At 41.4% G+C, this 56867-nt stretch overlaps 2 protein-coding genes across 3 annotated transcripts; one reads left to right on the top strand and one right to left on the bottom strand.

Moving 5' to 3' along the window:
- Positions 1-2384: 2384 nt before the first annotated feature.
- Positions 2385-36218, bottom strand: LOC124145997 (scavenger receptor class B member 1-like). 2 transcript variants are annotated; one of them, XM_046516006.2, is made up of 14 exons: positions 36075-36218; positions 32603-32756; positions 20037-20197; positions 16697-16838; positions 15619-15834; positions 14004-14095; positions 12770-12819; positions 9462-9531; positions 8472-8653; positions 7849-7967; positions 7518-7591; positions 4976-5027; positions 3850-4011; positions 2385-2553 (listed from the first exon to the last, which is right to left on the bottom strand). In XM_046516006.2, the coding sequence occupies exons 2-14, from the start codon at positions 32711-32713 to the stop codon at positions 2491-2493; spliced, it is 1494 nt and encodes a 497-aa protein (XP_046371962.2). In that variant the 5' UTR covers positions 32714-32756; positions 36075-36218; the 3' UTR covers positions 2385-2490. The 2 variants fall into 2 exon arrangements, with proteins under 2 accessions (XP_046371962.2, XP_048243818.1); XM_048387861.1 differs by having other exon boundaries at positions 32603-32751; positions 36075-36203.
- A 15136-nt stretch (positions 36219-51354) lies between these two features.
- LOC125376205 lies at positions 51355-55568 on the top strand. The gene is made up of 3 exons (XM_048388154.1): positions 51355-52567; positions 53874-54059; positions 55234-55568. The coding sequence occupies exons 1-3, from the start codon at positions 51355-51357 to the stop codon at positions 55566-55568; spliced, it is 1734 nt and encodes a 577-aa protein (XP_048244111.1).
- Positions 55569-56867: the final 1299 nt, after the last annotated feature.

Genomic DNA, 56867 nt, shown 5'->3' with positions numbered 1-56867 from the left:
CGATTGCAAAGCTGGACAAACCGCCCGGCAAGTAGACAATGCATTTCAAGTCCACGTTAGGACCATATACAGGATCTGGCAACGGTACCAGACCACCAACACTACAGATGACCGACCACGTAGTGGAAGACCAAGGGTCACCACCCGACGTCAGGATCGTCAGATTGTGCGACAGCATCTTCAAGATCGCTTTGTTACTGCTGCGGAAACTGCTCGACAGACCATGGGGACACACCAGCGACACATTAGTGCCGTCATTGACGAGCAGACACCTCCACTGTCACAGGCAACACCGAGGACCTATTCTGACACCGTCATCGCCGGGACCGTCTTCAGTTGGCAACACAGCACCAGCATTGGCGCAACCAGCAGTGGAGAAGAGTCCTCTTCTCAGATGAGAGCCATTACTGTATCTCAACAGCAGATGGCAGAGAGAGAGAGAGAGTCTGGCGACGCCGTGGGAAACGTTATTCGGATGCTTGTGTTGTTGAGAGAGACTCGTGGGGTGGTCCGAGCATCATGGTGTGGGGTGGAATTGGTCCTGCACAGAGGGTCGGTCCTGTGGTCTTCCAGAACATCGGTCCAGGGAGAGGCAATGGTCTCACAGCAGCTCGGTACATTGAGACCACACGCCATACCTCATTTGTCACGTCGCCGCAACCACGAGTTTCAGCATGATAACGCCCGTGCCCACAATGCGAGAGCAACAAGAGACTTCCTCCAGCAGAATGGCATCAGAACCATGCATTGGCCTGCCCTCAGTCCCGATTTAAATCCCATTGAGCACTTGTGGGACGAGATTCAAAGACGGTTGAATGACGTCCGACCAAGGCCGACAACTGCAGCTAATTTGCGTCAGGCGTTTCTCAGAGTGTGGGCTCAAGTGCCTGTAGCCTTCATCAACCGCCTCATTCATTCCATGTCATCAATGCAAATGGCGGACACACGAAATACTGACTTGTGATGGCATTTTCTCAGAGACTAGTGTACAGTTGTATTTCACTTTAAGAACATTTGACACTTTAATTTCAACCTTGATGATCAGTTTTGCCAAGTTTCATCTTTTTAATATCTCTCAAAGTATGTTGACAGTGTTTGGACAAATAAGGTCTTTCATATATCTATCCATCGTGACGTTTCTTTTGCGGTTCAGTATATAAAACTCAACATTAATACCGAATATGCTTTGTTGGAGCATATTCCACATTTAATACAAACTTACAGAAGTTAGAATGGAATTTGTACATCACTGGTAGAAGTCAAAGTCGTTAGGGAGATTGAATCCCCGGGTCGCTGTTGCTGACATGTCCACTAGCTTGTACAATTGGCCTTGAATGCCAATCCCAAACACTGAACCCCATCCGTGAAGATCCGGGGTAGCATAGGTCTTCAGCAGCCCATGCTTGCCCTAAGAGCCGACCATGTTTGTCGCAAGAAGCGCCTAACGGGATCGGGTGGTCAGGCTCCCTGACTTGGTTGGTGCATGTCATCGTATCCGAATTGCGTCGATCGATGCTCATGATGCAAAGCACTGGATTGTCTGATCCAGACTTGATTATTTACAGACCGCCGTCATATAGATGGATTATTGTTGAGTGCGGCGTTAAACAACAAACAAACACAACCCGACAACCAAATAATAATCACTGGTCTGTCTTATGCGTACTCGCGTGATTCACCATATAGTTAACGACAAATGACGTGGGTGGGTTCTACCTTTCTCCCAACATTTTGATGACACAATTTAAATAATGTACCAATGTGTGTGGCATAGCCACTTCTTTCAACTAGGGTTGAATGCCCAGTCGGAAATGGTATCGGAGTAGAAGAAGTAGTAGTAGTGGCAGTAGTAGTAGTGGTAGAAGAAGTAGTGGCAGTATTAGTAGTAGTAGTGGTGGCAGTAGTAGTAGTAGTAGTTGTGGCAGTAGTAGGATTAGTAGTAGTAGTATAGTAGTTGTAGTGGCAGTAGCAGTAGTAGTTGTGGCAGTAGTAGTAGTTGTGGCAGTAGCTGTAGTAGTTGTAGTAGTAGTAGTATAGCAGTTGTAGTGGCAGTAGTAGCAGTTGTAGTGGCAGTAGTAGCAGTTGTAGTGGCAGTAGTAGTAGTAGGATTAGTAGTTGTAGTAGTAGTAGTTGTAGTAGAAGTAGTAGTAGTAGTAGTAGTACTAGTAGTAGTACTAGTAGTAGTTGCAACAGCAGCAGAGAGCTTGGGTCTGTTAGCGCTCAGTGGGTGTCAGTGTTCGTTATGTAGAGTTGTGAGCTTGGACAAATGTCCGATGCCACTTCTTCCAAATGACATTGAACGCCCAGTGGCCAATGATATCGATAAAAGCGATATGAAACCACTTACTCACTCACTCTTCCAATGGGCTAAAAGGATGTTTTCATTCTAGTGACATCGATGCAAGTCAATGAAAATGGTTTCAGCTTGCGACTTGTTCTGAGATGTTTAGAATAATACCATCAGACTGTTGTATGACATCCGGGATATTGTCACGTGACCAACAGGGGATCGTTTTCCGTCGAATCTGTTTCCGTTTCTCTGTTTTCAGTATTCTGCAAAAAGAATAAAAAACAATTTCGTCTTTTTTTACTTTTTGTTCTTACCTTACCAACAACATGCTAGCTTAATTGTTTTCCCCCCGAAGTTCTACCACATACGTGAAAGCCGATATTAAGGCTAATACTGTTTACATCTGAGGAAACTACCAATAGGTTTTATCCGCTCCTAATCAAATATAGCATGCAATGTGTTGTCACTGACATGGCAGAGAATCTATTGACATGAACCGTAAACAAAGTCACGGCTTGTCCAAAGTGAACTGGTGATCACAATACAGAACGTAAAACATACTGTGCTGAAAGACGAATATTATCATATTAGTGCCTACGACAGAAAAAAACAACAAATCAATTATGCATATTCCCTATTATAATTTGTTTCGTAGCATTTGATCACGATATATGTTTCTGCTAATGCTCAAGAAGGTATAAGCCTCAAAGCTAAAACCACATGGAATCAATATATTAACAATAACAAAATCGGTCCACGGAGGATTCAAAACGGAAAGAAGAGGGGTCAACTGACGGTCTCAGTAATTTTGATATTGTATATCAGTCTTGTTGTTCATCAATTCTAAAAATCAATGCTTGACTCTAGTGATTGTTTTATAGTGAGTGAGAAAAAACGCAAAAGTGGGACTCTGCTACCGAAGCACTCACCGTGGGGAAAGGCTTAATGAGTGAGTGAGTGAGTTGTGTTTAACGCCGCTTTTAACAGTATCCAAGTTATATCACGGCGTGTCAGCTTAATGTGGTAGGAAAGCCCGACGTGGCACAGGTCTCGGACGTTTACCACTTCGGTGAAACCCACGAGCACAGGTATGGTGCTGACAAACCTACTATCATAAACGGGACGAACCGGGAATCGAACCCACGATCAGTTATCTGGAGTGTCCAAGGAACGCAATTCTGCACAGTAAATTGTGACGCCTTAGACGATACTCATTACAGTGTGTGGCCCAGATTGCAAATGTTGAGTGAATGAGTTGAGTTTCTAACAGCATCCATGTCATATCACGGCGTGCCTGCTTAATGTGTGAGGAAAGCCCGAAGTGATGCAGGTCTCGGACGTTTACCACGATATGGTGCTGACAAACCTCAAACATAAACCGCAGCGAAACGGGATTCGAACTCACAATCATAGGTTTCTTGTGTGCCCTACACAGCCAATTGCGGCCCCTTAGACGACTCGGCCACCTGTGCCTCCCGACTGCAAATGGTCGGCAGACCATGGAAATATATAGTCTCCCTTTAAGAACAACCTCGAGCTCGAAGTTTAGAGTTCCTCACCTTTTTCTGACGTTTCCGTCTACGCAGTGTATAGAAGACGGCGATGACGGCCACCACAGCCCCAACACACGGTAGCAGATAGTGGAGCACGGACACTGCCTGGACAACCTCGACCAACTCCGTCCGCAGCTGACCAGCCAGGTCATCTGTTATTACAGTGCTCTGGAAGCAAATCGAAAAAAATATTTGCAGGTCTGTTTATAATGAAACTTCGCTAACCCGAACACCATTGAGTCAATATACCCTCACGATGACACGCATCAACCAAGTCAGCGAGCCTGACCACCCTTTTACGACAAGCATAGTCGCCTTTTACGGCAAGCACGGGTTGCTGAAGACCTATTCTACCAAGGATCTTCACGGGTCAGATCCGTATGGACACGATTGTCCTGTATCGCTTGTCTCGAACTACGGATTGCTCGATATATTTGGCTATATGCCTTCGGGTTTATTCATGTTATCTTTTATCAGGAGACCATGTGATCTTTACGATGAGGGGACACGGGTGGCCCAATAGTCTAAGGCATCACAATTAACTGTGCAGAGTTGCGGCCCTTGGGCACGCCAGATACCCGTGAGTTCAAATCCCGGTTCGCCTGTTCGTCAGCACCATACCCATGCTTGTGGGTTTCACCAAAGTGGTAAACGTCTGACCTGCATCACTTCGGGCTTTCCTCCCACCATGAAGCTGACACGCCACGATATAACTTGAATACTGTTCAAAGTGGCGGTAAACCCAACTCACTCACTCACTCTTTACGATAAGAACAGCATTTCAGTTGCATGTAGATCACGGTGTAGCTGCTTCATGCCGAAGTGATGCAAGTCTGAGAAGTATAAGAATTTGATGACAACCAAATAGCGCAGAAATGGTGCTACCAAAGAACAAACTGACAAGTGAACCCACTGTCATAGGATCCTTACACGCCAAAGGGAAGCGACTCTGCCAGGGGACTGACGACCGGTCAAACGTGCCTCTCGCGACGTGAGAACAACATTTGACAACAATGGTGCAGTGTAAAGGAATAATGGGAAAAGATTGGTGGCTGAACAGTGTCGTTTAGGATGACAGAGTATTTTTGTATAACAACCCTACATTTATTTAGATAATCTAAGTATCCCGTACCTCATTAAACCACAGTATTGGGTGAAAGTACGTCCTCGTGTGCTTCAGCTGTCTGCAAAATAAAAGTAATGTTACCATTACTGACTTGTACGTGTGGTCGAAATCTCTTTTATGTATAAATACATGTATTAAGTTACTGCAGTAATAGTAGTGTGTTTGTTTGTGTGTTTGTTTGTTAGTTGTTTAACGCCGCACTCGGCAATATTCAAGCTATTTGACGGCGGTTTGTAAATAATCGAGTCTGGATTAGATAATCCAGTGATTGACACAATGAGCATCGATCCACGCAATTGGGATTCGGTGACATGCATTAACCAAGTCAGCGAAGTAGTAATTATGGTAGTAGTAGATTTGATAAATTTATTTATCCTCGTATTTACGGAGTAAAGTTGTAGAGTTTCGAAAGGCTGGTCGATTAAGGAAGTATGAAAAGTCAAAAGGAAAGGTCCTTGATATTCTCTCAACATACAAGTATCTGGGTGTTAATCTTGCTAGCTCAGGGTCAGAGACTTTTACAACAGCAGGCATGGGAAGTTGTGCTTATATTAAAATAGAGGTACAGCAAACTACGGTTATAACGAACACGCTTATAACGAACTGACGGATGTAACGCACTAACTTTTTAGTCCCGACTATTTGCTGTAGTTATGGTGTATATAAGCTTATAACGAACTACGGTTATAACGAACTAAAAATAGTAGTTCCCTTGAGTTCGTTATAACCGTAGTTTACTGTATCTTTCACTTTCATAAGTTTCCATTAAAGGTTGTGTTGATCTTCGACGTAAAGGTATTACCGCTCCTCTTGTACGGATCCGAGATCTGTGGTTTTCATTCTTCACCAGATATTGTGAATATTCATGATACATTCTATAAACTTGTTTTACACATTAGGCCGTCTGGTCCTAATATTGTGGCAAGGGGTGAATTGGGAAGATTTTCTCTGAAGGTTATCAGAATGTGAAAATAATTAAATATCGGTTACGTCTGTTGTCTCAAAATGATAATAATTGTTTAAAACATGTTTAATTATATCAGTATCGTCCTGCTGAGAAGGGGCGGTCGGGTAGCCTAGTGGTTAGAGCGTTCGATCGTCACGCCGAAGACCCGGGTTCGATTCTCGACATGGGTACAATGTGTGAAGCCCATTTCTGGTGTCCCCCGCCGTGATATTGCTGGAATATTGTTAAAAGCGGCGTTAAACCATACTCACTCACTCACTCCTGCTGAGAAAGGTTTGGATTGTTAGGCATATAGAGTTAACTATTGTTTGGCTATGGTTATGGTGATATTTGGCATTGTCAGAGTGTCGTATGTGATGAGATGTTTTTATCAGAATTAAATTTATTAAAATGTATAGATATAGACAATCAGTTGTATCAATAGTCGCCTTGTAGATATACTAGTTTGGATTCTTATTGATCACTTAAGATCAATACAGGGCTTGAAAGTTATTTATCGGTCGTTAATATTCCTTCGTTCAGACTAAGTGTGACACAGTTTCGATGTTCAGGTAATGATCTCATGATATCACAGGGCCGCCTCCGTGGTCTTGTGGTAGAGCGTCCGCCTGGAGAGCGGAAGGTCCGGGGTTCGATCCCCGGCCGCGTCATACCAAAAGACGTTAAAAGATGGTACTTGTTGTTACCCTGTCTGGCGCTCGGAATTAAGGGGCTAAAACAAGGACTGGTCGGCTCGGAGTCAGTATACTGTGTCTGAGTGGGGTATTCATGTTAAACTGCGGCATGGTATCTCAGTGAGCTAGCATTATAAATCGGCATCAGTACAAGCAGCCACACACACGTGCATGCACGTCGCTATATAAGTGCAATAATCTTGGACGCGACGTTAAACCCAATTTCAACTCACCTCACCTCATGATATCACAAGAAAGAAATTTACGTATTCCAAGATGTGACGATTATGTCTACTTTGTATAACCCCTGTTGGGGAATCCGAGTATTATGTTTGTCTTGCTTGCACATTTTATGATGATCTTAGGCAACACACTTTACCTAAATAGTATTGTCAGTATCCATCAGAAAGTAGATGGAAACAACTGTTTAGTTCTGTTCGTGACACAACTGTTAATGCCTTGGCGAAATGTATTTTCTAAGATGTAAAGAAAGAAAACTGATATCTAAAATCCCTGATGCTGTACTATAGTACACTGACGCTGTACCATAGTACTGTACGTGTGGCGAACGCCGTTTTGAAACCGTTTGTGCTTTCACTGTCAAAAGGGACCTATTTACTTAATAACGCATTCATGCATTCGTGTGGTAGAAGTAGTTGTTGTATAAGTAATAGTAGTAGTATGTGTGTATATGTGCGATGAGATACGAAATGATGATCATCTGAAAAAATAACAGTGATATCTTTTTTGAGTGAAATTACACTTAATTCTACCTTAAGTCTGTCCAAATGACGCTATGGTTTTAGTCACACAAGGAATTACAAATATCCTATTTGTATTAATTGTTAAATAAAATTGTATTTATAAAGAAATACTCATATTTTTTAAAAGATCAATCCCCACTCACCTTATACTGGAAAAATTCGAAACAAACACTCCTATCTGGAGTCTCATTGCGACCTCCATGGGTACTCCGGACGTCTAGACAATAGAAATGAAACAAACTTAAACATGAATACTAAGAAGACTGTCGAACCCCGTTGTCTCGAACTCCTGGGGACCAGAAACGAAGTTCGACACACCCGACTCGACCTTATTATTATGTATAGTGAAAACATCGGGGTTTGTCAGAATAGATGCGATTAAGGACTCAAACAGACCAGTACTATTTCCGTAATAATCTATGCAATTTACAAAGCAAACAGTTTTACATTTGTGTTATCCAGTATAAAACATACCGGTTCCAAATCCAGAAAAGATGCATGATGCTGTGGATCAGGATGGAGGCCGTTGACCCCGTTTATAACTTCCGGGTCACCGCCAAGAAAATGAGGATATGACATGATAGCTGATGATGCTGTGTGTAGATAGAAAATATTTCAACAAAATAAATAAAACAGAAAGAATATATCATCCAACTGGGGTACGAGAGGTCCAACCGTGTAAGGCGTCATGAAGAGTTTCGCTGATTAGGCTTGCAAGATCCTATAATCGTTGGTTCGCATCCCGGGTCGCCCCGATTGATTTGATTTGTCTGCACCATACATGTGATGGTCTCTGTTACCAAAGAGGCAAATATCCAAGACCTATGTCACTTTCCTTTCTCTCACATTAAGCTGACACTCCGTGCGTCGCTATTGGCTGAAATAGTGCCGATGCTACGTTAAATTTGAACTCACTGCCTGACTGACACGCCGTGTATATAAAAGGTGACAACGCCCTCTTCATAGTCATAAATCTCTACACAAAGCAGTTCATTGTACATGACTGAAACACTGAAGTGGCGTTAAAATATTGTGTGAACTAAATATTGTGTTTCGCTCTTACTGACGACGTATGTCTGTTTTCATCAAACCCTTACCCTCTCTACAGCCGCTAACGTTGAGCACCCCTGAGGGCATACAGTAGTCGGCGTTGGGGGTGCAGAAGCCCACGTTGTCGGGGTTGACGCTGCCGCTCTCCAACATGGAGGCGGGGAGGAGGTACCTGTAGGTATCGATATCCTTCACAATGTTCTCTCGATCAAAGTCCATGTACAATGTCCTGAAACAGTTCGAACCCATCATCGATTGTCTAGGGCATTATATCTCAGTTCATATGATAAAAACACACGAGAGATGACTTCAACTTTCCGACAGTCATCAAAATGTTTTATGTCATTTTTATGTGGATGACATTGCCAAATTAGACGCATCAATGACAAAATGATTTCTGGTGCATTTTTGCATTTTGACTTGGGCCATAATAGGTTCCTGTGGACTTTTGTCAGGCGCAGGCGCATTGACTTGCCTTTGCATGCGTTTGTCTCTGAGCAACAGGTAGGGCAGGGTAGGCTTACTTTTTCACTATGATATAGTCGGAATGTTCAAATGACTCTCGGAGATATATTATTATTATTATTATTATTATTATTATTATTATTATTATTATTATCATGTAAAGAGTTTTTGTAAATATATGCATATATATATGTGTATGTATCTAGGTTACATTAATAACACACATCTGATCCGTTCGTAAGTTTTGGTTTAAGATCACTTGAAACGTTACTAACATGTCGTGTAAGCTTATTGGGAGGAAATCCCAATGTGATTACGGAAAGGGTTTTGTGGCTTATATTTGAAAAATAGCGATAAATTAATTAAAAAAACATTTCCAAAAGATATCCCTAAGGTTGTTCGTCTTGTGGGAGTCATACTCCACCCCTATCCAATGTCCATACATCATTCCTAGCCAGCATCAATCGCCTTGTTCAGACGAGCATTCGTTTTATATTTCCAAATGGTTATTGTTTTACATGGCCTATGTCAGCGTTATAACGAGTCAGGAAGGTAACCACTGTAACACCCACCTGCATGCGTTAGGAGAGTAGAAAAAGAGAGGCTTGTGTTTGTCAAGGAAAGGCGGGAAGAAAGTACCGTCTGCGAAATAATGATAAACGTGATTATGATTTAACACCGTGTTTATAAATTCTCAATATTGCAGAAATATAACGACTGGGAACAGACAGAATTTGTCCCACGCAATATTACAGCAATATAACGACTGGGAACAGACAGAATAGGTCCAATGCAATATAACATCAATATAACGACTGGGGACAGACAGAATAAGTCCCACGCAATATTACAGCAATAAAACCGCTGGGAACAGACAGGATAGGTCCAATGCAATATTACAGCAATATAACGACTGGGAACCGGCAGAATAGGTCCCACGCGATATTACAGCAACATAACGACTGAGAACAGACAGAATAGATCCCACGCAATATTACAGCAACATAACGACTGGGAACAGACAGGATAGGTCCCACGCAATATTACAGCAATATAACGAGTGGGAACAGAAAGAATAGGTCCAATGCAATATTAAATCAATATAACGACTGGGAACAGACAGAATAGGTCCCACGCAATATTACAGCAATAAAACCGCTGGGAACAGACAGAATAGGTCCCACGCAATATTACAGTAATATAACCGCTGGGAACAGACAGAATAGGTCCCACGCAATATTACAGCAATATAACGACTGGGAACAGACAGAATAGGTCCCACGCAATATTACAGCAATATAACCGCTGGGAACAGACAGAATAGGTTCCACGCAATATTACATCAATATAACGACTGGGAACAGACAGGATAGGTCCCACGCAATATTACAGCAATATAATGACTGGGAACAGACAGAATAGGTCCCACGCAATATTAGAGCAATATAACGACTGGGAACAGACAGAATAGGTCCCACGCAATATTACAGCAATAAAACCGCTGGGAACAGACAGAATAGGTCCCACGCAATATTACAGTAATATACCCGCTGGGAACAGACAGAATAGGTCCCACGCAATATTACAGCAATATAACGACTGGGAACAGACAGAATAGGTCCCACGCAATATTACAGCAATATAACCGCTGGGAACAGACAGAAAAGGTTCCACGCAATATTACATCAATATAACGACTGGGAACAGACAGGATAGGTCCCACGCAATATTACAGCAATATAACGACTGGGAACAGACAGAATAGGTCCCACGCAATATTACAGCAACATAACGACTGGGAACAGACAGAATAGGTCCCACGCAATATTACAGCAATATAACCGCTGGGAACAGACAGAATAGGTCCCACGCAATATTACAGCAATATAACCGCTGGGAACAGACAGAATAGGTCCCACGCAATATTACAGCAATATAACGACTGGGAACAGACAGAATAGGTCCCACGCAATATTACAGCAATATAACGACTGGGAACAGACAGGATAGGTCCCACGTAATATGACAGCAATATAACGACTGGGAACAGACAGAATAGGTCCAATGCAATATTACAGCAATATAACGACTGGGAACAGACAGAATAGGTCCCACGCAATATTACAGCAATAAAACCGCTGGGAACAGACAGGATAGGTCCCACGCAATATTACAGCAATAAAACCGCTGGGAACAGACAGGATAGGTCCAATGCAATATTACATCAATATAACGACTGGGAACAGACAGAATAGGTCCAATGCAATATTACATCAATATAACGACTGGGGACAGACAGAATAGGTTCCACGCAATATTACAGCAATATAACCGCTGGGAACAGACAGAATAGGTCCCACGCGATATTACAGCATTATAACGACTGGGAACAGACAGAATAGGTCCAATGAAATATTACATCATTCTAACGACTGGGAACAGACAGAATAGGTCCCACGCAATATTACAGCAATATAATCGCTGGGAACAGACAGAATAGGTTCCACGCAATATTACAGCAATATAACGACTGGGAACAGACAGGATAGGTCCCACGCAATATTACAGCAATATTACCGCTTGGAACAGAAAGAATAGGTCCCACGCAATATTACAGCAATATAACGACTGGGAACAGACAGAATAGGTCCTGCGCGATATTAAAGCAATAAAACCGCTGGGAACAGACATGATAGGTCCCACGCAATATTACAGCAATATAACGACTGGGAACAGATGTGATAGGTCCAATGCAATATTACAGCAATATAACGACTGGGAACAGACAGGATAGGTCCCATGCAATATTACAGCAATATAACGACTGGGAACAGACAGAATAGGTCCCACGCAATATTACAGCAATATAACGACTTGGAACAGACAGAATAGGTCTCACGCGATATTACAGCAATATAACGACTGGGAACAGACAGAATAGGTCCCACGCAATATTACAGCAATATAACGACTGGGAACAGACAGAATAGGTTCCACGCAATATTACAGTAATATAACGACTGGGAACAGACAGAATAGGTCCCACGCGATATTACAGCAACATAACGACTAGGAACAGACAGAATAGGTCCCACGCAATATTACAGCAATATAAACGACTGGGAACAGACAGAATAGGTCCCACGCAATATTACAGCAACATAACGACTTGGAACAGACAGAATAGGTCCCACGCAATATTACAGCAATATAACGACTGGGAACAGACAGAATATGTCCCACGCAATATTACAGCAATATAACGACTGGGAACAGACAGAATAGGTCCCACGCAATATTACAGCAATATAACGACTGGGAACAGACAGAATAGGTCCTACGCAATATTACAGCAACATAACGACTTGGAACAGGCAGAATAGGTCCCACGCGATATTTCAGCAATGTACCATGCTGAGAACAGACAGAATAGGTCCCACGCGATATTACAGCAATATACCCGCTGGGAACAGACAGAATAGGTCCCATGCAATATTACAGCAATACAAGGACTGGAAACAGACAGAATAGGTCCTACGCAATATGTCCATGTGGGGAAAACCTTTACTGCGACGATCGAACGCTAACCCAAATGCCACATGTAAACACAGCAACATAGACGCTGCTTTATTTATGGTAGGACACGCAACGCGATATTTACATTGAATGAGTGAGTGACTTGGCTTTACGCCGCTTTGAACAGTAGTTCACTTATATCACGAACAAGAAGGAAAGCCCAATGGGATGCAGGTCCTAGACGTTTACCATTTTGGTGAAATCCACGAGCATGGGCATGGTGTTGGCAAAACAATATCATGGCGAACCGGGGTTCGAACCCCACGATCGTAGATTCTGGCAACACATCTTATGCCACACTTACCCGTTCCATTTAACATCCGGGCGTATGGTGTGCTCCAGAAAGGCGCATTCCTGCAACAAAATCATTCAGGTACAGGTGCACTGATAATGAGCAATTATTGTTTAACACCGATTCAGCTGTTCATGAAGATATTGATAAATACTATTTCAATAAAATAGAATACATCAGGTTCAACTGGACTGATAGTTGATTTTTGAATGACTTTTACCTGAGAATCACTTGAAGGAGTGCGTTGCCTCTTATGTTAAATACCTCACAATGGTTAGCCATCGTTACCTCAATTAGAAGCAGTGTGCGATATAGCTGCCTGCCCGCTAGCCAAATAACAGTGACTTTCACACTGGGCTAGTAACATTTCCGTAAAGATGGCACGACTGTTTAGTTGAAAATTCTAATCTATACAATTATATTTCTACTAATCATCAAGTCAGTTAAGCCATCATTTAATGTCAAAGTCAGTTGTCATTTTGTTTTCATTATGTATATAGTATGTCGTAAACCCACGCGGAGTAGTTGTATTTGCGGGGGCACGGGTGGCCCAGTCGTCTAAGGCGCCGCGATTCGCTGTGCAGAGTTGCGTCCCTTAGGCACGCCAGAAACCTATGATTGTGGGTTCGAATCCCGGTTCGCCCCGATTATGTTTCTAGGTTTGTCAGCACCATACCCGTGCTCGTGGGTTTCACCGAAGTGGTAAACGTCTGAGACCTGCATCACTTCGGGCTTTCCTCCCACATTAAGCTGACACGCTGTGATATAACTGGAATACTGTTAAAAGCGGCGTTAAACCCAACTCACTCACTAGTTGTATTTGCTGTACACAGATTATGACTGATACACATGCGTACATGCGTTATTAGAGATGCTAAAGTCTACGAACCGCCACAAACGTCAGATAAACGTAAAGTACCAAGCAGCCAAACATCGCCGCCGTTATTTAGGGTAATGTTCTCAAAACACACAGAATACACCTAGGGTGAAAAAGAAATATGTTGGCTGTAGCCATAAAGTAGGGCAAGTTAAATCTGATAACGGCTTGCAACATTTTTTGTTCAAGCCCTCCTGGCCAGTGAAGCTTGGAGACTAATTCATGAACTGATTAAAAGAATGATTTTTGTTGCCGTATAAAAAGTATAAAATCGCGATTATCATTGTTATACGGTCAACAAACGTCGTTGTGAAGAAATGAAATTAAGTGGTAAAAGTGCAAGTAATATTGTACAAAGATGTTGCTCACGTTAAACCGTTATATGTATCGACTTTGCTTAACCTAGCCAAGTCTTCCGCCCCGGTGTACACTGTAAACTGACCCTGGTCCGATCCGTTCCACTGAAACACGCCCAGGACAATAAACATGTTGAAATCGACTTCAATATCATTTTACGTTTCTGAGGTTATAAAGGTAGAATCCGGTGTGCACACTTTGCGGATTTGAACAGTGTCCACATCGGGTTATATGTCTATAACTTCATAAGCGCAAAAACATATTGAAGTCAAATCTTATAAATAAATACGTCAGTAATAATGACCTCACAGACTGCTTATTTTAACAAACATATTGAAGTCAAATCTTATAAATAAATACGTCAGTAATAATGACTTCACAGACTGCTTATTTTAACAAACATATTGAAGACAAATCTTATAAATAAAAACGTCAGTCATACTGACTTCACAGACTACTTATTTTAACACATATAAAACTGTAGACAGCAATACGAAAACAGTGACATCGTTCAGGGCAATAAAAAGGTTAACAGGCCGACCATTAGATATTTTGGAGGGGGACCTGAGATTTTGCATGGAGATCAGATATTTTTTCAGCTACAGCTGCAAACCAGATATTTTTTAAACTAAAACTAGGAGCCTGAAGAAAAACACATTGCAACGATGTAATTTTGTGACAGATAGTGATTTCTTGAACAGTCTGAAGCATAATTATTTTTTTCAAGATATTTCTCGGACAATATATGTTTTCGCTAGATCCAAGGACACGCACGCACGCACGCACGCACGCACGCACGCACGCACGCACGCACGCACGCACACACACACACACACACACACACACACACACACACACACACGCACGAATGTCAAATGGGTGGTCCCTAAAGTTTTACTTATACATTCAACAGGGAATATCCAGAGTATAAAACAATTTGGCTATAGTGGGAATATTTTTGAATGAAGAAATGCAAAAAGTCTTTATAAGTTAGTGACATTTTCGCATTTTCGCAATAAGGACTATTAGCAAAAGAAATGTTATTATACTAATAAATAATACAAGCTAAAACGCAAGGGCGTGATAATGCGGGATTATGGCCAAACATGATGGTTTCAAGTTCCTGCGTTCTTTTTGTTTTCCTCAAAATTCGCGGGATTGCGAAAATTCGAAAATGCTGATTGGGCATACGCGAATAAGGCCAGAGGGGTCATAAGGGGTCATAAGGCCAGAGGGGTCATAAGGCCAGAGGGGTCATAAGGCCAGAGGGGTCATAAGGCCAAAGGGATCATAAGGGGTCGTAAGGCCAGAGGGGTCATAAGGCCAGAGGGATCATAAGGGGTCATAAGGCCAGAGGGATCATAAGGGGTCGTAAGGCCAAAGGTGTCATAAGGCCAGAGGGGTCATAAGGTGTCATAAGGCCAGAGCGATCATAAGGGGTCATAAGGCCAGAGGGGTCATAAGGGGTCATAAGGCCAGAAGGATCATAAGGGGTCATAAGGCCAGAGGGGTCATAAAGGGTCGTAAGGCCAGAGGGGTCGTAAGGCCAGAGGGGTCATAAGGGGTCGTAAGGCCAGAGGGGTCATAAGGGGTCATAAGGCCAGAGGGGTCACTATCAAACACTTGCTTTGTAAAAGAAGCCAAAATGGTCATCAAGAGTATAGCTGAGGTTGAATGCGCCGAGGATGTCGTCCTTGATGATCTTCAAGAGCGGGTCCTCGTACCCCCACACCATATCCCACACTGTGTACTTCTCGTATAGGTTGCCCCCCAGGGCTTCAAGCAAAAGGTTGGTGATCTCTTTAACGACAGGGTACTCGAACCGGGTCATGTATGCTGCACCCTGGTGAACATGACATTTGTTTAAGCATCAAACATTTCATTCTCATAATGAATCACAAAATTATATTTTAGTTGAGATTCCGGGTTAGAATTGGTGCCCTGAAACCTATGCTGTTCGTAAGAGGCGGTAATGGAAGGTGGTCAAGCTCGGTGACTTGGTTGATTGCGCGTCTTCGTAATCTGACTATGTGAATTGTTGCTCATAATATCAATCACTGGAATGTCAGCTCTAGACTCAATTATGTTCCGGCCGCCGTGATATTGCTGGAATATTGCCGAATGTAGCATTAAACCAAAAAGAAATTTTGTGATATTATGATGTATGTTCGTACTGTGCATTTAACGACTCGCGTGGCTCCGTTCGATCAGTTTTATTTTTATTATACGATTAACCATGACGTTAGTTACCACTGCTGTTGCATTAACCGACTTCGTTCTATTGTAGTAAATAAACGAATTAATAAATGAATGAATGAATGAATGAATGGGCGAACGAACGAATGAATGAACGAATAAGAGAGTGATTGTCCTCCAAATATATCCGAAGACTTTCATAACAACATTAGACACACATGTTAATACTAAATATATGTCATTCACAGGCAGCAGATGTTGCTAATTGTACAACCTTTTTACGTTAGAATGTTTATCTGAGGTGCTTAATTGTCTAAATATAAAGTGAAAATTCAAGTAAATTTAGAATGAAATGCTATGTTATTTCAACAATAGAAATGTCCTTGTTCATTATAATATAAATAACACTCGCCCTTGGACCTGCTCACATGAGTTCAATAGTTCGTGGATATTCTGAGCTAATCAAGTAACATGTGTTTGGAAGACGACTATGTGTCGACGTTGCTCACCAGTAGGATGTTGTTGATGGTGGTGAAGGTGTCGTTCTCGTCCCCCACTGACAGCTCCCTGTCGAAGTAGTACCACGACAGCTGCCGAAACGTCACAGTGGAGTTGGCGTGGAAGGTGATGTTCTCTTTCTGCTTCTTTAATCTGAATCACATCGACACAAGACCAGGTGAGACCGCAGTCTTCAGTCACTTCGGAGTCCTTATCCTCCCAATAAATACCCAAACCCCCTACTGTCTGGTCCCAAAGAAACTCCTATTTGCCATGGTAAAACATATATAGGGTAACTGTCGCGTTGCTTCGCGGTACTATAGGGTTTTCCTCGTAATAATCTCCTCGTTCCCTTGCAGTTATCGTCGCGTTGCTTCGCGGTACTAAAGGGTTTTTCTCGTTATAATCTCCGCGTTCCCTTGCAGTAATCGTCGCGTTTCCTCGCGGTACTATAGGGTTTTCCTCGTTATAATCTCCGCGTTCCCTTGCAGTAATCGTCGCGTTGCTTCGCGGTACTATAGCGTTTTCCTTGTAATAATCTCCGCGTTCCCTTGCAGTAATCGACGCGTTGCTTCGCGGTACTAAAGGGTTTTCCTCGTTATAATCTCCGCGTTCCCTTGCAGTAATCGTCGCGTTCCTTCGCGGCACTATAGGGTTTTTCTCGTTATAATCTCCGCGTTCCCTTGCAGTAATCGTCGCGTTGCTTCGCGGTACTATAGGGTTTTCCTTGTAATAATCTCCGCGTTCCCTTGCAGTAATCGTCGCGTTGCTTCGCGGCACTATAGGGTTTTCCTTGTAATAATCTCCGCGTTCCCTTGCAGTAATCGTCGCGTTGCTTCGCGGTACTATAGGGTTTTCCTCGTTATAATCTCCGCGTTGCTTCGCGGCACTATAGCGTTGTCCTTGTAATAATCTCCGCGTTCCCTCACTGTGCTATATCGTTCACAATTATTGCGAAGGAACGCTCTAAGTTGAGCAAGAGGACCCTCTGATGTGTTGAGATCGCTATGATATTGCGACGGACACTGTTTTACCATGGCAGACAGGAGCTTCCGTTAGTTCTTTCCTCCCGTCCAGACAATACTGGACTTTTGTAAGATGAAGTACGCAATCTTCAATCGAAATTATTAAGTTTGTTAATAAGAGTATTTCCACCATTAAAGGTCCGCGGAGACCCAGGTAAAATAGGGCCCTACCACTTTATTGCTGCTCGAAAGTTTACCTGGGTTTACCAGGCCCCGTGACTTGACTAGTGTTGTCGTGCCCCGATGGCGTGTATCGATGCTCGAGCTTTCAGCCACTGGTTAACCTGGCTCAGACTCGATTATGTACAAGCCGTCAGGATATAGCTGGAACATGGACTGTCGCATGAAGCAACATTCGCATACTCATTCATGTCAGTGAGACCGAGTGTTGAGTTACAGGTACATGAATGTCCTATTGTCAATAGATCCAGGATCTTGAAGCGCCTTCAAACATAGACAGCATAGGATCATTCATTTCCGTGAAATCCTTATTCAGACAACTGAATAGGTGCAGCATGCGTAGGATGGAAATATATATTTAGCGTAATACCTCTCTGAACAGGTTTCATGGGAAACTCATTCGATTGAGAAGATTGTCCGGACCCCAAATACAATCTTGGTGCTCAGATGAATCCCATACTTTAGCATGTCACATACGACAGTCGTAACGCACACACTTCAACATGGACCTACGGCAGTCGTAACGTTAAGACGGTCGGAACGACCATACGTTAACACTGACCTACGACAGTCGTAACGCTAAGACGGTCGTAACACCCATACTTTATCATGGACCTACGACAGTCTTAACGCTAAGACGGTTGTAACACCCATACTTTATCATGGACTTAGGACAGTCTTAACGCTAAGACGGTCGTAACACCCATACTTTATCATGGACCTACGACAGTCTTAACGCTAAGACGGTCGTAACGACCATACTTTATCATGGACCTACGACAGTCGTAACGCTAAGACGGTCGTAACACCCATACTTTATCATGGACCTACGACAGTCTTAACGCTAAGACGGTCGTAACACCCATACTTTATCATGGACCTACGACAGTCGTAACCCTAAGACGGTCGTAACACCCATACTTTATCATGGACCTACGACAGTCTTAACGCTAAGACGGTCGTAACACCCATACTTTATCATGGACCTACGACAGTCTTAACGCTAAGACGGTCGTAACACCCATACTTTATCATGGACCTACGACAGTCGTAACCCTAAGACGGTCGTAACACCCATACTTTATCATGGACCTACGACAGTCTTAACGCTAAGACGGTCGTAACACCCATACTTTATCATGGACCTACGACAGTCTTAACGCTAAGACGGTCGTAACACCAATACTTTATCATGGACCTACGACAGTCGTAACCCTAAGACGGTCGTAACACCCATACTTTATCATGGACCTACGACAGTCTTAACGCTAAGACGGTCGTAACACCCATACTTTATCATGGACCTACGACAGTCGTAACCCTAAGACGGTCGTAACACCCATACTTTATCATGGACCTACGACAGTCGTAACGCTAAGACGGTCGTAACGGCCATACTTTATCATGGATCTACGACAGTCGTAACCCTAAGACGGTCGTAACTCCCATACTTTAACTTGGACCTACGACAGTCGTAACGCAAAGGCGGTCGTAACTCTCATACGTTAACACTGACTTACGACAGTCGTTGTCCTGGAAACCAGTGTTTCTTAAAATGGTCACCAGCAACGTTAACAGTATAACGTATTAACCACTGAAAAAGTACACAGTGGCAAAAGTTAGTAAATAAAGTTAAATATCAACATCTGCCGTATCACTAATTTAAATGTCGTTGTCTTTATTACCATTACCACAGGACCGCCTCCGTGGTGTAATGGTAGGGCGTCCGCCCGGAGAGCGGAAGGTCCGTAGTTCGATACCCGGCCGCGTCATACCAAAAGATGTGAAATGTTGGTACTTGTTGTCACCCTGTCTGGCGCTCGGCATTAAGGGGATAAAGGACTGGTCGGCTCGGAGTTAGTATACTGTGTCTGAGTGGGGTATTCATGTTAAACTGCGGCATGGTATCTCAGTGGGCTAGCACTATAAAATCAGTCCGGACAAGTACACACCAACGCGCATGCACGTCGCTATATAATCTACGCGACTTTCAACCCCATTTCACATCACTTCACCTAAATTTCCAAAGAGACCGTCATGTGAAGAGTACCGATCACTCTACAGTCCGTCACTTCAAGCAGTTCAATATGCGTCTATCAGTCGGTACCTATGTTTATCTGTCGTCCGAACCGACACTCATCCCTACCTGTACGTGTATGGCCCCTTTTCAACAACATAAGGTTTGACGCCAAGGTCCATGACTTCATCAGCGTTGATAACGTCGAATACCCACAACTGAATTTGCATCGGTACGGGCAAATCACGCCACTTCTCGTACGAGTAGGACCCCACTTCCAAGGGCAGCATCTGGAAGACAAACACAACAAATATAATGTTATAACTATTTAATATCCTCTTGTACAGTCAAATGAACAGATTAGGAGATAAAATGTTAACGTACACATCGCCGTTGCATCAAAAAAACCAGAAAATGCAAAATCACAGCAATCATCCGGCAATACTTTGTACAGATATTCAAAATGTGCCCCACAGTAGTTTAAGTGTATGTGCCTCAAGGTAACTCGAGTGTATGTGCAGTGGACAGAATGTGCACAACGTAGCGTGGACAAGATGAGCTACGTAGTGTTACATATTACCTCATGTGTATGTGCTACGTAGTGGACACAAGATCTGCTGTGTAGCGTTACATATTACCTCAAGTGTATGTTCTACGTAGTGGACACAAGATCTGCTGTGTAGTGTTACATATTACCTCATGTGTAGTTTTACATATTACCTCAAATGTATGTGCTACGTAGTGGACACACGATCTGCTGTGTAGTGATACATATTACCTCATGTGTATGTGCTACGTAGTGAACTAAGAATTTGCTGTATAGGGTGTACAACATGTTCTACATAGCGTCACACACTACCTCAAGTGATTATGCTACAGGTGAAAATAAGAATGAAAGAGATATGTATTGATTTAGAGATCATCACATGATTATATATTATACATTTAGAGGGCATTCGCTCTGTGTTACATATTACCCCATGTGTATGTGCCTCGTAGTGGACACACGAACTGCTGTGTAGTGTTATATATTACCTCAAAAGTATATGCTAAGTTGTGGACACAAGATCTGCTGTGTAGTGTTACAAATTACCTCATGTGTATGTACTACGTAGTGGACACAAGATCTGCTATGTAGTGTTACATATTACCTCATGTGTATGTGCTACGTAGTGGACACAAGATCTGCTGTGTAGTGATACATATTACCTCATGTGTAGTGATACATATTATCTCATGTGTATGTACTACGTAGTGGACACAAGATCTGCTGTGTAGCGTTACATATTACCTCATGTGTAGTGATACATATTACCTCATGTGTATGTACTACGTAGTGGACACAAGATTTGCTGTGTAGCGTTACATATTACCTCATGTGTAGTGATACATATTACCTCATGTGTATGTGCTACGTAGTGGACACAAGAACTGCTGTGTAGTGTTACGTATTACCTCATGTGTAGTGATACATATTACCTCATGTGTATGTGCTACGTAGTGGACACAAGATCTGCTGTGTAGCGTTACATATTACCTCATGTGTAGTGATACATATTACCTCATGTGTATGTACTACGTAGTGGACACAAGATCTGCTGTGTAGCGTTGCATATTACCTCATGTGTATGTGCTACGTAGTGGACACAAGATCTGCTGTGTAGTGTTACATATTACCTCATATGTAGTGATAGATATTACCTCATGTGTATGTACTACGTAGTGGACACAAGATCTGCTGTGTAGTGTTACATATTACCTCATGTATAGTAATACATATTACCTCATGTGTATGTACTACGTAGTGGACACAAGATCTGCTGTGTAGCGTTACATATTACCTCATGTGTAGTGATACATATTACCTCATGTGTATGTACTACGTAGTGGACACAAGATCTGCTGTGTACCGTTACATATTACCTCATGTGTAGTGATACATATTACCTCATGTGTATGTACTACGTAGTGGACACAAGATCTGCAGTGTAGTGTTACATATTACCTCATGTGTATGTGCTACGTAGTGGACACAAGATCTGCTGTGTAGTGTTACATATTACCTCATGTGTAGTGATACATATTACCTCATGTGTATGTACTACGTAGTGGACACAAGATCTGCTGTGTACCGTTACATATTACCTCATGTGTAGTGACACATATTACCTCATGTGTATGTACTACGTAGTGGACACAAGATCTGCTGTGTAGTGTTACATATTACCTCATGTGTATGTGCTACGTAGTGGACACACGATCTGCTGTGTAGCGTTACATATTACCTCATGTGTAGTGATACATATTACTTCATGTGTATGTACTACGTAGTGGACACAAGATCTGCTGTGTAGTGATACATATTACCTCATGTGTAGTAATACATATTACCTCATGTGTATGTACTACGTAGTGGACACAAGATCTGCTGTGTAGTGTTACATATTACCTCATGTGTAGTGATACATATTACCTCATGTGTATGTACTACGTAGTGGACACAAGATCTGCTGTGTAGTGATACATATTACCTCATGTGTAGTGATAGATATTACCTCATGTGTATGTACTACGTAGTGGACACAAGATCTGCTGTGTAGTGTTACATATTACCTCATGTGTAGCGATACATATTACCTCATGTGTATGTACTACGTAGTGGACACAAGATCTGCTGTGTAGCGTTACATATTACCTCATGTGTAGTGATACATATTATCTCATGTGTATGTACTACGTAGTGGACACAAGATCTGCTGTGTAGCGTTACATATTACCTCATGTGTAGTGATACATATTACCTCATGTGTATGTACTACGTAGTGGACACAAGATCTGCTGTGTAGCGTTACATATTACCTCATGTGTAGTGATACATATTACCTCATGTGTATGTACTACGTAGTGGACACAAGATTTGCTGTGTAGCGTTACATATTACCTCATGTGTAGTGATACATATTACCTCATGTGTATGTGCTACGTAGTGGACACAAGAACTGCTGTGTAGTGTTACGTATTACCTCATGTGTAGTGATACATATTACCTCATGTGTATGTGCTACGTAGTGGACACAAGATCTGCTGTGTAGCGTTACATATTACCTCATGTGTAGTGATACATATTACCTCATGTGTATGTACTACGTAGTGGACACAAGATCTGCTGTGTAGCGTTGCATATTACCTCATGTGTATGTGCTACGTAGTGGACACAAGATCTGCTGTGTAGTGTTACATATTACCTCATATGTAGTGATAGATATTACCTCATGTGTATGTACTACGTAGTGGACACAAGATCTGCTGTGTAGTGTTACATATTACCTCATGTATAGTAATACATATTACCTCATGTGTATGTACTACGTAGTGGACACAAGATCTGCTGTGTAGCGTTACATATTACCTCATGTGTAGTGATACATATTACCTCATGTGTATGTACTACGTAGTGGACACAAGATCTGCTGTGTAGCGTTACATATTACCTCATGTGTAGTGATACATATTACCTCATGTGTATGTACTACGTAGTGGACACAAGATCTGCAGTGTAGTGTTACATATTACCTCATGTGTATGTGCTACGTAGTGGACACAAGATCTGCTGTGTAGTGTTACATATTACCTCATGTGTAGTGATACATATTACCTCATGTGTATGTACTACGTAGTGGACACAAGATCTGCTGTGTACCGTTACATATTACCTCATGTGTAGTGACACATATTACCTCATGTGTATGTACTACGTAGTGGACACAAGATCTGCTGTGTAGTGTTACATATTACCTCATGTGTATGTGCTACGTAGTGGACACACGATCTGCTGTGTAGCGTTACATATTACCTCATGTGTAGTGATACATATTACTTCATGTGTATGTACTACGTAGTGGACACAAGATCTGCTGTGTAGTGTTACATATTACCTCATGTGTAGTAATACATATTACCTCATGTGTATGTACTACGTAGTGGACACAAGATCTGCTGTGTAGTGTTACATATTACCTCATGTGTAGTGATACATATTACCTCATGTGTATGTACTACGTAGTGGACACAAGATCTGCTGTGTAGTGATACATATTACCTCATGTGTAGTGATAGATATTACCTCATGTGTATGTACTACGTAGTGGACACAAGATCTGCTGTGTAGTGTTACATATTACCTCATGTGTAGCGATACATATTACCTCATGTGTATGTACTACGTAGTGGACACAAGATCTGCTGTGTAGCGTTACATATTACCTCATGTGTAGTGATACATATTATCTCATGTGTATGTACTACGTAGTGGACACAAGATCTGCTGTGTAGCGTTACATATTACCTAATGTGTAGTGATACATATTACCTCATGTGTATGTGCTACGTAGTGAACTCAAGATTTGCTAAATAGGGTGTACAACCTGTTCTACATAGCGTCACACACTACCTCAAGTGATTATGCTACAGGTGAAAATAAGAATGAAAGAGATATGTATTGACATGATTATATATTTTACATTTAGAGGGCATTCGCTCGTCACGCCGAAGACCCGAATTTGATTCCATATATTGATGCAATGTGTGAAGCTCATTCGTCGTGTCCTTCATCAGAAGCGGCAATAATGCCAAAAGCGGCATAAATTATTACTCACTCCTATATCGAAACATTAAGCACACTCATAACACAAGATAACCAGCGTCTGAATCCAGACAAGATGTTTATTTAGCTGCTCTGGCGCATTGTCTTATACAGTGTTGGGACGGAATCGAAATGTGTGTAAAGCCTGATTAAGCAGACAATTGGTCACCTTGACACAACTATGTGACAGATGTTATAGATTTACATAACGCGACGTTCCTGCCTGTTCATGCCGATGACGTTATGTCACAACACTGCAGTTGCTGTGACTACGCTTGTCAAACACTCCCCAGATAAGTTAAACCTGACTCTTGTGTACTCCGTTATGGGCAAACTAGGGTTGTGTTTAGGGGCATTGTTTCAATAGGGAGTTAGGTTTAATGTTATAAAAAAAATTAACATGAATTTAAAACGATGAGCCACAGCAATTTAATTATTGTAATTATTCTACCTTAAAATGAGCAAACGGAATAAATGTGTAATTCTCGTTGGTGATCTCAGGCTGATAATGTGTCATCGTACCAGGATGGCGTAGATCGCTGATCAAGTTTTCAACACTGGCTGCTCTGGTCAAGACTTGATTGCTCTACACAGAGACCATATACCGATATATGGTCTCTGCTCTACAGACTGCTGCGAGGTAACTGAGATATTACTGCCGCAACAACATTCATTCATTTGTTCATCCATTCGATCTGAGGGCTGGGGGGTCATTTTTGCTTATATCTATCTCAGTGTAACTGCACAAGCATCTACGGTGGCCCATAAGGGACATGGAGTCTGTTTTTCCATATTTTGATATTTCACTTACATTTATCGTAACCTGTTGCAAATTAACACGATTTGTCTTACAAATATGTGATAAATCATGTTTAAAGAAGATATTGAATCGCTGAAAAACGAAACGAAAATGTCAAAAACTAAAATGAAAATGTCAAAAACACAAAACGAAAATGTCAAAAACCAAAGCGAAAATGTCAAAAACTAAAATGAAAATACAGGAAACTATTTCCACCGCGGTGATAATATTTCTACCACGGTGAAAACTATTTCCACCGCGGTGATAATATTTCTACCACGGTGAAAACTATTTCCACCGCGGTGATAATATTTCAACCGCGGTGAAAACTATTTCCACCGCGGTGATAATATTTCCACCGCGGTGGAAATAGTTTTCTGTATTTTCATTTTAATTTTTGACAGTTTCGCTTTGGTTTTTGACATTTTCATTTTTGTTTTTGACATTTTCGCTTCACTTTCCAGCGATTCAGTATCTTCTTTATACATGATTTATCACATATTTGTATGACAAATCGTGTTAATTTGCAAAAGGTTATGATAACAGTAAGTGAAATAACAAAATATTGAAAAACAAACTCCATGTCCCTTATGGGCCACCGTAAGCATCAGATGTTTTACAAAATAGCGACAGTCTTCATCAAAACGTTTTATGGTCACTTGTGTAACGACATAACCCAACATCGCACAGTGCTGACTTCCTGCTGTGTGATATGATACCACGAAGCCATACAAATCAAAACCACAAACGTGAAAAATGAGTTTGGAGCGTAATCCGTTGTAACTCCCCTTGCGTCATAACAAACAAGCAGTCTGGTTCAATGTGGCACATATGGCAACATTAGTAGGTGAGGTGAGGTGAAATTGGGTTTAACGTCGCGTCCAAAATTATTGCGCTTATATAGCGACGTGCATGCACGTGTGTGTGTGTGTGGCTGCTTGTACTAGTCCGGACTGATGCCGATTTATAGTGCTACCACACTGAGATATCATGCCGCAGTTTAACATGGATACCCCACTCAGACACAGTATACTGACTCCGAGCCGACCAGTCCTTGTTTTAGCCCTTTAATGCCGAGCGCCAAACAGGGTAACAACAAGTACCATCTTTTAACGACTTTTGGTATGACGCGGCCGGAGATCGAACTACGGAACTTCAGTAGACCACGGAGGCGGTCCTGTGGTAATGGTAATGAAGACAACTACATTTAAATTAGTGGTACGGCAGATGTTGATATGTCCGGGAGGACGCTCTACCACTAGACGACGGAGGCGGTGGCAACATTAGTAATAACACCAACTCACTAAAGCGTAAAATAATACCATAGAAAATCACCCACCACACAATAGTATTAACATATAAGATTTCTTTGTTGTTCAACGCCGCACTTAGCAAGAGTCCAGCTATTAGGGCGGTCAGTAAATAATCGAGCCTGGACCAGACAATACAGTGATTGATATCAAGAGCACCGATCCTTGCAAGTGGGATTCGATGGCATGCTTCAACCTGACCACACGATCCCGTTAGTCGCCTCTCACGGCAAGCATAGTCGCCTCTTACGATAACTGCATTTTATTGGGTTTGGATCACCATGACGTCTTGTCTTGGTTGGTTTGGAACGTTAAAACGATATGCCATAATCGCTTCACTGTTGCATGGTTCGAGGTAACAGTGACTGCTACGTTATACAGGCGGGCAGGCACTGCTGGGAACTATCACCTGATGATCAGAAAAGTCTCATCCTCGATCATCCAGGGTATAGTATCGCCATATTAACATTTGCCACAGTAGGTGAAATGAAATGGGCTTTAATTAGAAGCATGCGTGAATGAAGCTTTAACAAGTCTTTACCTGTGGAGCATATCATGATTGAATGAATACATGTGAACAGCCTTCTGTGAAGCCCATGACACACGAGGCTATTTATGGCTGATAACAGGGGACACCACAAGGTCTGCCGACAAACCTGTCACAAACAGACATAAATCCTCAAACTTTCCCGCCATCTGGGTTGTTGCCAAGGAAACGTTATTAACGTCACTCTTTCCCAACCAACACTGCGGGAGAGAATGAATATTTCAGAATGTTTTGGAGAAGAGGAAAGGCTCTTGCAGTGGTTGGGCGTTTGGTTCCAAATTCAGTTTGACCGGGTTAAATCTACAGGTTCCCTAGCTCTACGTTTAAAACACAGTTTATGTTCATCTCTTAATTGATGGATTCTCCTCGAAGTATCAGCATCCTAGGTGTCGATCTTTTGAAGTTCGAATCAATGATGTCATTGTACTGACCCGACTAACAAGTATTTTGAAGGAAGTTTTATTCAATTTACTTGATTGACACAAACGACGTTATCAGTTTTGAATGCGAAAACGGAACGTAAATGGTATATAAGGTCCGAATCTACAAAATGGCCACTACTTTCATCAGAGATGTCTTTCCAAAGAAATATCCAATATTTTCTGAATGCCGAACTCCGAAACTTATGTGTACAGCTACATGTTTGGGCAGCTGGGGTCAGGGTGCCTCGACCACAATGCAGATTTCCTACGAATCAATATGTCTGTTCTAGCTAGTTTAGCCAGCAGGGATACACCAAGCAGGAGCTGACTTGTGGGCTTACTCCAAACAGCAACGTTAACCCTTGGAGTTTTAACAGCATAAAACATTAGGTAATTGTGAGTGAGTGAGTGAGTGAGTGTGTGAGTGAGTGAGTGAGTGAGTGAGTGAGTGAGTGAGTAGGGCATAGCTTATAGGCAGACAAATATTTGTTTTGATAGAAAAAATATTCATGAAATTCATGCATTTTTACATTATCTCGTCATTTGTATTATATGCGTATCGTGTGAATCATAGCTTTTGGTCCTAACTAGCTTGTCCGCTACCTGTGTTGTCAGTTCTGGTCAGTAGGTCACACGCTGCAGCTGTCATCACTATGACATTTCAGTTGTCATCAAAACATACATGTTTGTGTCACCTGGTGTCAGCCTGTCATCCCCCGTGGGTACTGTAGACTGCTTCAGGGGAATGTATGGGGAATTGTAGATATACACTGGTGGGGAATTGTAGATATACACTGCTTCAGAGGAATGTATGGGGAATTGTAGATATACACTGGTGGGGAATTATAGATATACACTGCTTCAGGGGAATGTATGAGGAATTGTAGATATACACTGGTGGGGAATTGTAGATATACACTGGTGGGGAACAGTAGATATACACTGGTGGGGAATTGTAGATATACACTGGTGGGGAATTGTAGATATACACTGCTTCAGGGGAATGTATGAGGAATTGTAGATATACACTGGTGGGGAATTGTAGATATACACTGGTCGGGAACTGAGGATATACACTGGTGGGGAACTAGATATACACTGGTGGGGAATTGTAGATATACACTGCTTCAGAGGAATGTATGGGGAATTGTAGATATACACTGGTGGGGAACTGTAGATATACACTGGTGGGGAACTGTAGATATACACTGGTGGGGAACTGTAGATATACACTGGTGGGGAATTGTAGATATACACTGGTGGGGAACTGTAGATATACACTGCTACAGAGGAATGTATAGGGAATTGTAGATATACACTGGTGGGGAATTGTAGATATACACTGCTTCAGAGGAACGTATGGGGAATTGTAGATATACACTGGTGGGGAACTGTAGATATACACTGGTGGGGAACTGTAGATATACACTGGTGGGGAACTGTAGATATACACTGGTGGGGAATTGTAGATATACACTGGTGGGGAACTGTAGATATACACTGCTTCAGAGGAATGTATAGGGAATTGTAGATATACACTGGAGGGGAACTGTAGATATACACTGGTGGGAAACTGTAGATATACACTGGTGGGGAACTGTAGATATACACTGGTGGGGAATTGTAGATATACACTGGTGGGGAACTGTAGATATACACTGGTGGGGAACTCTAGATATACACTGGTGGGGAACTGAAGATATACACTGCTTCAGAGGAATGTATGGGGAATTGTAGATATACACTGGAGGGGAACTGTAGATATACACTGGTGGGAAACTGTAGATATACACTGCTTCAGAGGAATGTATAGGGAATTGTATATATACACTGGAGGGGAACTGTAGATATACACTGGTGGGGAACTGTAGATATACACTGGTGGGGAACTGTAGATATACACTGCTTCAGAGGAATGTATAGGGAATTGTAGATATACACTGGAGGGGAACTGTAGATATACACTGGTGGGAAACTGTAGATATACACTGGTGGGGAATTGTAGATATACACTGGTGGGGAACTGTAGATATACACTGGTGGGGAACTGTAGATATACACTGGTGGGGAATTGTAGATATACACTGATGGGGAATTGTAGATATACAGTGGTTCAGAGGAATGTATGGGGAATTGTAGATATACACTGGTGGAGAATTGTAGATATACACTGGTGGGGAATTGTAGATATACACTGGTGGGGAACTGTAGATATACACTGCTTCAGAGGAATGTATGGGGAATTGTAGATATACACTGGTGGGGAATTGTAGATATACACTGGTGGGGAATTGTAGATATACACTGGTGGGGAACTGTAGATATACACTGGTGGAGAATTGTAGAAATACACTGGTGGGGAACTGTAGATATACAGTGGTTCAGAGGAATGTATGGGGAATGGCAGATATACATTTTTGGGGAACTCTAGATATACACTGCTTCAGAGGAATGTTTGGGGAATTGTAGATATACACTGGTGGGGAATTGTAGATATACACTGGTGGGGAATTGGAGATATACACTGGTGGGGAACTGTAGATATACACTGCTTCAGAGGAATGTATGGGGAATTGTAGAAATACACTGATGGGGAACTGTAGATATACACTGGTGGGGAACTGTAGATATACACTGGTGGGGAACTGTAGATATACACTGGTGGGAAACTGTAGATATACACTGGTGGGGAACTGTAAATATACACTGGTGGGGAATTGTAGATATACACTGGTGGGGATCTGTAGATATACACTGGTGGGGAACTCTAGATATACACTGGTGGGGAACTGAAGATATACACTGCTTCAGAGGAATGTATGGGGAATTGTAGATATACACTGGAGGGGAACTGTAGATATACACTGGTGGGAAACTGTAGATATACACTGCTTCAGAGGAATGTATAGGGAATTGTAGATATACACTGGAGGGGAATTGTAGATATACACTGGTGGGGAATTGATGATATACACAGGTGGGGAATTGTAGATATACACTGCTTCAGAGGAATGTATGGGGAATTGTAGATATACACTGGTGGGGAACTGTAGATATACACTGGTGGGGAACTGTAGATATACACTGGCCGGGAACTGTAGATATACACTGGTCGGGAACAGTAGATATACACTGGTGGGGAATTGTAGATATACACTGGTGGGGAACTGTAGATATACACTGCTTCAGGGGAATGTATGGGGAATTGTAGATATACACTGGTGGGGAATTGTAGATATACACTGGTTGGGAATTGTAGATATACACTGTTTCAGAGGAATGTATGGGGAATTGTAGATATACACTGCTTCAGAGGAATTTATGGGGAATTGTAGATATACACCGCTTCAAGGGAATGTATGGGGAATTGTAGATATACACTGGTTCGGGGGAATGTATGGGGAATTGTAGATATACACTGCTTCAGAGGAATGTATGGGGAATTATAGATATACACTGCTTCAGGGGAATGTATTGAGAATTGTAGATATACACTGGTTCAGAGGAATGTATGGGGAATTGTAGATATACACTGGTGGTGAACTGTAGATATACACTGCTTCAGAGGAATGTATAGGGAATTGTAGATATACACAGGAGGGGAACTGTAGATATACACTGGTGGGAAACTGTAGATATACACTGATGGGGAACTGTAGATATACACTGGTGGGGAATTGTAGATATACACTGGTGGGAACTGTAGATATACACTGGTGGGGATTTCTAGATATACACTGGTGGGGAACTGTAGATATACAGTGGTTCAGAGGAATGTATGGGGAATTGTAGAAATACACTGGTGGGGAATTGTAGATATACACTGGTTCGGAGGAATGTATGGGGAATTGTAGATATACACTTGTTCGGAGGAATGTATGGGGAATGGTAGATATACACTGGTGGGGAACTGTAGATATACACTGGTGGGGAACTGTAGATATACACTGGTGGGGAATTGTAGATATGCACTGGTGGGGAATTGTAGATATACACTGTTGGGGGACTGTAGATATACAGTGGTGGGGAACTGTAGATATACACTGGTGGGGAATTGTAGATATACACTGGTGGGGAATTGTAGATATACACTGGTGGGGAATTGTAGATATACACTGGTGGGGAACTGTATATATACACTGGTGGGGAATTGTAGATATACAGTGGTTCAGAGGAATGTATAGGGAATTTTAGAAATACACTGGTTACAGTTCTTTTTACAAGTTTTCTACAGTGTTTAGTTCAAAAGTATCTGCCAAAGACGTATTTTAGGTTTTATTGTTTATTTGTAGATAACAGGAAAGCATTTGACTCTGTAAACAGAAACAAAATTGCCCCAGAAAAAGCTTGAAAAAATAATTAAGCTCCAGACAGTTGAAAAAAAGAAACTGCCAGCCACAAAAATACATTGTTGAAAAATACATCGTTGAAAGGTTTTTTTATGTAAATATATTTAGGCTCCTAGTTTTAGGTAAAAAGCTTTGTTTGGACAGATGCACCTGATAAAATATCTAGTCTCCAGACAAATTCCCAGCCCCGAACCCTAACGTAAGTAAATATACAACGCCAGAGAATAACCAGTCTCGATTCTCTCTGACCAAACAGATTCCATTGGGCGTAAAAGGCAAACTAGCGGTGAAAATTAAAATGAATGGATCACTGAAAATCGGTGTTGACAATATGTTATTATCTTTTGTTATTTTATCTTTTGAAAATAACATAATAAAGCAATGTAATGCATCACAATGACGAAGCAAACCAAATATATAAAATTGATTATCATACCGCTACACCTGATTATCATAAGGAATTATTCTGTTTATACTAATGACGCTGTATATATTCCTATCACACAACTCAACCTTCTTCAAAGACAGAGAGTGTTGTTTTATTGTACAAAATACATGAAGTTTCATTATTTGTATCACACATTCGATTTGTTGTGGTTGCAAGCAACCGTCGTCATTGACCATACCTTTCTCATTTCCTGGCGTAGGATGATGTTGAAGATGGTGGGTGTGATGATGCCGACAGCCAGAACCACGAGCCCGATGAAGCCCCACAGTACGGCGCACTTCTGTCCCATGTTGTCCCGTCAGATGTGAGCGTCGCACTGCATTAAATCTGCACTGAAACACACGTTATATCACCCGAGTGTGTTATCACGTGGCTCCTTCAGTTTCCCATATACAAGCATATTATCATGCGATAACGCAGAGTCCGACCTGATACAGAGGTGGGTGTTGATATTCAGTCCGTTCTACACTTCTACACTGACAGTGACGGGCTACCTCGCTTACCATGCTGTTGAATTGAGCTAACATTATTTTTACTTATTTTAATTCGAGGGTGAGGGTTGGGGTAGGCTTATGTATGTGTGTGTGTATGTATGTGTGTGTGCCTCTATGTCTATGTATCTCTATGTGTGTGCCTCTGTGTGTGTACATGTGTATATGTGTGTACATGTGTGTATGTGTGTATGTATCTATGTGTGTATGTATGTATGTATGTATGTATGTATGTATGTATGTATGTATGTATGTATGTATGTATGTATGTATGTATGTGTATGTGTGTATGTATGTGTGTGTGCCTCTATGTCTATATATCTCTATGTGTGTGCCTCAGTGTGTGTACATGTGTATATGTGTGTATGTGAGTGTGCCTCTGTGTGTATGTATGTGTGTGTATGTATGTGTGTGTGCCTCTATGTCTATGTATCTCTATGTGTATGCCTCTGTGTGTGTACGTGTGTGTATGTGTGTATATGAGTGTGCCTCTGTGTGTATGTATGTGTGTGTGTATGTATGTGTGTATGTCTCTATGTCTATGTATCTCTATGTGTATGCCTCTGTGTGTGTACATGTGTGTATGTGAGTGTGCCTCTGTGTGTATGTATGTGTGTGTGTATGTATGTGTGTATGTCTCTATGTCTATGTATCTCTATGTGTATGCCTCTGTGTGTGTACGTGTGTGTATGTGTGTATGTCAGTATGCCTCTGTGTGTATGTATGTGTGTGTGCCTCTATGTCTATGTATCTCTATGTGTGTGCCTCTGTGTGTGTACATGTGTATATGTGTGTATGTGAGTGTGCCTCTGTGTGTATGTATGTGTGTATGTATGTGTGTGTGCCTCTATGTCTATGTATCTCTATGTGTATGCCTCTGTTTGTGTAGGTGTGTGTATGTGTGTATGTGAGTGTGCCTCTGTGTGTATGTATGTGTGTGTGTGTATGTGTGTGTGCCTCTGTGTCTATGTATCTCTATGTGTATGCCTCTGTGTGTGTACATGTGTATATGTGTGTATGTATGTATGTGTGTATGTATGTATGTATGTGTGTGTATGTATGTGTGTGTGCCTCTATGTCTATGTATCTCTATGTGTGTGCCTCTGTGTGTGTACATGTGTGTATGTGTGTATGTGAGTGTGCCTCTGTGTGTGTATGTCTGTGTCGCTGCGTATGTGTGTGTATGTATGTGTGTATGTATGTGTGTGTGCCTCTGTGTGGATGTATGTATGTGTGTGTGTATGTATGTGTGTATGTATGTATGTGTGTCTGTGTATGTATGTGTGTGTATGTATGTGTGTGCCTCTATGTCTTTGTATCTCTATGTGTATGCCTCTCTGTGTGTAGGTGTGTGTATGTGTGTATGTGAGTGTGCCTCTGTGTGTATGTATGTGTGTGTGCCTCTATGTCTATGTATCTCTATGTGTATGCCTCTGTGTGTGTACATGTGTGTATGTGAGTGTGCCTCTGTGTGTATGTATGTGTGTGTGTATGTATGTGTGTGTGCCTCTATGTCTATGTATCTCTATGTGTGTGCCTCTGTGTGTGTACATGTGTGTATGTGTGTATGTGAGTGTGCCTCTGTGTGTATGTATGTGTGTGTATGTATGTGTGTGTGCCTCTATGTCTATGTATCTCTATGTGTATGCCTCTGTGTGTGTACATGTGTGTATGTGAGTATGCCTCTGTGTGTATGTATGTGTGTGTGTATGTATGTGTGTGTGCCTCTATGTCTATGTATCTCTATGTGTGTGCCTCTGTGTGTGTACATGTGTATGTGAGTGTGCCTCTGTGTGTATGTGTGTGTGTATGTATGTGTGTGTGCCTCTATGTCTATGTATCTTTATGGGTGTGCCTCTGTGTGTGTACATGTGTGTATGTGTGTATGTGTGTGTGCCTCTGTGTGTATGTATGTGTGTGTATGTATGTGTGTGTGCCTCTATGTCTATGTATCTATATGCTTATGCCTCTGTGTGTACATGTGTGTATGTGAGTGTGCCTCTGTGTGTATGTATGTGTGTGTATGTATGTGTGTGTGCCTCTATGTCTATATATCTCTATGTGAGTGCCTCTGTGTGTGTACATGTGTGTATGTGTGTATGTATGTATGTGTGTATGTATGTATGTGTGTGTGTATGTATGTGTGTGTGCTTCTATGTCTATGTATCTCTATGTGTATGCCTGTGTGTGTACATGTGTGTATGTATGTGTGTATGTATGTGTGTGTATGTATGTGTGTGTGCCTCTATGTATATGTATATCTATGTGTATGCCTCTGTGTGTGTACATGTGTGTATGTGAGTGTGCCTCTGTGTGTGTATGTCTGTGTCTGCGTATGTGTGTGCTTCTGTGTGTGTATGTATGTGTGTGTGCCTCTGTGTGGATGTATGTATGTGTGTGTGTATGTATGTGTGTATGTATGTATGTGTGTCTGTGTATGTATGTGTGTGTGTATGTATGTGTGTGCCTCTATGTCTATGTATCTCTGTGTGTGTGCCTCTGTGTGTGTACATGTGTGTATGTGTGTATGTGAGTGCCTCTGTGTGTGTATGTCTGTGTCTCTGCGTATATGTGTGCTTCTGTGTTTGTATGTGTGTGTGCCTGTGTGTATGTATGTGTGCCTCTGTGTGTGTTTGTGTGTGTGCCACTGTATGGATTTATGTGTATGTGTGTGATTCTGCACGTATGAATGAATGAATGAATGAATGAATGAATGAATGAATGAATACTCTTTATTTCCCCCCAATGATTTGGAGAGTAGTGTGTCTCTCTCTGTGTATGTGTATATGCCTCTGTGTGTATATGTGTGTGTATGGGTGTCTCTGTGTGTGCCTCTGTATGTGTATGTGTCTCTGTGTGTATGTGTGTGTGTGTCTCTGTGTGTTTAGTTATGTGTGTGTGCCTCTGTATGCGCGTGTCTGCATTTTAGTCTACAAACACAAATTGCTATTTGTTACAGGTCTGTTACACTCTACATGTTATGCTGTATATGTGTGACATGCTGCAGCTTTAAGACAAACACCTTATAGAATTCTCTGTATTTCACAGCGACTGGCAACGTTATTGGCAAATTATTTATACCAATGCACAAAGAAATATGCACACACCTTGTCGATATGGCTTTGAACATTATACATTTGACTGAAACCCATGACCTACTTTCATTCGATTATGAATCAGCTTTCCTATTAATCCGTCATAACTTCAAACAGTCGCTTCGTCGCCATCGTCATGGTCGTCGATGTTGTAGACGCTGAAGCGGTGTGCTGTCTCATTGTTACCACAATGCGCAGGTGCAATGACCCAGATTTTCAGAGGGTTATGTCGACCTGCTTGCGGATGTGGTATTTCGGAAACCTACTTGTTGGGTTTATACGTTATATGTATCTAGATGACATTATTATAATGTAGCACTGGGCAGAAAAAATGCGACAATTTCACTTGAGATTCGATCTTGTTATTACATAAAAAGGTACACATGTAGTGCTGCAAAAAAGTGCTCTGTTGCAATGCGATCTCTTGTTGCGAGAGACTCGCAAGTCACATGACCACACTGTTGGCAGACGACACGAAGTTAACAGCAAATAGGATGAACAGGAAATCTTGACTATTGGCATGAAATGAATCCGGTGTCCAGCCAGCAGAAAAGCTTAGCAAAATTGAGAGGGCTACATATAGCACAATTTTAGCGAGGTTTGAAACATCTAAAGGTGAAGGTGGTGATATTTTCCGTATTGGACAGAACCCACTGTGAAATTTAACTTACATGAGGCCACGTGTGTTTCTCGACTCGATCGGACGACTCTTAGCGCTTTGTACCATTGCAATACCATGCCACTATCCTGAATGTTATATTTAGCTTTGTTTTTTCATTAATTTCCAGTACCAAACGGAGCTTATTTCATAAGCGGATTACAATCACACACTATTATTATTATTATTGTTCTTGTTCTTGTTCTTGCTCTTGTTGTTATTTTCAGATTAAAATAAAACATGCAGCAAAGAGGGTTTGGGTGATCCTGGCACAGTCAGGCTGGTTAGGCTCATCATCAGTTCAGGGCCCCATCTACACGCAGCCCAGACAGCGAATGGGACTTCTCCCAGGAAGCGCTGCCTAGTCAAACCCAACCAGAACTTTTGAGAGAATGTGAAGACTCCCCACCACTGCAGCCTTCTGCATTACTCAGATTGTCAGAAGGGTTGTAAGGTAGCAAATCCAGGTACTCTCCCAATGTCAGTCAACAGATTGGGAGGTACCAAACCTAGGCACCGAGAACAATGGGGAATCGGACAACTTGGCACTTGGGATGCAGGCGTGACATTTCGAAAGCGAGGTCTGCGTATTTGACAGTCATGCTTTTCCTGAATTTTGTCAATCACATTAGTGTCAAAAGGAACAGAAAATTCAATGATATAAATGATTTCATTGGATTTATCAAAAAGAACAAGATCAGGTTTGTTGGCCTGGATACGACTGAGGCTGTATACGGGCCTATTCCAAAGAATTTTGTATTTCTCAATTTCCATGACGCCCTCTACATATTCTGGGTCGTACCATGGACGGACCTCTGTGTCAAAACCACAAGCATGGCGACGATGGTAATAAAATGATCGAGCCGCTCCGTCATGCCGCTAAGATACTGTGTTAAATTTGTGCAAAAGCTGGGCATCAACTGACAAAGTGTTGGGCAGTCTCATTAAATTCATTACATAATCTACATTTCATATTTACATTTTGATGCAAAATCACACATTGACGGTTTCGAGTTGGAAGTGACTGGATCTGAGAAGCAAACAGAAAGCCTTCTGTTTCACTTTTCAGGCTAGCCGACCTCATCCAAGACACAGCACATGAACTCGATGCAGTGGTCGTTCAGATAGCCTCTCCTTGAAAAAACCTTGAGTCTGGACCGATTTGATATGGCTCTTCATTTGGTTGACACTCATTTCTGTACCGTCCAGCAGTACAAAACCGTCAACATAGTCAACACTGACATTGAGATTATGTCACACATCCTTGGCTCGTTTACGAAAACTATGGAATGCCTTGTTTTTATCATGAGTCTTAACAAGCATCACAAGAGGATCCTCAGACAAATAAATGTGTGCAAAAGTGCACAAAACAATTCTATCATGAAGAGACCCAACGTTAATCAAACGACGCCCTCCCATAATGATTGGTAAATATAAGCGATTGAGGGAAGAGCGAGGGTGGTGGGATCTATTGTCTGACATGATTCTTCGTGTGAAGGTATTAATACCCTGCATTTCTTGTTTCGTCAAATTGACAGCACCAAAAGAATACGAAAGGACGAGTACAGCATAAGTAGTTGTGGCTTTAACTTTATTGGGAGCGTTCAGCTCTGAGTGAGTGAGTGAGTGAGTTTGATTTTACGCCGCTTTTAGCAATATTCCTGCAATATCACGGCGGGGGACACCATTGTACCCATGTCGGGAATCGAACCCGGGTCTTCGGCGTGACGAGCGAACGCTTTAACCACTAGGCTACCCGACCGCCCCGTTCAGCTCTGAACTCCCTAAGTCTAACTTTTGTATTGCCCGAAGTTTTTCCTTGATATGATCCATCTGGAGTTATGATCCTTATCTGAAGCCATAAGTACGTATAGGCCTATATAGGCATCTATACCTCTCATCACTTGGTTGTTGTCACTCCAGTTTGATATGGGTGTAAGAATCTACATCGAAACGTCGCTATAGGTAATAAACCAGAAGTTGTAATGCATAAAGTTGTACGGGTCTCTTGCCAACTTCTAGAATGCCAATCAAACAATTAGAAGCTAAAACTACATGGATAGTAAAGTCGTGCTTCAGTGGTATTGTAAAGTCAATTGTATAGGTATTGTAAGTAAGTGGAATCCCAGACTCGTTTCACAAATTACAAAAACACATGATAAAGAGCAAAGATTGTTATGTCAGAAATCGACTAAATTGATATGTTGATTGTACAGTAAACTACGGTTATAACGAACTCAAAAGGACTACTAACTTTAGTTCGTTATAACCGTAGTTCGTTATAAGCATATATACAGCATAACTACCGCAAATAGTCGGGACCAAAAAAGTAAGTTCGTTATATCCGTCTGTTCGTTATAAGCGTGTTCGTTATAACCGTAGTTTACTGTATCTATTTTGTTAAGAATATACAATCATGAACAAAGTAGTATTTGCATGAGTTTTAGTTTGATGTTAATTGTAATGCACTCAAATTCATTCCAGTAAAATACTACTAGACCTCTACTAGTTCTTCTGTGATTATAGGGGCGGTCGGGTAGCCTAGTGGTTAAAGCGTTCACTCGTCACGCCGAAGACCCGGGTTCGATTCTCGACATAGGTACAATGTGTGAAGCCCATTTCTGGTGTCCCCCGCCATGATATTGCAGGAATATTGCTAAAAGCGGCGTAAAACCATACTCACTCACTCTGTGATTATGATCAGTGTTTATTTTTATGTCGACAGATTAGATAGCGTGGGATGAATTATTTCTACTGAATCACTACTTAGAGGATGAGGATAATATTAAAAGTGAAATACTGTTTGATCTGTAATTTCGTTACAGTATTTTAGCAAATTGATATATATTTTTCTGTACAAACATAATCATGTCATGAAATGAACAAAAAACAAACTAATTAATGGTCAGTTCATGTTCATTCTGCATGTGAATCTATGTGATCAGATAATACTAAAACAGCCCATGAAGATATTTCAAATTTGAACACAAATGCCACTGATTCTCTGTTTGGTCATGAGTATTATCAAATCATATATTTATACACATTAACCTCATTATTTAGACTAAACCCACTTACCGGTACATTTTGAAATCTAAAGTCTTGCTGAACTAGTACTTATCCTGTAACTTAACACATTTATAACGATATGTTGTTCTGTGGTGTCATTTACACAACAACCGTAAATTGCATGTCTAAATTTTGTATTGGTCAATCATCAGGCCAAAAGTCGTGTGACCCAAATGTCCTGTTTTTTCCGTCAGCAATAAAGAATCAAACTGAGTTTTCTGAAGCAAATATGAAGGGATTTCAGTTCATCTTCACAATTCTTTTGGAAGACATTTCCCTGGGTTTTTTCACAAAACCCTTAAGATGTGCGGAGCACATGGATATAACTATCTTGTTGCATGGTTTCCGTATCATTTGTTTCATATTTAAATTATTACCCATAGGTTGAGGAATGACATAAAAATCGTATGTGCACTTGTGCAAATATCACTTCTTGCGCGCCAGTGCTTTGTTTACGTCATCCGGACGGCATTGCTGACGTCATTCGAGTGTTATTGTGACGTAATGTCGGAATGACATCATACAAGAAACGTCATTCGACGATTGTAGTTTTCTAAAACGGCGGTCGTGATCAGAGCATTTTTCCGAAGGGGAGCTCAAAAGACATTATTACACACGCATGTGTGTCATACTGATGCGTAAAGATTTAGAGTGACAAAAAAAACTATCCACAAAACTGTATGACAAGAGGAATTATTTTAAATTTCCAATAGTCTCCAGCAGACAATTGCAGACATTTGAACAGGGCCTAGATTTTCGAAACGATCGTAGCCCTAAAATTATCGTAAATTTACCGTAAGGAAATCGTAGGCTATCGTAGCATATTTTCGGAACTATCGTAGCTCTAAGATATCTTAAGATTGTCGTAAATCTAAGAAAGCCCCATACCTGTCGTAAGTTTATTTTATCTTCATCCAAGATGGCGGCATACTTTTCCATAGATATTTTGCCAAACAATAAGTCTGCTTTATGTTTAAACATTGACATTTCATTTTGTAAAACTGAGTGATTCAAATTGACACTTCGAAAACACGAAGAAAGCATCAAGGATTTCACGTCAAAAATGTTCTTAATCGCGACAGCGATCCACATAACTGTGGAATCGATAGTTTACAATATTTGTCTATCCGAGTCCATGCTGAAGAAGTGTGAAACAACATACCTTTTCGATAATTTGGGAAGGATAAAAACGGAAGCTGCCGGCAGGCTACAGTAATGACCGTGACCTTATTGATAACTCAGGGGGAGCTAATCTTAGTTCAAACTCTAGTTGAGAGTGGTTTCCCTTTGTATTCGCCCGGGACACCTTGCTCTATGTTACAGTTTTCATAAAGCGCAGAGTTCCGCTGTTATATTTTCTGGATCGCATGTGTGTCAATGCTTTAGTCTTTATTTTCGCATTTTATAAAATTATATGACTCTACATATGTAAAAAAAAACATAAAGGTTTCGCATAAGTTTTTTACATCTAAAATCGTGTGGGACGGGTGGTTTTAATAATTGAATTTTAACTATACAGTGTAGTATTTATTACCTTAACAAGGAAATACATGAGGTCAAATATTTCTATACAATATTCAATATTTTTCTTGCAAAAGTAATCGTAATTTGTTTCGTTTTAAATTCAATACCCATGTTATCTATATCCTCTTGATAAAAAGTGATTAAAGAGTCTGTTGAACAATTGCGTTCTTTAAAAACAGGTCCAAAATTCACTTTCCAATATATGTTCGCAGAAAAAAAGTTCATTGAATGAAATTTACTGATCAATATAAAATACACATTTTCAACACAATAATCTTTGCAATCAATATACCGGTTTTAAAATATTTTGGTCTTTTTAATATTTAAGACTACATCTTCCCGTTTTATGTTTAAATTATATCTATATATATATACTTGAGATCATTCATACGACAAAATCGTTGTATAGGGTCTACGGAAAAATACTAGTAAATGATCCTCAGCAATTCCTTCAGACAAGCCAAACATCATTAAACTACGTTCTGGAATAGATTTGACACATTACAAAGTATTTCGCTCCTCAGCCAGATTTAAATGAAATCAGACAAATCAGTTTATTAGCTCTACTTAATTTAAAAGGATAGAAAATGACTACATATGTATGTTCACGTTAACTTGTGGCGTTCCATGAGACAACATAACTTGACAGTTCCTAAATTATCTCTCTTTGCGAACGAAAATAAGAGTCACTTTTAAATTTTGAAAATAATTATGGATCTAGATAGATAAAAAAATAATTTAATCATCTAAATACTAATAGCTTGATATTGAATTTAAGTCCTTGGTTAATTCGTGAAATATATTGGATACATAAGTAACAAAACAAACTTAACAAGCTTGGATTGTTATAAAAAAAACCTGCTTGTGGGTGCGCTGCGTCCTGAACAATTTTTGTTTTGAGTGTTTCCACGTATAATGTTGGTGTTTACACTAATATAAACTTGACTTTTGACATATGTTTTCGCACATTATTTCAATTCTAATAGATAGAGTGTGGTAACACTACACTTATTGATTATAACATTTATTGGTTTTGAAAAATGCTATTGCATGGCACACGAATGCTATTTGTGTTCGGGTAGTCATGGTATCTTTAATCATAAGAACAAAACGTCTACATGTAGGATTGTACAGAATTTCACTCAAATATGTGCAAGTTTAACAATGTGACCTGACAATGTGATCACGAATTCCCTGTCACTTATCTATGTTGTTGTTATTGTTAGCAGCTGGGAAATCCCAGTGACGTCATTGGGAAACACCCCGCTTTTTCAATCTCTAACACAAATGAGTTCTCTGTCAGAGTTACGATGGGTATCGTAACTCTGAACGATCTGCGACAGGTTTACGATAGTTTCGAAAATCTATCTTATCTTAACCATAAGATATCTTATCTTTGAACGTAAGTTGTTAAGATTTATCTTAGCTAAGATCGTTTCGAAAATCTAGGCCAAGGTTTCTGCAGACACAAAATATCAATGATCGGCCCTGCACAGGGCGCCCTACGTCTATAACACAATGGTTGGTTGGTTTGTTGTTTAACGCCGCACTCAGCATTATTCCAGCTATATGAGGGCGGTCTGTAAATAATCGAGTCTGGACCAGACAATCCAGTGATTGATATCATGAGCATCGATCCACGCAATTGGGATCGATGACAAGCATCAACCAAGTCAGAGAGCCTGACCACCCGATCCCGTTAGTCGCCTTTTACGACAAGCATAGTCGCCTGTTACGACAAGTATAGTCACTATAACACAATGTCAACATTAGGCAATATGATAGATTTTTTTGATTTGATAGATTTTTGAGTCTGAATTAAGATGGGGCGGGATAGCTATAGCCAGAACGCCACTGTATATTGTCCACGGAAGGGTCACTGGACAGTACTACCGAGACAGTAGTGTCGATGGGCACCAACTGGTCCACGTTTTATCTGTCAAGACGATAACGCTTGTGTCCACCGTTCACGTATCGTAACTGACTACCTCAAGCAGCGGTTGCAATGGCCAGGCATGCGTATTGACCTTTCACCCATGGAGCACGTCTGGGGCATGATCGTGTGACGTCTAGGTCGACGTGAAAGGCCACCCGCCGTGTTAGCCGAACTGGGTCACGCGCTGCAAGTGGACAAGACTCCCTCAAATTGTCATTGGGAGATTTATTCGGACCATGGCATGCCGTATTGACCAATTATTGATCAATTCATTTCAAACGTTCATTTTTTGACTACACACCCTTGTCGTCATTCTTGGTTAGAGGCACCCTTACAATACACCGTCAACATCTTCTGTCGGTTGTCATGTTACACCTTTTAGTTAACCATCCATTACCTTAGTTCTACATGTATATTTGTATTTCGGTAGTCATCTGAATACCCCTACATTTTGGAGAGTACAGTAAACTAAGTATATAACGTACTGTTTTTTCAGTCCCAGTTATTTGCTGTATGTATCCTGTATGCTTACAAGGAACTACGGTTTTAACGAACTAAAATTAGTGGTCCCTTTGAGTTTATGCCAGTAATGATTGATTTGTTTGATTCAACTAGGAATTTTTTGTTTGTTGTTTGTTTAACGCCGCACACCACAGCTATATGACGGCGGTCTGTAAATAATCGAATCTGAACCAGACATTCCAGTGACTAACATCACGAGCATCGATCCACGCAGTTGGGATACGATGACATGCATCAACCAAGTCAGCGAGCCTGACCACCCGATCCCGTTAATCGGCTCTTACGACAAGCATAATTGCCTTTTATGGCAAGCTTGGGTTGCTGAAGACCTATTCTAACCCGGATCTTTACGGGTCGATTACACTCGGAAGCTATTGGTGTACATATAATCCCATTATAATCCTAAATATGACTGGATTGCTTGTTGTACACAGCAGACATAGGTATGTCGAATAAAAACACATACCTAAGCGTGGATATACGTTTTGGAGGGCGTTAGTGAGTTTGGTTTTACGCCGCTTTTATCAATATTCCAGCAATATCACGGCGGGGGACACCAGAAACGGGCTTCACACATTGTAGGGAATCGAACCCGGGTCTTCGGCGTGACGAGCGAACGCTTTAACCAGGCTACCCGACCGCCCCTATATGTTTTGGAAAAGTGAGGATGCATTTAGCAAACAACATGCTGAACGAATGTATAGGCAAATAAATTGTGTTGAAAATAAACCGAAAAGTTATATCGCAGGGTCAGGTTAATGATTGGGTTGGTGGAGAAACCTTGTTGGTAAAGCGTTCGCTCGTCATGCCGAAGCCACGGGTTCGTTTCCCTACATGGGTACAGTGTGTGAAGCCCATTTCTGGTGTCCCCCGCTGTGACATAGCTGGAATAATAGCTGCTAAAAGCGGCGTAAATCCCGACTCATCACTCATACTCACATGTTAATGGAAAAGGGGCAATACAAACCAGTGGTCGATATTATGAGTAATAATCAACCCAACCACCGAGTCTGACCATTTAGCCGAATCTTAGACAATATAGTGCTGGGTTTGCAAGGGATTTCAAACTGAGATCCATTGATAATACAGAGATATATAAAAAAAAACGTGATTCAAAGTGATCCTTCAAATGAAGATGGGCAAGGCTATAAAGGATGAAAGGTAATGCGTTAAGGGGGATTTTCCTCGATGTGGTACTGATGACACAGAGACACACGTGACACACGTGAGTTGGTTGATATTATGCTATTGTGTATCCATGTGGAAATCATAAAATGTATAGATGTTCTATGACGAATGCACTCCGTCCCATGCCTCTTCTCTATAAACTGGGGGCACGGGTGGCCCAGTCGTCTAAAGCGCCGCGATTCGCTGTGCAGAGTTGCGTCCCTTTGGCACGCCAGAAACCTATGATTGTTGGTTCGAATCCCGATTCGCCCCGATTATGTTTCTAGGTTTGTCAGCACCATACCCGTGCTCGTGGGTTTCACCGAAGTGGTAAACGTCTGAGACCTGCATCACTTCGGGCTTTCCTCCCACATTAAGCTGACACGCCGCGATATAACTGGAATACTATTAAAAGAGGCGTTAAACCCAACTCACTCACTCACTCTCTATAAACTTGACACTACACTGCTGACACGACAAAGGTATTCATGGTTTTTTTTATACTGACATATAAATAATATGCATCACAACTTCTTTATTCTATTTAACAACGTTTCAGGGCTTCGTCTTGCCCTTTCATGTCTCCTGTTGTTACAATTTCTATATGCTTCATCAAAGACGTTATCGTTTGTGATAAAATTACAAAAATGCGCTCAAAGCATCTTCGCTTAAGCAAAATCATACAGAAACACAAAAACTGACAAAAAGACAGGCATGACTTCAAATAATGTGTTTACTGCACGGAAACGTTTATGTATAGTTATAAAAGAAAACATTGATTGGACCCGACCTTCTATCCGTACCTTTATCGGACTCAGATTAAAGCGTTCCGTGCTATCAACGAAGCTCTCAGGAGTCTGTGTATTACGATATCAGAACAAAACGCAGGTTACAGGGTTTACCGTTACGTACATCTAATACTGTCAATACATCGCCTTGTCTTCAAGCTGCACTTAATGAAAATTAATCTCAAGAAAATAAACGTCAACACGCAATATCGTTAAAAACCATTATACGTTTTACTACCCCCGCCTATTTTTTATGTGAACACAAAAAGATAATCATTAAGTTTCGTGCATGAAATAATTATTTCTTTGAGAAATTGAATGTTGAGTCGGTAATGGCCCGGATGGAACTTCGACATTACGTGATGGTACATACTCCACGGGGATTCCGGATTAGTGGTCCCCATTAACCTATGTTTGTCGTAATTGGCGTTTTAATTGATCCGGCAGTCCTTGTTGATGGCAGGTTATCGTACCTGGACGGCGTGAGTCGTTTCTCCTAATATCAGGGGGCACGGGTGGTTGCCCAGTCGTCTAAGGCGCCGCGATTCGCTGTGCAGAGTTGCGTCCCTTAGGCACGCCAGAAACCTATGATCGTGGGTTCGAATCCCGGTTCGCCCCGATTATGTTTCTAGGTTTGTCAGCACCATATCCGTGCTCGTGGGTTTCACCGAAGTGGTAAACGTCTGAGGCCTGCATCACCTCGGGCTTTCCTCCCACATTAAGCTGACACGCCGTGATATGACTGGAATACTGTTAAAAATCGGCGTTAAACCCAACTCACTCACTCACTCACTCACTCACTCACTCACTCATATCAATCACTGGTTTGTCTGGTTCAGATGATTATGTACAGACTGCAGTCGCGTAGCCGGGATATTACTGAGTGTGGCGCTGAACAACAAACAAAACATCGAAATCATGGTGGGACTTCGACTTAACGTGACTTGTTTAACGTTTTAGTACTTCGATATTCGTTATGGTATTCGAATTAATGTGATGGTACTTCGATAAACGTCATGACATTCAACTTAACGTAATGGTACTTCACTAAACGTTATGGTGTTCGACTTAACGTGATGGTACTTCAATAAACGTCATGGTGTTCGACTTAACGTGATGGTACTTCACTAAACGTCATGGTGTTCGACTTAACGTGGTGGTACTTCACTAAACGTTATGGTGTTCGATTTAACGTGATGGTACTTCAATAAACGTCATGGTGTTCGACTTAACGTGATGGTTCTTCACTAAAGGTCATGGTGTTCGACCTAACGTGATGGTACTTCAATAAACGTCATGGTGTTCGACTTAACGTGATGGTTCTTCACTAAAGGTCATGGTGTTCGACCTAACGTGATGGTACTTCACTAAACGTCATGGTGTTTGACCTAACGTGATGGTACTTCACTAAAATTCATGGTGTTCCACTTAACGTGGTGGTACTTCACTTAAAGTCATGGTGTTCCACTTAACGTGATGGTACTTCAATAAACTTCATGGTGTTCGACTTAACGTGATGGTACTTCACTAAACGTTATGGTGTTCGACTTAACGTGATGGTACTTCAATAAACGTCATGGTGTTCGACTTAACGTGATGGTTCTTCACTAAAGGTCACGGTGTTCGACCTAACGTGATGGTACTTCAATAAACGTCATGGTGTTCGACTTAACGTGATGGTTCTTCACTAAAGGTCATGGTGTTCGACTTAACGTGATGGTACTTCACTAAACGTTATGGTGTCCGACCTAACGTGATGGTACTTCACTAAAAATCATGGTGTTCGACTTAACGTGATGGAACTTCACTAAATGTTATGGTGTTCGAGTTAACGTGATGGTACTTCACTAAACGTTATGGTGTTTGACTTAACGTGATGGTACTTCAATAAACGTCATGGTGTTCGACTTGACGTGATGGTACTTCACTAAACGTTTTGGTGTTCGACTTAACGTGATGGTATTTCACTAAAAGTCATGGTATTCAACTTAAAGTGATGGTACTTCAATATACGTCATGGTGTTCGACTTTACGTGATGGTACTTCGCTAAACGTTCTGGTGTTCGACTTAACGTGATGGTACTTCACTAAAAGTCATGTTGTTCCACTTAACGTGGTGGTACTTCACTTAAAGTCATGGTGTTCGACTTAACGTGATGGTACTTCAATATACGTCATGGTGTTCGACTTAACGTGATGGTACTTCACTTAACGTTATGGTGTTCGACTTAACGTGATGGTACTTAACTAAACGTTATGGTGTTCGACTTAACGTGAAGATAACTTGGTAAATCGTGGTTGTACTTCAACTAATCGACTTAACATAATCATACTTCGACTTACTGCGATGACAAATAATTTCAACATAATGTAAGGATACTTTCATATTTTGTGACGGTTCTTCACCATAACGCAATACTTCAACAAAACATGACACTCTGATACATTCCACTAACCAGATACTTCGCCATAACGTAATACTTTGACAAAACATGACACTCTAATACACTCCACTAACCAGATACTTCGCCATAACACAATACTTCGACAAAACATGACACTCTGATATACTCCACTAACCAGATACTTCGCCATAACGCAATACTTCGACAAAACATGACACTCTGATACACTCCACTAACCAGATACTTCGCCATAGCGTAATACTTCAACAAAACATGACACTCTGATATACTCCACTAACCAGATGCTTCGCCATAACGTTATTCTTCGACAAAACATGACACTCTGATACACTCCACTAACCAGATACTTCGCCATAACGTAATACTTCGACAAAACATGACGCTCTGATATACTCCACTAACCAGATACTTCGTCATAACGCAATACTTCGACAAAACATGACACTCTGATAACTCTGATACCCGATACTTCGACATAAGGTAATACTTCGACCAAACGGGATACTCCTACATAACTTGATACTTCGACTTAACGAGAGTAAACTCATGCTTGATGGCGTATGAGTGACTGACTTAAGGTGAAGGTAAAACAAAACACAAATATAATAACTCGACTTGATAACTACAAAGCAACCTAACCGTTACACACAAACAATCGCCCCTTGCATTTGAAGCATTCGAATCGCCTACATCTCGGATAATACATCCCAAACTATAGAGCACGCCATGCATTTACACCACGCCAACACTTTGTCCCCTGAAAGCCCCGCCTTTGTCCCCTGCTGCCGGACGCCGGACATAACCACAATACGCCACAGATTGTGTATGTCCCAGCAATGGGGAGCGTGGAGCCAGTGTTGATGCATCAATCAGAGGAGCATAATCAAATGCAGATCGATAGTCAGTTAATGTGGAACCTCTGGGTATGTATCTGCCATTAATATGGAACGACTCAAACAACACGAGGTTAGATTGCAGACACTTTGCACAGGACGGCCAGGGCAGGAGGTGTACTGTACCGACAGAGTAATGGTACGTGTTCTCTAGTTTGTTCATCAAGTTATGGTGCGAGGTATAAGTGACGTTAATTTGTTTTAATGACTTTATAATTTATCATAAATGATATTTTGAAACTGATTCTGGTATATGAGCCGGAAGTCATCCACAATGCGACAAACAATTGTTTCTATGTTATACATTTCCAGATTTGTGTTTAAAAGGGAAATGGTATAGTTTTTGTGTGGATCGTTCTAAAGTTTTGCTTCCAAAATTTGAACTATATTCAATGAAAATAACTTCAAAACTTCCATTGAAACATGTCTTCTATGACAAATTATTGGGGGGGTTTCTGTTCTAGCGTCTTAAGCGTTAAACATTTATCTATAACAATGCCTCTCCAGGAAGGACGAAAATACACAATATACACAGTCAATATTTGTATGGCATGTACTGTTACTTAGATACGAATTGTTTAAAAATGATCGAAATTGAGTAACATATGATACCAAATCAGTGTGTTGGATTTAACTCAGCCTTTAACAATGTTATGGTATATATCACGGCAAGTCATCTTTCAGCCCAGGGAGACGCAATACGCAAATGTTTACCACTTTGGAAAGAATGCTGAAAAATTAGTATTCGAGGGCCATCTGGGTTTCGAACTCACGACCAACACGATGCCATACGACACCGTAGGCCACTAATTTCCGAGGGTAATGCACCGGGAGCGGTCTTTGGCCTGGCTCCGGGATCATGAAAATAACTTAAGTCCATATTTAGTCTTAACTCTTCAGATTTAGACTTCAGACCACTGTTGTCTTAAATCGGAGATCACGAAGCTCAACCTATGAAAATATCTTAAGTCTAAGACAATATTTGAGCGAAGATCACTTTCATGATCCCGGGGTCCGGTAGTGGAGGTTGGATGTTCAGCTAAACAATAGTAAACATTGACAGACACAAGTGTTGGTATAGGAACTGCTCATTAGAAATATTAAATAATAATCAAATCAAATAATGATAACATATAATATGTGTAATCGATGGAATAATGCCTATTTCATTGCTACATTTGCAGTGTCCTTGGTTCATATACCTGATTGGACTTCAGGTCGTAGGTAAGTTTCCTTGTGCTCATTTAACATAATGTGTGTCCATGACCTTGGGAGCACCTCCACATCATCCGAGAAACTCAAACCAAACAGACCCGTGAAGATCCGGGGTAGAATAGGTCTTCAGGAACCAATGCTTGCCGTAAAATGCAACTATGCTTGTCGTAAGAGGCGATCGACTTACGGGATCGGGTGGTCAGGCTCGCTGACTTGGTTGATGCATGTCATCGTATCCCAATTGCGTGGATCGATGCTCGTGATGCCAATTTCTGGATTGTCATGTCCAGACTCGATTATTTACAGATACATAGCTGGAATTTTGCTGAGTGCGGCGTTTAACAACAAACAAACAAACCAAACATCGACCAAGAACCATATACACCATATCATACAATTACCGTGTACAGAAATCTTTAGACAGTAATATGTTGTGATATGTCCGTTGTATGTTTTTTTGATACAGCTCTTTTACATAGTTTTTAGACCAGTTCGTAATATATATATTAAGTTCGAAATGATTCTGGAAGTAGTAGTAAGAAACTGTTCAAATGTATGCATCATGTATATTTGCCATCAAAAGTGACTCTCGACGCTTTAATATTAAATTGGTATTGGAAATCATAAACTGCCGGGCAAAAGAAAGACAATTGGATTTAACCAGAACATTTCAGACGTTAACAAAACATTACCATGCTGACAAATGTAAGGCTCAAAACACAACTATTGTACCCGTATCAAATAGATTACTTTGAGACCCATGAAGATCCGGGATAGAATAGGTATTCAGCAACCCATGCTTGCCATAAAAGGCGACTATGCTTGTCGTAAAAGGCGACTAACGGGATCGGGTGGTCAGGCTCGCTGACTTGGTTGATGCAGGTCATCGGTCCCAATTGCGTGGATCGATGCTCATGATATCATTAACTGGATTGTCTGGTTCAGACTCTATCATTTTACAGACCGCCGTCATAAAGCCGGAATATTGCTGAGTGCGGCGTAAAACAACACACCAAACCACCAAAACATTACTTTGAACAACCGTTTTTTGTTTGCTTCATTTTTAGCTACCATCAAACATGGGTGTATTCTTTCTTTTGCCCGGCAGTTTTGTCGGCTTATTCCCTAGCTTCATGAAACATCAAGATGATCTTTGTCACTGAGCTGAGCCGCTTGAAATCATTTTATGGATCTTTTCGTTTTAATCGCATTTCAGATTGTTTCTTGTTTGATCAGCGTGGAGAGCGATATGTCCTTACGTTCTTCGAGGCTGAGAACAGAAACATCCTAATATTGATAAATGGGCACTACAACACTGCTGTGACCGTTACCTATCAATCAAACGTCGACTACTACGACCTTGGCGTCACCGGTTCTGTGACCTTCACCCTAAACGACACCGTGTGCTACAGCAGTTTTAACAACGTGCAAGAAAACAAATCCACGGTGATTGTCTCCAGCGCTCCCATCACAGTCTATGTCTTTAACAGCGGTGTTAACTCAGTCGGAGGGTACTTGGCGATACCAACTGACAAACTTTCCACGAAGTATTTTCTGGTTGGTCCCGATTCTACATCTGATGCACCAATTAAGTGGGCGGTCGTGTCTACGGAAGATGACAACGCAATTACATTCAATCTGAAGGATTGCAACATGTCCACGTGTGTAAATCACCCCATGACGTTAACCTTGAACAAAAATGACGTCTTTGGGGCCAATTGCCACTATGACATAAGCGGAAGTGTTATCAAAGCTAACAAGTCTATTGCTGTTTTCACGAACACGCTTTTGTCACAAGAAGATATGCTTCTTCCTGTTAAGTATTATGGAAGGAATTTCGTGTTGCATAACTTTGCGAACTGGCCAAGTGGTATAACTTATAAAATCGTGGCCTCTGAAAATAATACAACTGTTAGCGTTAAGCCAGGCAGTGACACAGCGATGACAGAGGGGGGCGTAGTCACATTTGATACACACACCATGGATGAATCGTGTCTTCAAGCCAATAAACCCGTTCTTGTTCTGGCATATCCGACGGGAAGTACACTAAATGGACAGACGTTCATGGTCCAAGCACAACCCATTGAACGTTACGTCAACATATTCAGGTTTGACCTTGGTAGTTTCATGACTACGCAATTGGATTTGTACTTGACCTTGACCTTTCACGAGCGCCATTATTCCGAGTTACCACCAGCTCTACAAGCTATGGCGTCAACGATGACTTGTTGTAAATACATGACTGTGACGACGCATCTCAGTGAGGTTGACCACAACACAGTTGTATCGTTCCCAGTTGGTGCTGTTGTGTACGGAGCAGACAACGCTGGAGTTGCCATGCCACTTGGAATGCAGTTCGGTAAGAAGAGATTTTCGATAATTATACTTTTTCATTTTAAATCATATCGGAAAGTATATATTTATATACAATAACTTGGTCCTACAGCATTTATGGAAACAATCTCGTTAAAATCAGATTACTGCTTTTACTCCAGTACTTTTCTTACCTGCGTGAATATCAAGTTAATTTTCTAGTGAACCAATTTGCGATGAGGCCTCTAATTTCTCGGGCGATCATATCTGATTTCTGTATCTCTAAATGAAACATTAATGGACAGTTCCAATGCGAAAAAACTGAAGTCAGCTCTGTGATATTATTGTGGCTATTTTATACACCCTTTCTGAGTGCAATGGCATCTACACCCGACACAGTGTAAAGTCGAGGGTGTACGTGTCTTGTATGTGGGCTTTCCGAATCAAAGTAGTACAAGAAATGAAGCCGGATAATTTGAGAATGATGACATCTGAGTGTTTGTGAAGGGTTTTTTTTTTGTTTAAGGGAGAATGTATTTTCATACAGCGCTTCAAAACACATATATTTGGCTATGAAAGGAGGGACCAACCTGTTTTATTTTCAAAAACACATTCCCCTTCGAATATCAAACAGTCTGACCCTTAGATCCAGCGATTGTCTTCTCAGCACGAATGTTAGCCATAAAGGTCGTTATGGTAGGATCCTTTGGCTTTCAACGTTGCAAAGCTACTGCGGCAGCTGTCTGAAATGTTTGGAGTCTAACTATGATGCTGGAATGCCTGGATCCCACTGAAGACTTCCTCCTGGTGGTCCTTTAAAGCAGAGATGACGTCATCGTCATTTGCATAATGCTTGCCAGACAGTTCTCTTTCTTCAACATTGGGAAAAGGGGGAAATCTGACGGTGCCAAATCTGGTGAATAGGGAGTATGTTCAATCGTAAAGTGTCCCACGCCATTGTCCTGTGCATTGTCTCCCCCCCCCCCCCCCCCCCCCCCCCATCTCTCTCTGTGTGTGTGGATTTTTCAGGATTTGTCTGGGCTCCATTTGAAATTTATTCTTTTTATTTAAATTGTAGATATAAAATTTTCTTTCTGGGACTAAATGTCAGCCTTACATAATCGGGGCGAACCGGTATTCGAACCCACGAGCCAAGAGACGCAACTCTGAACAGCGAATTGCGGCGCCTTGGATGACCGTCCTCCCCACAGTTAATTCGGCAGTCATGGTAGTAGCCGTATAAAATATGATGAAAGACTTCAGTCTTGTGTAGTGCATACGTGTATTAATACGTAATACTAGTACTTTGGACCATCGTCTATGCAATAAAGTATCAATGTTCTATGTTTCAGGTGCCAACGAGTGTCCAATGCATATGACTTTCATACCCGAGACGCGCACGTGCATTTTCTACCCCGATGTGGGTTCGTTTACCTGGTCAAATGCACTTGACTTCTGTGGTGAGCTTGGACTTCAACTTCCCCACCTCGACACCTCCGAAAAGAACACGCTCATAAGAGAGCTGTATGCAACAGTGCGTAAGTAATTTATTCGCAAAAATAGGACTACCTGCGGCCCATTTATTCCATAAAAATAAAAATTCGGTAATGGTACCCGACGGCCAAAAAGGTTTTTCAAGCTTCTTCCCAGTGCGTCACACCTTCCTTACACTCTCGGCAATATGGCTGCCACCAATGTGGGGGCGGCCATTACAAGAATCTTTAAATTTGCACTCTAACCCTAAATGTAGTTATGATTATACTTTTGTTTATGTCTTTGGGAATGTCATCATAGTGAATCTTGAAAAGGTTTACGACTGACCATATATCCCAGATGACTTTACCTTTTTGTGTGTTTGGTCAGATTCGTTCGAGATTGCAGACGAACGGACAATCAACCAACTTCCCCCTTACATTCTTACTATATTAATTACATGATAGTTGTAATGAAACCTAAACTCAAATTGACAAACAAAGAAAATTATTTAGCAGGGGTAAGAGTATTCGGCGTCACGGCAGCCATCACTTGTTTGTAAACATGACGGTCAGTCGGCTGCGAATTCAACTCCAAGCATCGTTGAAGCCACCTATCACAGTGGGGAGCTTTGACTGGTGGCAGCGATGGTAAAGAGAGCTCTGCGAATGAGATATCGCTGTGAGGAGCTTGGGTTTTTTTAGTGGGCGGGGGGAGGGGGTATAATTTGGAGCAACATTCCAGTCAACATCAAGTGCCAAAGATATCAACCAATTTAAGGGACTGTTAAAAGCCTATTTGTTCCATTCCGCTAAAAACTCTCACTGAACTCTCTTTGACCCCAAGATTCATGCAAAATCACCTATGGGCAGATCTAACCTGGCAATTTGCACGATATTACATATATCAGAACTTTCAAAATATATATACAGTAAACTACGGTTATAACGAACTCATAGGGACTTCTAATTTTAGTTCGTTATAACCGTAGTTCGTTATAAGTATATATACAGCATAACTACAGCAAATAGTCGGGACCAAAAAAGTAAGTTCGTTATATCTGTCAGTTCGTTATAAGCGTGTTCGTTATAACCGTAGTTTACTGTATTGAAAGTTGAAATCATTCACGTATTTTATGCATGAAAAATGTACGGAATATTGAAAGCAATGATTGTGTTTCGCATTGACTCGGATTCATTCACTGATGTTTTTATGCATATAAGATTCGTTTCATTGCAGCAAGGTCCTTTTTTATCGGAGCTAATGACGTGGATGCTGACGGAGTGTTAACCTGGCAGGATGGCGAGGCGGTCAACTACACCAATTGGGGGTCGGGGTTTGACCCCGAGTCGTCGTTGGTGAATGCGTGTGTGGTGCTGCAGCGGGCAGATGACCACATGTGGGCCGCCAGGCAGTGCGACATTTCCCGCAGGATTCTGTGTCAGCTCGTCCTGACCCCCCTCGTCCCGAGTGAAGACTTCGCCTGTACTCGCGACCCGACAGGTGAGGCATTCAGTGGAAAGCGGTTAACACTAAGAATCATCTTTAAGATCAAGTTCCGATTGTGGTGCTAATGTCATATTTTTGTTTGTTCTTGTTCAACGCCGCACTCAGCAATTTTACAGCTATATGACGGTGTTCTGTAATTAATGGAGTCTGGACCAGACAACCTAGTGATTGACATCATGAGCACCGATCCACGCAATTGGGATACGATGACATGCATCGACCAAGCCGAGTCGCCTCTTACGACAAGTATGTGTTGCTGAAGACCAATTCTAACCAATTCTTCACGCGGGCGGTGGTGCTAATATCAATTGAGAAATGAAAGTAGGGGCCGAGCATTATATTTTCAATGAAGATTATCAAATCGTTTTGTTCATAAGTTTTTATCTGAAAACGACGGCAAAGACTGACCAAAACATAATTCCTACCGATTACGATTTTCAAATAGTTTTCAGATTCTTTCTCAAGACTAAGGCAAGGACTGACCGAAAAATAATTCGCATCCATAATACTCTGCATTAATCTGGCAGTGTAGTATTGTTATCTAAAGGTTTATCGAATGTATTTTGCTAATTCCATATGGGTTATCGAGAGAAAAACACACATTCAAAATGAAAGTGTCTATATTATGATTTGACCCCGCGGGGATTCCTAAGCAGAATAGGACCTCACACTTTTCGTAAGAGCCTACAAACGAGGATCGGGTGTATATATATGCCATTTGACTGATCGTATGTCGTCGTACCCAACCAGCCTGGCCCACATTTGCAGGCCATTATTACATGGATTAAATATTTACTCACGACGCATATATATGATGTGACCCGTGAAGATCCGGGGTAGAGTAGGTCTTCAGCAACCCATGCTTGTCGTAAAATGTGACTATGTTTGTCGTAAAAGGCGACTAACGGGATCGGATGGTCAGGCTCGCTGACTTGGTTGATGCATGTCATCATATCCAAATTGCGTGATCGATGCTCAAGATGTCAACCACTGGATTGTCTGATCTGACTCGATTATTCACAGACCGCCGTCATATAGCTGAAATATTGCTGAGTGCGGCGTTAAACAAACAAACAAACAAATTTATGGTGTTTTAAAAAAAAAAAAATTTAAGACGTCACAATGTGCCAAGAAAAGGTGAAAAATCTCCCATTTTACTTCAGAGTCTCCGTTCCTGTCTACAACAACGCTTGAGATGCCTTCTATAGTACCATCTAGTGTTCTAACGTACAGTTCCCCAAGCGTGCCAAGCCACGTGACCGGAAGTGGGATAGGCACGCCATCTAGCGGTGGACCTAAACCTTCCATTCTAGAAGCAAGTAGAAGCAGCATATCACCAACCCAATCTTCGTCTCAAACACCTA

Source organism: Haliotis rufescens, unplaced genomic scaffold (genome assembly GCF_023055435.1).
Source record: "Haliotis rufescens isolate VD_foot unplaced genomic scaffold, xgHalRufe1.0.p SCAF_7, whole genome shotgun sequence".
Lineage (NCBI taxonomy): Eukaryota > Metazoa > Mollusca > Gastropoda > Lepetellida > Haliotidae > Haliotis > Haliotis rufescens.
Note: the sequence above shows the minus strand (reverse complement) of the source record. Positions and strands in the feature narration are given on the sequence as shown.

What these genes read in the sequence shown, in the direction of transcription:
- LOC124145997 (XM_046516006.2), bottom strand. Translation starts at nt 32,713, where the DNA reads ATGGGACAGAAGTGCGCCGTACTGTGGGGCTTCATCGGGCTCGTGGTT. An exon ending in CCATCAACAACATCCTACTG is followed by an intron (nt 15,835 to 16,696) that starts GTGAGCAACGTC and finishes CATGTTCACCAG; the next exon opens with GGTGCAGCATACATGACCCG. An exon ending in GATACATATAACGGTTTAAC is followed by an intron (nt 12,820 to 14,003) that starts GTGAGCAACATC and finishes ATTTTGTTGCAG; the next exon opens with GAATGCGCCTTTCTGGAGCA.
- LOC125376205 (XM_048388154.1), top strand. Translation starts at nt 51,355, where the DNA reads ATGATCTTTGTCACTGAGCTGAGCCGCTTGAAATCATTTTATGGATCT. An exon ending in GCCACTTGGAATGCAGTTCG is followed by an intron (nt 52,568 to 53,873) that starts GTAAGAAGAGAT and finishes TCTATGTTTCAG; the next exon opens with GTGCCAACGAGTGTCCAATG. An exon ending in AGAGCTGTATGCAACAGTGC is followed by an intron (nt 54,060 to 55,233) that starts GTAAGTAATTTA and finishes GTTTCATTGCAG; the next exon opens with CAAGGTCCTTTTTTATCGGA.